At 27.3% G+C, this 72,089-nt stretch overlaps 1 long non-coding RNA gene across 1 annotated transcript; it reads left to right on the top strand.

Annotated features, from left to right (window-relative positions):
- The first annotated feature begins 27,240 nt into the window (after positions 1-27,240).
- LOC145271165 (uncharacterized) lies at positions 27,241-48,796 on the top strand. Its single transcript, XR_013865720.1, has 2 exons — positions 27,241-27,342; positions 44,330-48,796. It is a non-coding gene; the product is annotated as an uncharacterized LOC145271165 (long non-coding RNA).
- The last annotated feature ends 23,293 nt before the right edge of the window (positions 48,797-72,089 follow it).

Below are 72,089 nucleotides of genomic sequence, written 5' to 3'. Positions count from 1 at the left end.
CAGGTTGCTCATTGCACCTGTGTCGATTTTCGCGTCAACCTCTATTTGGGCTTTGCTGTTGCCTATCTTCAGTTTTGTGAAAGCTTCTGTGGTCGCTAACGGTAATTCCTTTACTGTGTGAAAGTACAGCTCCTCTGTGGAACTGTCGTCGTTGCTACCCATATGTGCTGCTGCCATGTGGATTTTATTCTTATTATATTTCCTCTGTGGCTGGAATGACTGTCTGCGTGTGTGCCCCTCGTCTCCCATTTTAGAGTGGCAAACTTTAGCAAAGTGTCCCTTTTTATTGCATTTTAGGCAGTATTTGCCTTTAGCTGGGCATTTATATTGATGGTGTTTTGTGCCACAATTACCACATGTGGTAGGTCCGCTGGGCTGTCTGGCTCTAACTGCGAGTGTAGAGCTGTCTTCTACGGCTGTTGTACGTAATGCTTCCATTTGTTTACACGTGGCTTCTTCTGTCTCGACGATTCCGAGTGCTTTCTCGATCGTGAGATCGCTTCCTTCTCTTATTAGGGACTTTTGTGCAGACTGTAAATAAATACCGAATATGAATAGGTCCAACACAATGGTCTCTTCCACCGTCCGACCGTATTCACACTGTTTGGCTGTCTGACGCAGCCGACTTAGAAATGCGTGTGCCGATTCATCCGCGTTTTGTTTACATTTTAGTAGGTTGTGTCTAGCTACACGAAAGTTCGATCGCGGATTCGCATATTCCTTAAAAAATTGGATATATTTATCCAATGTCCTTTCTTCTCCCTGTCGAAAGGGAAAAGTGTCACTTATTTCCTGGCCCTCGATACCAGACCATATTAGCAAGTAATTTAACTTTGTGTCTGAATCTACGTCTTTCATTGGGCCGTCGAAATATAAATGAACTTGCCTGATAAATCGGTCCATTGATTTGGCCAAATTTGAAGTGTTCCAATCGATTGTTGGAGGTGGTAGTTGCGAATATGTATTCATCGTCGATTGCGAGAAAATACCGACACCACGTGTGTTTTTGTATTAATTTTTTTTTTAGATCCCGAAAATGTTCGTTTTTTTTTTTTTTTTTTTTTTTTTTTTTAGGGTAATATTGTTACTATTCCTTTGATTCTTTAGAGGATCCCACTTCTGACACCATGTCGTGATAATACATACTTTGGAAGCATTGATAAACAGACTCGAAGGTGGTGTAAAATGCGTTCTTTATTGTCTAGTAGTAAACGTTGCACTGAGAAAACAATGGCGGACGAGATTCATACGTCACGGGCCAAGGGGCATAACTCTAGGCGACTAATAGTCTCTTAGCCTATATTATGACAAGAGTCGGCCGCCATTTTGAATTTTCCAATACATCGGTAAACACTGTATGCTTTTTGAGCTGAATAAACATGTTCAATTGAATAAAAACACGAAAATTATATCCAGTTTGGTAGAAAAGTAACTTATCTTGCGTTTGATAACATTTATTTGTTATATATTTGTTTTTTTGACAACTTTTTCGAATCTATGTATCACAGTAATACAAACCCCTTTTTATTCTTCGTTTTTATTACTTTAAGATTCTTCGCAAATCAAGCTTCTAATTAAGATATATTTTACAAATAGATTTTATCAATAAATACTTTTCTCTCAAATTATGTATCATTATTTAATTAAGAACATATGCACCTTTTTTTTCTATTTAATTTACATACCACATATCCTACTTCTCAATATGGAATTGCTTAAAAATATTGACCTAACTTTAACATTGCATGAAGATTTTTTAAACTATATAAAGTTAAGTACATCGTTGCATGGTAACAATCGCTTGCCGAAAAAAGTAATTTGGTATGCTCCGCCGTAAGGACGTTTCTAGAACAGCTATTACGTCTTCGTCACGGCAACTAGCTCTGTGGTTCGTAAACGAAATTCAACGATAAGCCACATTCCCTTTACATCAAGAAGTTGATATGGCGTGGGCGTGGGCTCTGCTGGTTTTGTTATGTTATCATTAAGTAAAGATTTATAATAAAAGTTAGGTAAACGTTCATAAACATATTAATGGGGAAAACCAGTTTATAACTATTAACAAAAAAAACAACAGTCCATTAAGTTCAAATAAAGACTGTTTGAATAAAACTTATAAAGAAAAAAAAAGTTCATTCTATACAGTTTTGGTCATCCGTAGCTAAAATATGTCGGACGTCACTTCTGCCAATTGGCTTTGTAAACAAAGGAAGACGAAAGGTGAATTTTTCCCTGCCCCTGTTAAACTTTATGAACATACGATTCCCGTCCACTTGAACAAAGAAAAATCTTTATATTGACTATTGATATGTTTTTGGTTTAATTAAAACTATGTAAGGTTTGATAGATCTGATTTCAAATACGTAGTTGTAATTATTCATAGTGAACCCACTGAACCATGTACAACTTATTTTTTTTATTTTTTATTTTATTTTTACATAGGTGTCGCCACTTATCAAAGCCGATAGGCCATTCAAGGATAAGGGTTAAAGAGTGTACATTAGTCAAAAGGACAATATAGTAATTGATAGTAATGGAAGTTCGGTAAATTTGTTAATTTAAGTGGAACGGCTCATCAGAAACCTGTCCACGTTGGACTTGAAGACAACCATATTATAGACAGCTGGAAAGCAGGAAAACGGAAGACAATTCCACAGGCGTGCAGTTCTAAGAAAGAAGCTTTGATCATGGAGTCTATGTTTAGGTTTAGGCACAGATAAAGAGTGGGGGGAATTATTGATAGTGTTTTCAGCTAGACGAGTGTTTCTTGTGAAAGTTTGGTGAAGGCGGACCATAGATTGAAGCTCAGTCGAACACTTTCCATGAAAATAACGATAAAGCAGAGACAAACTCGCAACATCTCTTCTGTGAGAAAGAGGTTGCAGCGAAGAGAAAACGCCATCTCCCACCATGCCACGAAGTCTATTTTGAACCCTATCAAGGCAGGACAAGTCTTTTCTAGCAGCTCTTGCCCATATGTGGCAACAGTACTCCATCCACTATCTGGCTCTTATATAGATAGAGAATTGCATCAGCAGTGAGATATCTATTGGATCGGTAGAAAGATCCCACCATTTTTCCAGTGGCACCTTTGATGTACGTATTCCATTTTTTCCCCAAGAGTTGCTGTTAAACTTATTATTTGACATTTACAGATGTCCTAATAGTGATATAGCTTCACACTCCATTGTGTGACATTGTATAGTAGCCGTCCCCGAGCAAAACCTTATAACTGGATGTCAGTTGGATCTCTACCTCTGTGTGACGGAGGCTTTACTTGTTGTCATTCGATGCCTCCGTTCAGTCTCGAAAGACAAAGGATACCCCCTGCAGGGCCAGTTGCGTGTGTAATTGTGAGGCAAGGGTTGTGCAATCCCTAACCACACCTCTCCCGAATCGACACTGTTTGGGTTCAGTGGCAAGGAGAAGACCAGGACGACTGGAAACAATGCCGAGATAAGCAGAGAGAACATACAGCACCTGAAAGTCCCAAATGGTCACCAATTTAGTACTGACTAGGCTCAACGTTGCTTAACTTCGGTGATTCAGTGGAAACCGGTGTGTCAACGTGATTATGCATGTTGTCATTGCTCCTTGTCAAAGTATTGGTCATCGTAGTCATTATCATCCTTTCCTTACGATAGTGTAATCATCGTGTATTTTTGAAAACTGTTTTGATCTATTTTTATGGTAAGTTTTTTTTTTTCGGAATTGTATGGCATTCATGTCCAAAATGTTTGTATTGTTTTGTGATGGAGGATGTTGTACTGTTTTTTTTTTCTTGAATTTAAATATCATCGTAAAATTTTCTTTTGTACTTAGAGCTCAACAGATAATCCACGATGTGGTGCTCCGATTGTACCTCAGTGTTTGTTGTATATTTGTGAGAGGCCCATACCTTCTAGCTCTCTGGGCAGTGATGGACTTGATAGATAATGTGGATTGTGCGTTAGCTGTACAATGTAAACATTTTTCTGGTACTAGTGTCTAGCCTATTAATGTACCTTCGTCGACAGTCAATAATGCCTAAGCTTTATGATTTCACTGGCTAAACATTATCATTCCCAATGCTTCAGAATGACCACTTAAGAGCTTCTGCTGTCCAACTTAAAGGATTGTCGCTGTCGACCACAAATATCCTTGCCCGACAGGATTTATCACGAAATTCTATGCTCGCATTAATAAATCCTCGGATGGGTATGCCATGTTTAGATCTGTATGCAAATATCCGGGTCGTTGTTTTGTTTATACGTGGTTTGTGTTTTAAGCCATCATATATGTGTTCAGCAATTATATTGACACTAGCACCTGTGTTTACCACAAACATTACAGGGGAATTGTTGACAAGGGCGGTAACATTTGGTGTCTTAATTGACGGTTTAAATTTCACAGAGTACACAGACTCATCACTAGACGTAGAGGGGGATACCGGGGGAGGAGTGGTGAAACGAATTACTCTTACCGGCTTTGCTTTGCATACTCTCAAAAAGTGTTTTTTCTTGTGGCAATTCTTGCATTCTTTTCCTCGGGCTGGATAAGTCGGGTGTGTAGAAGAGTATCCACAACTATGACATATTTGTTGTCCGCCATCTTTTTTTATTCACCACGTGGTCGATTCTTTGAGTTGTCATGGCACCTTTTTTGCCGCATGTGTTCGCAACAACTGTCTTTACTGCCATAGGTGTTGAAATTTTCATTATTTCCATGTGTGAGACGCGTGCGGTTCTCGTTGCTGTAAAGAGCGTGTAGTTCATTTTGCTCCATGTCTGCAGCATGGGTATAAGCCAGTTTCATTGCCCTAGCTTCGTTCAGGACTTCCTTTAGTGTAGAGTTGTCCCTTAGCGCCTTCCTTCTGACTTTAGAGGATGTGCACCCCTGAAAGATTTGGGCTAGGATCTCTGTCTTTATCTTCAAAATCGCACGTGGAGGCTAGAATCCGTAGTCGTACATGGTACGAGTCTAAGCTTTCATCCAGATTTTGCATGGCCCGTCCAAACTTGAAAATTTCGTACATGTTCTTTTGCCAGATATATTGTTGGGGGCTCCCATCTGGCGCGAAGCAAACAGCATGAAAGAAAGACAACGCAGACATAGGTGTTGGCAACAGAACTCTTAGAGTTATGTCCCTTTACTTGTGGACATCACCTATCTTTTCATTCAGTGAATCCAGTGTAACACAATAAATTCGGGATTACAATAATATGTTCCCGGAGTATTCCTTGCGGAATCATATTTGACGCCTGTATTTTTCATTCCATGCCATTCAATGTGATCCAGGTTTTCTTTCTCGTCATATTCTTCTGACAGAACGACTTAACATCTTCCTGGAAAGTTTCAGACAGCGAAGTATCGAGGAGTGATGTATACTGTCAAAAGGTTTGTTGTAATCGATCAAGCTCATTGACAGTTTACAGGAATTGGGTCTTATGTGACAGGACGTTCTTTAGAACATCATCTACTCATGTTCGTGGTACTTTCCAGCAGTCATATGTTCATATATTGTTCCGTAATTTGTAAGTTATCGTAAAACATTCATCAAAATGACTCCTTATGTGAGTAATATATGACTCCAGTATGTATCTATAGCAGCTGACACTCGCTACAAACAGGCAGAAGCTAATTCTCTCGACTCGAGATTTGAAATCCATTTTCTCCCTGTCTTGTTCAATCACAAGCCAGCTCTCAATCACATGACCAAGTATATAAAAGGCGAAATCTGAAACTCTCAATCCCCTCACTCACTGGCTTTCTCTGGCAGCAGACATTAGCCTGGGGCTTTTGAACCCAGGCTGAACGTGAGTACTCCAAGCTAACGATGGCTCTTTTCAAACTCACATTTGTTCCCACGTGCGGTACCAAAACGAGCATTCTTTATCATGCTAAAGAACATACACCGACACCGACACACACACCCATGACAACACGTGAACACACTGAAGACTTTGCCCTTCTTTCTCCTTTAATCGGCTTCCTTAGTACGACGGCTACCAGTCCATGTGGACTGAGTTGTTCTTTCCTCAACAAGCCGACATTATATTAATTCTATCCATGAACACTTCAACCTGCTAACCTGCTTCTCTCTTGTACACTCTAATAACAAAGATAACAAATAAAGTTTGTTGATTAATATAGAATGAAACTCCATTGCGCTGTCTCAATGTCTATGGTGATAATGACGAGCTGTCGAGTTTTTATCTTGTGGTTTTGTTAAATTTTTCTTATCCACTTTTTTTTGCAATTTTCAGTGTTGCCTCTAGAAATATTTCACATCTTTGTGTTGCAGAAGAACTCCGCTTTACCTAATCTTTATTGATGCTTTTGTAAACCATTCTAGAATTCTTTGCAAAGAGTTTATTCACTCTTTTCGATTAATGCTGCTTCATTTTGATTTGTATTAGTATCCAAGGTTTAATATGACACATTATTTGGAAATATGAATCATTTTATAAGAATAGAATAACACTTTTTTTTTAAATTAAAGAGAATAAACTATTTTCATTAAAATTAAATAAAAAGCAACATAAATATTGTCGATCCAACATTAGTAATTTACAAATTCTTATCGACTTTTGCTGAAGATTGTTCTAATTATCTCAGTCGTATTAGATGGAACGACATTAAGTTTTTTAAAATTGATTTCATCTCAGAATATTTTCCCCAATAAAAATATTCATTTTATCCAATAATATGTATATTAGTTTGCAAATATTTATTGACTTTTCTGAGTATATTTTACATAAGTTAAACATTCTTACAAAATATCATCAGTAATAACAAAAACGTATAAAATAAAATAGACAAATTTATTTACAAACATTTAAAGAAAAACTGCAATGTTTTGCTATGCATTTTTCCCTATTTGTAATGCAATTGTAATGTTATGCATTTTGGAAGAGACTTTTCTTTTCACTGCGAAAAAAAAATTCATGAGTTCAGAAGTTTTCTTTTCCCCTTTTTTAAATAATGATTTGATGAAATAAAATGTTAAATTGTTATTTTCTTGTTATGAAATCAGATTTTTCTAAAACATTTAACCACATTTTTATTTCATTTATTCTTCTTTGTATCGATTTAATCGTATCATTAGCCTTGTATGCCTGCACAGATTTTTTAAACAAGTGTTTAAGCATATGCGCCAGTAAATTTTTTATTAAAAGTTTCCAAATATTTAACACTGAGAATTCAAAGAAATTAGATTCAAACCTATTTGTCAAAGTACACATTTAAGCTCTTCAGTATTCAAATAATCTTTTAATCTTCTTTTACAAATTGACGCTTCTGATTACTGGAATTTTTCTTCAGTCCTAATGTATAATAAATAATGTGTAAGAGAAAGGGCACAAACCTGACAAATATATGACATTTTTGCGCGTAAGAGTTTTTATTCCAAAACTGAAAGGTTTTCACATTTTAGTTTCTAGCTAGCACGCTTCATTGACCTACAGCATACTAAACCAACGTGCAGATTGTTACATAGGATGCAAATTTATTAGTGTGTAACATATTTGGCAAGAATTTTATATATGCTTGCATTTGTTGCAACATTTACTGCTTAAATGTAAATGTACCAAATAATTTATGTGAATATACTTAGAATTAGCAAATTACATTTAGATAGATACGGTAGATGCGGCATACTATACATAATGTATAAATGTAAAATGTAAGAGATGCATATATTAAAGTAAAAGATACTTTAAAATATTGTTTCTATTCTGCATGTGTTTTCATATGTTGAAATAAATTTGATTTCCGTGTAAAAGAAGAGCCACATACTTCACAAGAATATGGTTTCTCCCCAGTATGTGTTCGGATATGTTGCAACATATTTTGTTTTTGTCTAAAAGAACTACCACATATTTCACAAGAATATGGTTTCTCTCCAGTATGTAGTCGCATATGTCGCAACATATGTTGTTTCATCATAAAAGAAGAGCCACATACTTTGCAAGAATGTGGTTTCTCTCCTGTATGGGTCTGCATATGTATCAACACATGTGCTTTTCTTGCAAAAGAAGAGCCACATACTTCGCAAGAGTGTGGTTTTTCTCCAGTATGCCTTCGCATATGCCGCAGCATAGTATCTTTTGTTGTAAAAGAGGAGCCACATACTTCACAAGAATATGGTTTCTCTCCAGTATGCCTTCGCATATGTCGCAACATGCTTTGTTGACTTGTAAAAGAAGAACCGCATATTTCACAAGGATGTGGTTTCTCTCCAGTATGTGTTAGCATGTGTTGTAACATACTTTGTTTCATTGAAAAAGAAGAACCGCATATTTCACAAGGATATGGTTTCTCTCCAGTATGTGTTCGCATATGCTGCAACATGCCAGATTTCTGTGCAAAAGAAAAACCACACACTTCACAAGAAAATGGTTTCTCTCCAGTATGTGTTCGCATATGTATCAGAATAGAACTTTTCTTTTTAAAATTAGAACCACATACTTCACAGCAATATGATTTCTCTCCTGTATGTGTCTGCAAAGAATATGGTTTCTCCTCTGTATCAGATTCATAGTTCATTTTTATAGTTTAAATATTCAACATTTTTCTTTCGTTTTTTTTTTTTTGGCAGGAAAGACTTTCCGTGAAAAGATTACACGTTTTTCACTTTAATTATTTAATAGATAAAAGAATTTTAATATAAGACGTGTCTCTGTATGTCAAATTTGTACATATCTGGATTTGAAATAAATTCAGAAAGATCTATCTATGCTGATTGGTGGAAACAGAACACAAATGATATATTCAATGAATTTTTATACATTGCATTAACATGATATTTTTATACATTGCATTAACATGATATTGTCAATGACGATGTATGCAGATTCTCAAAATTTGGTTAAATATAATTTTGTATATATTTTTAAATATGATTCTGCAACACTGCTTCTTTATCAAATAAAGTATAATTTCCGTTGCAACAATATAGAGTCTGTTTTTGTCTAGCATTATTGATACCTGAAATTATGCTGTTCTCAAAAGGTCCATAAGTGCATTAGTCATATGCACTCATGCGGGGATTAGTCATATAAATTTGAAAGTACATTCGTGACATGCAGTTGCAAAATATATTTCAGGTAGGTGTCTCTTGAATAAGACCAAGAATAGAAAAATACATTCAGAGTTAGCAGGAAAACATTTGTCGAACATATCATAAAATACGATCCGGTGGAATGAAAAAAAACATATAATTCACAAGGATATGCTTCTCTCTTTTCCGTCTTTCACTTGGTAATCTAAACAGAAAACAATGAAAAGTCCATTTCAAGATTTTAATTTTTTACATGATCTTTAAAAACAAAATTATTTTTTATAACGTTAAACTATGTATAGACACGATTATTATTTAAAAATTAAATTAGAAAGAACTTTTAGACTTGTGGTGCATAAAACGTGAAAATTGAAATTGTTATGTGAAAATTTATTAAGTTTCCAAATTTTCATATGCAAATTTATACAGGTACTTTTCCGACAAAATCAATTTATGGCATTCTGGTGTAGACACGATTATTATTTAAAAATTAGATTATAAATAATGTTCAGCATTGTAGACTAAAACATTAAAACTGAAGTTTTCATCTGCAAATTTATTAAGTTTTCAAATTTTCATGTGCAAATTTATTAAGTTTTCAAATTTTCATGTGCAAATTTATTAAGTTTTCAAATTTTCATGTGCAAATTTATTAAGTTTTCAAATTTTCATGTGCAAATTTATTAATTTTTCGAATTTTCATGTGCAAGTTTATAAAGTTTTCAAATCTAGTATAGATTATATCAAAACACAATAAAAATATTTAGTCATTAATAAAATGAATTCTTTTTATAGATAATATTGAACTAACATTACACAAAACCTGCTATAATAAGATCTCAAATAAAATAACTTCGCTTTTATTATAACTTATACATTTTATATAGTTTACAAAAGAAAGAAATTCTTTCTAATATTTGAAACACAAATACTTTATTGATGATCTTAAAAACGTATGATAATTCCGTTTACTTGGCAACATTTTAACTTTTCTTTGTCAATGTTTTGCATAAACTTTACACTTATACCATTGCTCCTGATTCAGCTAATGAAGATATAAATATTAGGAGAACTAAAATCACACAACTCACGAATGGTTGATATGAAAATTATTAATCCTTTTCTCATATCATAAAATATTTCCTAATTTCATATAGTTAATTATATCGAACAATGTTATATCTTGGAATATGATTTTTACTTAAATTAAAATGCAACAAAACATTATTTAAAAAAAAAGAATAAAAATATCCCAAAATAAAGTAGAAAAGTTTTTTAAAGAAACAAAAATACAGCAAATTTTAAAATCGGAAGAGGTAATTTAATTATTATTCACAACACAACATTCAGTAGAAGGTTTGAAAAATTCAAAAATAAAATTATTGTCAGGGGAAAATGGCAATATCTAAGGATTAAAATTATTGAATGCTGAAAACAAAAACAGCATTTGAACAAAGTTACAAAAATATTTTTATAAATGCACTGTCACTTTGTATAAGAAATTAATATTTTGGCATATTGTTTTTTATAATTAAAAACTATTATAATAAAAGTATTTCTAGCATGTACGATCTGAACAGTGAAGGGGTTAGATTTTGCTGTTTTTCGAATTAGTTGTGAATATGCGTGTCAAGGTATTATTTCATCAGGTAATATTCTATTACTTGTAAAACAGGTAGAAGGTCACAATGGGTGATGGAGCAGAGTTTTAAGCTTGGCCTAAATGAACGTATTAGATTAAAGACACCGTGTAAGAAGAAGTAGTGGTAGATACGTGAATCCAGATCCTGCAACAATACTTCATGCATTGGCGAATAGTGACTTTGTAGAGATTAAGGTTACTCTCAAGTGTGAGTAATTTTCTAGCACCTTCTTGGCTTTCAATGGATTTCTTCTTATTAGCATGTCCTGTGAATATCCGGAGCTGAGAATTTTCAACAATAAATTTTTATTTCGATTAATAAGTTCTCATGTATCGTGTTATTTGTAATTTGTAACTACTAAAGAAAAGAAGCTTAGTGTATATTCGTATGTTGCATAGCGTGTTGTCTGTTATAGAAGGGGATATGGGGAGTTGATGGCCTTCGTCACACAGGGTAGAATTTGCCGCAAAGTTTTTGGCAACTAGTTTGGCCTTGTCGGATGCTGTCGAGATGACCTCTGGTCCATTGATAATGGTTGGGATAGAGCGCACGTTTCTGTCAAAGATCCTATTTGCTATTTGCCATAACTGGTGGGAACCAAGTTGCTGCTCAGCTACTTTGGACTTAACGGATTGCGCATATAGTTCTCTTGCATTTTTTATTACTCTTACATAGTAATATTTATTGCATAGTAATATTTATTATATAGTAATATTTATTACATAGCAAGACAATTGTTGAAAAGTTCTCGGAAAATGGGCTAGTTAAGCAAACATTTCCTCACTAGAGATTTCCTGATTTTTATGATATCACAGACATGAAAATGACTGACGTTAGTGAGGGAGTTTTTGTGAGATCTGAGGTGATGTTTGAAGTTAAATGTCAGGGTGAAGATTGATCATTCGTATTATTTGGGTTATTCGGACTACTGTTCTCATCTCTAATGTTATTTTCAAACCGTTCTTATATGATCTCTAACCTTTTTGAATCCAGGAAAGTTTCTATCCTGCATAAAATTTTGAATGTAATCTACGGAACATGCTCTTCTTCCGAACACAAGAAGACCTAAGTAATTCCCAATTGTATTTTAGTGTTCGCCACACTGAGGATAAAACCTTAAAACTTCAGAAGAATAAATAAATTTGTGCTAATTGCAGAGTCTAACAGAAACATTCCCAAGTTCTACAAGATGTGCCTGAAGAAGGTTAGAAGTTACAACGGCTGAATAAAACAAAATAATAAATAGAACGGTAATCTCAATAGTTTTAATAATACAAGTAATATTACTTTTAATAAATACCATTGAAAGTTTTGACTTCTCAAAGTGAAAATATATCTATGAAATATATTTTTAGTAGTAAAGAAAATTTTATGTCCTTTTACTAGATATATAACTGAAGCTTCATAATGTAATTAAAAAAATAACTGAAGCTTCATAATATAATTAAAAAAATAATATAACTGAAGCTTCATAATATAATTAAAAAATAATATAACTGAAGCTTTATAATATAATTAAAAAATAACTGAAGCTTAATGATTTAAAAAATAAAAAAAACTGAAGCTTCATAATATAATTTAAAAATAATATAACTAAAGCTTTATAATATAATTAAAAATAATATAACTGAAGCTTTATAATATAATTTAAAAAATATATAACTGAAGCTTTATAATATAATTAAAAAATAATATAACTGAAGCTTTATAATATCATTTAAAAATAATATAACTGAAGCTTCATAATATAATAAAAAAATAATATAACTGAAGCTTCATAATATAATTTAAAAATAATATAACTGAAGCTTCATAATATAATTAAAAAATAATATAACTGAAGCTTCATAATATAATTTAAAAATAATATAACTGAAGCTTCATAATATAATTAAAAAAATAATAAAACTGAAGCTTCATAATATAATTCAAAAATATATAACTGAAGCTTTATAATATAATTAAAAAAAATATATAACTGAAGCTTTATAATATAATTAAAAAATAATATAACTGAAGCTTTATAATATAATTAAAAATATATATAACTGAAGATTTATAATATAATTTAAAAATAATATAACTGAAGCTTTATGATATAATTAAAAAAATAATATAACTAAAGCTTCATAATATAATTAAAAAATAATATAACTGAGGCTTCATAATATAATTAAAAAAATAATATAACTGAAGCTTTATAATATAATTAAAAAAATATATAACTGAAGCTTCATAATATAATTAAAAAAAAATTATAACTGAAGCTTCATAATATAATTAAAAAAATAATATAACTGAAGCTTCATAATATAATTAAAAATATATAACTGAAGCTTTATAATATAATTTAAAAATAATATAACTGAAGCTTTATAATATAATTTAAAAATAATATAACTGAAGCTTCATAATATAATTAAAAAAAAATACAACTGAAGCTTTATAATATAATTTAAAAATAATATAACTGAAGCTTCATAATATAATTAAAAAATAATATAACTGAAGCTTCATAATATAATAAAAAAAAAATACAACTGAAGCTTCATAATATAATTTAAAAATAATATAACTGAAGCTTTATAATATAATTAAAAAAATAATATAACTGAAGCTTCATAATATAATTAAAAAATATATAACTGAAGCTTTATAATATAATTAAAAAAATATATATAACTGAAGGTTCATAATATAATTTAAAAAAATATATAACTGAAGCTTTATAATATAATAAAAAAATAATATAACTGAAGCTTCATAATATAATTAAAAAAATAATATAACTGAGGCTTCATAATATAATTAAAAAAATAATATAACTGAAGCTTTATAATATAATTAAAAAAATATATAACTGAAGCATCATAATATAATTAAAAAAATAATATAACTGAAGCTTCATAATATAATTAAAAAATAATATAACTGAATTTTTATTATATAATTAAAAAATATATATATAACTGAAGCTTCATAATATAATTAAAAAATAATATAACTGAAGCTTCATAATATAATTAAAAAATAATATAACTGAAGCTTCATAATATAATTTAAAAAAATATAACTGAAGCTTTATAATATAATCAAAAAAGTAATATAACTGAAGCTTCATAATATAATTAAAAAATAATATAACTGAAGCTTTATAATATACTTAAAAAATATATAACTGAAGCTTTATAATATAATTAAAAAAATAATATAACTGAAGCTTCATAATATAGTTAAAAAATAATATAACTGAAGCTTTATAATATAATTAAAAAAATAATATAACTGAAGCTTTATAATATAATTAAAAAAATAATATAACTGAAGCGTCATAATATAATAAAAAAATTATGTAACTGAAGTTTCATAATATAATTAAAAAAATAATATAACTAAAGCGTCATAATATAATTTAAAAATTATATAAGTAAAGGTTCTTAATATAATTAAAAAAAATAATATAACTGAAGCTTCATAATATAATTAAAAAAATAAAATAAGTAAAGGTTAATAATATAATTTAAAAATAATATAACTGAAGCTTTATAATATAATTGAAAAAATGATATAACTGAAGCTTCATAATATAATTAAAAAATATATAACTGAAGCTTTATAATATAATTAAAAAATAAATTTATACTGAAGCTTTATAATATAATTAAAAAAATAATATAACTGAAACTTTATAATATAATTAAAAAATATATATAACTGAAGATTTATAATATAATTTAAAAATAATATAACTGAAGCTTTATGATATAATTACAAAAATAATATAACTGAAGCTTTATAATATAATTAAAAAATAATATAACTGAGGCTTCATAATATAATTAAAAAAATAATATAACTGAAGCTTTATAATATAATTTAAAAAATATATAACTGAAGCTTCATAATATAATTTTTAAAAAAATATAACTGAAGCTTCATAATATAATTAAAAAGATATAACTGAAGCTTTATAATATAATTTAAAAATAATATAACTGAAGCTTCATAATATAATTTAAAAAATAATATAACTGAAGCTTCATAATATAATTTAAAAATAATATAACTGAAGCTTTATAATATAATTAAAAAAATAATATAACTGAAGCTTCATAATATAATTAAAAAAATATATAACTGAAGCTTTATAATATAATTAAAAAATATATATAACTGAAGGTTCATAATATAATTAAAAAAATATATAACTGAAGCTTTATAATATAATTAAAAAAATAATATAACTGAAGCTTTATAATATAATTAAAAAATATATATAACTGAAGATTTATAATATAATTAAAAAAATAATATAACTGAAGCTTTATAATATAATTAAAAAAATAATATAACTGAAGCTTTATAATATAATTAAAAAAATAATATAACTGAGGCTTTATAATATAATTAAAAAAATAATATAACTGAAGCTTTATAATATAATTAAAAAAATATATAACTGAAGCTTCATAATATAATTAAAAAAATAATATAACTGAAGCTTCATAATATAATTCAAAAATAATATAACTGAAGCTTCATAATATAATTAAAAAAATAATATAACTGAATCTTTATAATATAATTAAAAATATATATATACCTGAAGCTTCATAATATAATTAAAAAAATAATATAACTGAAGTTTCATAATATAATAAAAAAATAATATAACTGAAGCTTCATAATATAATTAAAAAAAATATAACTGAAGCTTTATAATATAATCAAAAAAGTAATATAACTGAAGCTTCATAATATAATTAAAAAAATATATAACTGAAGCTTCATAATATAATTAAAAAATATATATATACCTGAAGCTTCATAATATAATTAAAAAAATAATATAACTGAAGCTTTATAATATAATTTAAAAATAATATAACTAAAGCTTTATAATATAATTAAAAAATAATAAAACTGAAGCTTTATAATATAATTAAAAAAATATATAACTGAAGCTTTATAAGATAATTAAAAAAATAATATAACTGAAGCGTCATATTATAATTAAAAAAAATAATATAACTGAAGCTTCATAATATAATTAAAAAAATAATATAACTGAAGCTTCATAATATAATTAAAAAATAATATAACTGAAGCTTTATAATATAATTAAAAAATAATATAACTGAAGCTTCATAATATAGTTAAAAAAATAATATAACTGAAGCTTTATAACATAATTAAAAAAATAATATAACTGAAGTTTCATAATATATTAAAAAAAAATATTACTGAAGCTTTAAAATATAATTAAAAAAATAATATAACTAAAGCTTCATAATATACTCAAAAAAATAATATAACTGAAGCTTCATAATATAATTAAAAAAAATAATTTAACTGAAGCTTTATAATATAATAAAAAAAATAATATAACTGAAGCTTCATAATATAATTTACAAATAATATAACTGAAGGTTAAATAATATAATTAAAAAAATAATATAACTGAAGCTTTATAATATAATTCAAAAATTATATAACTGAAGTTTATAATATAATTTAAAAATAATATACATGAAGCTTCATAATACAATTCAAAAAATAATATACATGAAGCTTCATAATATAATTCAAAAAATAATATAACTAAAGGTTCATAATATAATTAAAAAATAATATAACTGAAGCTTTATAATATAATTAAAAAAATAATATAACTGAAGTTTCATAATATAATTAAAAAAATAATATAACTGAAGCGTCATAATATAATTTAAAAATTATATAAGTAAAGGTTCTTAATATAATTTAAAAAATAATATAACTGAAGTTTCATAATATAATTAAAAAATAATATAACTGAAGAGTCATAATATAATTGAAAAATAATATAACTGAAGAGTCATAATATAATTGAAAAATATATATATAATTGAAGCTTCATAATATAATTAAAAAAATAATATAACTGAAGCTTCATAATATAATTTAAAAATAATATAACTGAAGAGTCATAATATAATTGAAAAATAATATAAGTAAAGGTTCATAATATAATTAAAACAATAATATAACTGAAGCTTCATAATATAATTGAAAAAATAATATAACTGAAGCTTCATAATATAATTAAAAAAATAATAGAACTGAAGCTTTATAATATAATTAAAAAAATAATATAACTGAAGCTTCATAATTTAATAAAAAAAATAATATAACTGAAGCTTCATAATATAATTAAAAAAATAATATAACTGAAGCTTTATAATGTAATTAAAAAAATAATATAACTGAAGCTTCATAATATTATTAAAAAAATAATATTACTGAAGCTTTATAATATAATTTTTAAAAATAATATAACTGAAGCTTCATAATATAATTTAAAACAATTATCTGACTTAAGCTTCATAATATAATCACAAAAATAATATAACTGAAGTTTCTTAATATAATTAAAACATAATATAACTGAAGGTTCATTATATAATTTAAAAATAATATAAGTGAAGGTTAAATAATATAATTATAAAAATAATATAACTTACGTTTCTTAATATAATTAAAAAAATAATATAACTGAAGCGTCATAATATAATTAAAAAATAATATAAGTAAAGGTTCATAATATAATTAAAAAAATAATATAACTGAAGGTTAAATAATATAATTAAAAAATAATATAATTGAAGGTTCATAATTATAATTAAAAAATAATATAAGTGAAGGTTCACAATATAATTAGAAAAATAATATAACTGAAGCTTCATAATATAATTAAAAAAATAATATAACAAACGCTTCATAATATAATTAAAAAAATAATATAACCGAAGGTTTAATAATTAAAAAATAATATAACTGAAGGTTAAATAATATAATTAGAAATAATATATCTAAAGGTTAAATAATATAATTAAAAATAATATAACTGAAGGTTAAATAATATAATTAAAAATAATATAGCTAAAGGTTAAATAATATAATAAAAAATAATATAACAAGGTTAAATAATAAAATTAAAATATAATATAACTGATTGTTAAATAATAAAATTTAAAAAAATAATATAATTGATGGTTTAATAATATAATAAAAATAATTTAACTGATGGTTAAATAATATAATTAAAAAATAAATAAACTGAAGGTTAAATAATATAATTAAAAAAATAATATAACTGAAGTTTAAATAATATAATAAAAAATAATGTAACTGAAGGTTAAATAATATAATTAAAAAATAGTATAACTAAATGCTAAATAATATAATTAAAAACAAATAATATATGTGGCGCTTAAATTACTCATTCTACACTGAAGCAAAACAACTAAATTACATCAAAACAAAAGTGTTTTTTAAAAATACAAAAAACCGAGCAAGTGATGGACAAAAATAGTTGTGGATTATACTTACGTTTTCATGTATTCGTGTTATTTAGATTAAAAAAGGAAATGATGTTGATATTTGATAAAGAGATTTGTTTTTAGGCTTCATAAACTATATTGTTTTGTAATCAGAAAAGAAATTCCATAAAGATAATCCAACAAACATTAAGTAAATGTTAATGACATGATTATTACAGGCCTTTTTTTTAATTACCTTTTTAATAAGTAATCGCACATGCTTGTTAGTAAATGTATGCATTGTTTACAATTATTTTTTTTATATAATAAGACTGACATTCTCAAAAATAACACTGACATTTGTTGATTAATAATCATATCCCAAATTATCTAATGTTTTTATAATTTAAAATGTTAATCCATGCAAGACAATCGAATTTTATTTTATATGACTTAACAATATTAACATGAGCACGTTATTATTCTATCACACTGACATTTGCAGTCGTAGATGCTAAACATTTATCTATTGTGGAGAAAAAACATTTTTCTGAAAGGCTAGGAATGCAGACCTGGTACGAAATACCACATAGGATTTTATAGCATAATAGCAACGAAACACAATGGATCTAATTATATCAGAAAAGAGGTTTACTGTTAGAGGCGAGAAAAAGGAACTTCAAGCAGACTAGACACTTGGATGTTCCAAGGAAAATATCATCATTGAATTTAGCAAGCTTTTTCTGGATATACAAATTATTATAAAAAAATGATAAAAATTGAACATTGAAAATGTATTGATAGAAAACCACTGAATAAATGTTATTGTGAAATATATTTGTTATATATTTGGTTTGATTGGCCATTTTTTCGTTCTGTTGTCTATTATACAAACATGCCCCAGAATGTATTGATTGAAAATGGATTTTATGACCATAAAGATATAAATTTAAATAGTGGCTACACTTCAGCAATATTTTTTAATATAATAATTGGAAAAAAAATAACGCGAGAAGGTGTTCTTAGGACACTTACAAAAAATAATAAAGTTTTATTTAAATCTATTTTACAGGCAACATGGCTATGAGTATTTTAAACACTATTATTACAATATTTTGGCGCTTCTATTAAGACGAAATTTTAGAAATCGTAAAACTGAATTTCACATAAAAACAATGGTATCTACGTATTCCTCGTATTTTTAAGATGATTATATCCAAAAATTACAAAAATCGATGAGATAGAAAATTATTTATTAAAGAAAATAAAAATAGAATTTGATGAAAACAATCGTAAGACACAGGAGAGTTTAAAAGGGAGGTAATTTTCGATAGCCGTAATTTTTTACATGATTAAAATGATTAAAGTAGTTTTTTTTAATAATTCAATAATATTCAGGTGATTTCGACTGCATAATTTGGAAATTACTATTGTAATTTATTAGAATTGACAAAAAATCAGTAGAAATCATGGTTTTTATCTGAAAAATCCATTTATCGACTATCAAATTTCGTTCTAATAGTGTAGAAGCGCCAATATTTTCAAGACTTTATGAAATTAATTAGAATTTTATTTTAAGATGAGAAATATAATTCCAGATTAAAATCAATTTTAATCAAAACAAATTCAATCGGTGTTGTCCATGTCTTTAAATTCATTTTTGTTTCATTTTTCTTTTTTAAACTACATCTGTTTAAAATTAATTTAATTTTTACGATATGATGTGGCTATAATTATTAATCGATCTAATTATTACATAATAATAAACAGATTTCAATTCTAAAATCTTTTTAATATCATAATGTTATGAAACGGTTTAACAAGTCGAAATCGTCATTTAATTTCTTTTATTAATAACTGGTAATGCAATAACCGTGTTCTAAGAATGGACACTTAGAAAAATCAATTTATTTGGTTTTCAACAACAGTACCAGGGATTCATTATGGTGTTTGGTCAGATTTGCTTCATGATATTCAAGACTTCCTGTTTTCAGTCGCTTATTCTTGTTGTTCATTCGTATTTTTTTTCATTTAGTTTTTATATTGTTGGATGAGAGTACAGAATAATTAACAAAGATCCTCATCTCCACACGTTAACATATTTTCTGCAATTTACTGGCCATGCTGAAATAATAACGTTCTTATTAAGAAAGCTGGTTTTAACATGGATAATGTCGCTTTCACTAAATAATTTTATCAAATCTATGTAGCTATCAAGTTGACATTTTTTCTCGCTCTGACATTGATATTAAAAGTCTACTTTCTTTATTAAAAAATTATTAAAACGAACTTTTAATACACGCAATGATGGATATGCGAGCAACTTTATGACGTTCAACTAATTTGCATATTCGTTTGAAAAATGAACAATAATTAGTTAATTATTCATTTTTTATTGTTTCTTGTTAGACGATTTGTCTATTCAACAATTATGTTTAATTTTTTTATGATTAGTTTAAAGATTGTGAATAATTGTGAAGGTGAAAATGTTATAGCACTCTGATATGTTTTTCTCTCTGCCATATATATATATATATATATATATATATATATATATATATATATATATATATATAAAATTGTAATTCAATGAATTTCCAAAAAACTCTCATTTAAATGAAATGAAGTGGTTGAGTTTCATATCAAAGTATTTTTATTATTCTAAGCAAGACAAAGAATGCTTTAGAAAATTAATCTCCTTAACCTATAGGGTTCTGATGTTTACCATCTCATCAGAGGAGAGAAAATATTAGCAAATACTTATAAAGGTATGGACCCTATTTGCTAAAGTCAGTGAGACATGGAAATTCAAACTGACTTTAGCAAATAGCGTGTATACCTTTATAAGTATTTGCTAATATTTTCTCTCCTCTGATGAGATGGTAGACATCGAAACCCTATAGGTTAAGGAGATTAATTTTCTAAAGCATTCTTTGTCTTGCTTAGAATAATAAGAATTCTTTGATATGAAACTCAACCACTTCATTTCATTTCATTTCAATGAGAGTTTTTTGAAATTCATTGAATTACAATTTAATTTATTTGCTCTATCTTGCATATCGAGCAATTCTTGTTTAGATGGGATAACTTATAGAATATTACTGCCAGTAATATTTTGTAAACCTACAATCTCACGTTTCCATAACAACTGATTGTTAAATAAAAACTATTCTGAAGTATATATATATATATATATATATATATATATATATATATATATATATATATATATCAATGACCTTGTCACAGTGTGAGCTAAAACGTCTGTTTTTTTTTTTTTAATCCATCTGGTGATAGCACAGATGATAACTGTAAATATAGCTAGAGCAGTAGAGCACTAAATGTTTTAGTTTTGATCCTAGCTGATGGCACCAACGTCATTATTTTTTTAACTTTTGAAATCATTACTAAATAACTTAAATAGCATGCTCTGAATATTTAGTCTACAAACCTTACACTTGATATATATCTACAAACCTTACACTTGATATACATATATACAAACCTTACACTTGATATATATCTACAAACCTTACACTTGATATACATATATACAAACCTTACACTTGATATATATCTACAAACCTTACACTTGATATATATATATACAAACCTTACACTTGATATATATATATATATATACAAACCTTTAGCAGTATCAGAATTTTTGTAGGAATTTTTGACACCCCTAACACGAAACTGCGAATACAATATAAAAATCTCGTAATTTCTCTGTTAAAAGTGGGTTATTTATTTTCTTTATGGATTATACTTCCAAAATAAACTATTACAGTTGTTTTAAAAGTAATAAAAATATTTTTATTTTTTTTTTAAAACAGTAATGAATTTTCCGAACTCAATATTTTTCAATTTTTAAACTCAATATTTTTAAATTTTTAAATTTTAAAAATCTATCAAAATTTTTCTATTGATTCTATTTTTACGATATTTTCAGGGTCAATGTGAAATTTTATGTTCTTTCCAATAAACCGAATATAATATTTTAGACAAACGTTTTTTTTAAATTCACGCCCCCCCCATTTTCACGCCCCCCCATTTTCACGCCCCCCCCCCCCCATTTTGAAATGTCTATTAAAAAGTAAATAATTAATTTATGTTTAATAGGTTTATATATCACAAATTGAAGAGAAAAGGTCAATAAATAATATATTCAAATTTAAAACAAAAAAAAAAATCAGTTTTTTAGAAATTTACCTGTAAAGTCCGAAGTTTAAAACCTTATTTTATAAGAACACATTTTTTCTTTTTGTCTTTTTTTTTTTTTTTTAATGAAACCTTGGTCCTTGCTCCTTTAATTGAAAAAAAAATTAGGGCTTGAATTACATTTTTCGAGGAGTTATAAGCTTAGAAAGATAGGGGGTCGAATAATTTACGCCTCTCATTTTGAAATGTCTATTAAAAAGTAAATAATTAATTTATGTTTAATAGGTTTATATATCACAAATTGAAGAGAAAAGGTCAATAAATAATATATTCAAATTTAAAACAAAAAAAAAATCAGTTTTTTAGAAATTTACCTGTAAAGTCCGAAGTTTAAAACCTTTTAAAAAAAAAAAAAACACATTGTTTTGTTTTGTTTTTTTTTTTAAATAAAACCTTGGTCCTTACTCCTTTAATTGAAAAAAAAAATTAGGGCTTGAATTACATTTTTCGAGGAGTTATAAGCTTGGAAAGATGGGGTGGAATTATTCACTATTTTCACGAAATTTCTGACACTGCTAACAAACCTTACACTTGATATATATATACAAACCTTACACTTGATATATATATATATATACAAACCTTACACTTGATATATATATATACAAACCTTACACTTGATATATATATATATACAAACCTTACACTTGATATATATATACAAACCTTACACTTGATATATATATACAAACCTTACACTTGATATATATATATATACAAACCTTACACTTGATATATATATATACAAACCTTACACTTGATATATATATATACAAACCTTACACTTGATATATATATATACAAACCTTACACTTGATATATATATACAAACCTTACACTTGATATATATATATACAAACCTTACACTTGAGATATATATATATATATATATATATATATATATATATATATACAAACTTTACACTTGATATATATATATATACAAACCTTACACTTGATATATATATACAAACCTTACACTTGATATATATATATATATACAAACCTTACACTTGATATACATATACAAACCTTACACTTGATATATATATACACACCTTACACTTGATATATAAGATCTTTGAACCCGTGAAACACTTTCGATTTGGTTTTTAACTGTAAAAATAGCTGCTAACGGGTCAAAATAGAAAGAAAATCAGTTAAGCTTAGCCGAAATAAATTGAGTAAATTCTGAGTATGCGTACATATACATTTTTAACTTTAAGGCACTTAATGTTGAGCCTTTTTTATCCATCTGGTGATAGTTCTGACGGTAACTCTAAATATGGCTTTATCCATCTGGTGATAGTTCTGACGGTAACTCTAAATATGCCTAGAGCGTTAAATGTTTTCATTTCGATTGATAGCACCAAAGTTTATATATTATTTCTTAATTGGAATTTTGTTTTTTGAGATGAGCATTATATATATTAAATTATTTTTATTTCGGACTATTATTCTCATCTTTATTAGTTGTTGTTTTTCATCTTTTATTGGTTTGTTTATTCACAATGTTTCGGCCAACTATTCCTCTGGCCTTCGTCAGGTGGTAACCGCGACGGATAGGAACTTCAAATCTCCTAACTGCATTCTCAGCCATCACTGCCATCTGTAGTTGTTGTCGTCTCACCACATTTTGGCCAAGTAACTCTCTGGCACGCTTTGGGTGGGATTGAAACCACTATCTTCAGACAATGTTCATCTGGAACTGTAGAGATTCAACGTCTCTATCAACTGCGCCATGGGCCCTGAAGGGCGATCAAGGTTAGATTCTTTGATCTTATAAATCCACGTTTATTATCTGATCTTCCATAGTCGGGTCTGTGCCGATTGGTATATATATTATTCCTTAATTGGAATTCGTTTTTTGAGATGAGCATTATATATATTAATTTATTTTTATTTCGGACTATTAGTCTCATCTTTATTAGTTGTTGTTTTTCATCTTTTATTGGTTTGTTTATTCACAGCGAAGGCCAGAGGAATAGTTGGCCGAAACGTTGTGAATAAAACAAACCAATAAAAGATGAAAAACAACAACTAATAAAGATGAGACTAATAGTCCGAAATAAAAATAAATTAATTAGCACCAAAGTCGTTAAAAAAAATTGAAATCATTACAAAAATCTTAAAATATAATGTTTAAGTGTATCTACGACCAGGCAACGCCATGTGGTCTGCCAGTAAATGAATAAATTACAAAAATGGAATCTCTCACCAAAATTAATATTACGGATGGATTTTAATATTAATAACTCAATCTGATCAAACATCATTTACTGTGGACTCTGAGTCAGACTTTCAGCTGGTTTGTCGTAACATGTAATATGCAACTTCAGCGTAAAACTTGCATCTCCCACTTTCGGCAAAACAGAAGTACAGGTGGTTCAGACTCTGCTGGGACCAGTGTCAGATAAAAATACCGTTTACCAAAGTGGACTTCATGCTTTAGTTTAAAATAATAATAAAAAAATAAAAAAAAAACGATTTGATATGCAAGCAAATGTGTGAAATTTTTGTACACATTTTGGTACTTCTACAGTTTATCACCAAAAATGGAGATGCCATTTTTTCAAGCTCCTGCCAGTAGAATCAGAGGGAGAAATCAGTATTTTAACTATGGCCAGAATAGGAAATAATTATCAAAAACTAAACTAGATATTAATTACTTAGGAAAGAACAATGAAAAAAGTAAATAAAGAAAGTGAAAGAGAACATATATCGATAATTTTTTAATTGGAAATGTTAATTAATAAAAACGGGAAAGTTTTTCATGAAACATATATTATTTTTAGTAGTAAAAACAGAAACTGAAAATGATATAGTCATAATTATGGGTTTGTATTACTGTACTCATAGATTCGAAAAAGTTGTCAAAAAACAAATATATAACAATTCAAAATGGCGGCCGACTCTCTCTTACACACGGTAAGTTCGAGAAAAGGTGTTATAAATAATAAACTAGACAAAATACTATTAAAAAAACACCGAATATATGTCAACCTATGTCACGGTAATATATATTGAGCGAATTTCTAACAGTATTTTGTCTAGTTTATTATTTATAACACCTTTTCTCGAACTTACAGTGTTTAAGAGAGAATCAGACGCCATCTTGAATGTTCCAATACATCGGTAAACACTGCATGTTTTTCGAGCTGAATAAATATGTTACATTGAATAAAAACACAAAAAATATATCCAGTTTGGTAGAAAAGTAACTTATCTTGCCTTTGATAACATTTATTTGTTATATATTTGTTTTTTGACAACTTTTTCGAGTCTATGTGTACAGTAATACAAACCCGAAATTTATTTAAAAGTCTGCGTAAGAAAATATAATTTTGATAAAACAATTTTGTATTTTTTTTTTGTTTGTTTGTTATTTATTTCCTACTTCGGTCATAGTTTAAAATACTGATTTCTCCCTCTGATTTTACTGCCATTTTCGGCGATAAACTGTAGAAGTACCCACATTTTTATCTATTAACTATATTTTACAGAAATAAGAAATACTTGATTATATTTTACATAAATTATTTTTTAAGGGGTTGAATATGTTTTCCGTATTTATAAAATATTTCTTGACTTTATATATTTTTAAAAAGAGGATAAAATGTTTTTGGTGTCGCAGAGTGTTAAAAATTACTTTGGCAATATTTTACACGAACTTCTTGTTTATTATGTTTGTTAGTTTTCTTTTTTTAAAAATATATTTAAAAAAAAAAATAAAATAATAATAATAATAATAATAATAATAATAATAATAATAATAATAATAATAATAATAATAATACTCTCTAAAAAATACAAAGAAATCAGTACATATGCAAACCATTAGGGGGGAAAACATTATATTAAAAACAAAAATAAAATAAAGAGTAAAACACAACATTTTATTTATTATTTTATGTTTATTTATTTTAAATTAAAACAGGAAGTCCAGTTTGGTAAGCGGAACATTTTTACATGAGAATTTTACCTGACACTAGTTCGAGTCACGTACTCCTCTGTTTTGTGGATGAAACGCAGAATATTCTGTGTAGCTTAATTGCCATATATATTTTATAAGTTACTACCTAGCTCTACCTACGTATTGAGCACTGTTGAAGTAAATACTTTAACTTTACGCATAAATTTATATTTTCGTATTTATGTGATTAAATAAAGTAGTTATATATATATATATATATATATATATATATATATATATATATATATATTATTATTATTATTATTATTATTATTATTAAGAAGTAAATGGACATGTCCATAATTGTCTAAACTGGGCTAGCACCATTTGAAAACCAAAATATTTCCTGTATAAAAATTTATCAAAATATAATTGTAAAAACATTTATTGAAAAGTTTGCGTAAGAAAATATAATTTTAATAAAACAATTTTGTAATGAAAACAATATTACATTTTTATGAAATAGTTTTTTTTGTTGTTTTTTTTTTTCGAACAAAAATAATTTTAGTGAAACATTTTTTTTTAATTAAATCAACTTTGAGGGCCAACAACAAATTAATTTAAATGAAACCGAAAAATCATTATCTTGTTTAATTTTGCTTCATTGCTTCGGCCATAGTTTAAAATATTGATTTCTCCCTTGGACTTCAACAGATGCGTGAAATAAAATGGCGTTTCCAGTTTCGGCGATAAAGTGTAGAAGTACCTTTTTTTTACATTAAAAATAATACTTTACATTAACTGATGCAATATTTACCTTCCTGAACGGTCGTTCTACTTTTTCAATTTGAGTTTCGGAATAAATCAGATAAATTTTCTTCTCGTCCAAACTCACAGCAAATCTTTGTTTTTTTATCCTCACTCATATTAAAAAGAGATTAGTTTTTTTTTTACATTAAAAAATTAGTTGCTTATAGTTAAAAAATATTAATACATTTTTAACAATATATATATTTTTTTTTTTTTTTGATAAATTAGGTAAAATAAAAAAAAAAAAAAAACTTGAAATTACAATAAACGAAAATAAATATTTTAATTTTCTGCGAAATTGCTTTTCCGGTCGTCCTTTGAAATAGCGAACTCCATCCGTCAAACTCGTCTTGTTTTAATTAACAAATATTATAATTATTTCTTTGTTGAAGGCAGATTGCTAAACAAAAGGTAAGTATTACTTGAAGTTAATGGCTTTTTGGAGTTCTTTTTTACTACTGGGGCGGGGGCACGTCCAAACTATTATGTTCCCCTTTCGTTTTGGTAAATGTTTACTTTAACTACAACAGAACATCGACGGTACTTGTACAGTTAAATCAAGACATTAAAAACTGAAATAATCGAAGAAAGGTTATATTGTACGTATCCGTTTTGAACTGAAGATCTCCGAAAAGAAATTTCACTTAATTTGATCTTAGTTTTGTTTGTTTTTTGTTTTTTATCAGAAAAACAGGTTTTTATGATAGCACGTTGAAGGCAGGCATCTTGGATTTTTTCTTAATTTTTGTTTGGAGTTTAGGAGCGCCACGGGGAGATAACTCCAGTTAAAGCGCCGACACTCCCTCCTCATCTTTAATACTAGCTTTTCTTCCTAAAAATCGAACCTTTTGCTCTGTATCGTAACAAATTGTTTTTTTCGCTGTAAAACAAAAACTACTTGATGAAATTAAGTAATTTTTTTTCAGAGAACTTCATTCCATAACAGATACGTACAATTTAAACTTTTTTTCGATATTTTCATTTTTTTAATGTCTTGATTAAACTGTACAAGTACCATATCGACTAATAAAATTTGGTTTTGAAAGGATTTTCGGTGTCACTGACAACGAACTGAGGCAGTTTTGCATGCACTATGTGTGTCAGAATTTTTTGGGAATTTTTGACACCCCTAACAAAAAACTGCGAATAAAATATAAAAAAACTCGTAATTTCTCTTTTAAAAGCGGGTTATTTATTTTCTCTATGGAATATACTTCTAAAATAAACTATTAAAGTGGTTTAAAAATAATAGAAATATTTTTTTTTATTTTTTAAGAAGTAGTGTTTACAAAGTGCCTGCGCGCCTTCATGCAGCCATTTTGTTTAAGCTATGAAATCAATTGAATTTTACGAGTTAATTTTTTTTCTATTTTTCCACTTTAAAAATCTATTAAAATTTTTCTTTTGGTTCAATTTTTGCGATATTTTCAGGCTTAATGTGAAATTTTATGCTCTTTTCAATAAACTTAATATACTATTCTAGAAAAGGCTTCTTTTTTTTTTAATTCGCCCCATTTGGAAATGTCTATTAAAATGAAAATAATTTTCTCACCTCAAATTGATATATCACGAATCGAAGATAAAAGATCAATAAATAATTTAAAACAAAAAAGTTATTTGAAAAGTCAGCTGTAAAATCCAAAGTTTAAAACCTTTTTTTTTAACATTTTATTGAATTTATTTTTAAGTGAAACCTTATAATCTTCTTATATTGCACAGAAAGTTTCGTTTAATTACATTTATTTTTTTCATTCAGTTTTTTTTTTATATTAAAAAAAAAATTCAATCCATAAAGAAGAAATAAAATATATTAAATCAAAAACTCATGTATTTCTTTGAGTGGGGGGGGGGGATCCTCGACTGTTTTTTTTTTTAAAGGCAAAAACTTATAAGTAAAATGTGACTAGTTTTCAACTATGGTGACACATATTTCTTCACGCAAAAGACTAGATGGCTAACGTGAACGTGTGGTTTTTATCTCATTCTGTCCAACTGTATTTCACAATAAGAACAAACACTGCTTCAGCGTTTCGTTAACACCGTAAAAATGCTTACGTAATGGCGGTATTTTCAAATTCTTGTTTAAAAAATTCTTTTATTTAAAAAGTACATGGAATTTAAAATATAAATATGGATAAATTCTTAACAATAAAGAATGGAAGTACCCATTGAATAGTATTTTTTATAGGTAAGTGATTTTTTGGAATTTATATATACATATATTTGTCAAAGCAAGTTAAAATTCGTTGATTTTCTTTAAATTAAACCTGTTATTTTTTTTTAAAGATTTTGTCTTTGCTCCTTTAATTGAAAAAAAATTAGGGTTTGAATTACATTTTTCAAGTAGTTATAAGCTTGAAAAGATAGGAGGTTGAATTATTCAATTTTTTCACGCATTTTTAATGTAGGTTTCTGACACTGCTAGTTTTGCACTTACGCCCGGCAAAGTCAAAAGTAAGTTCGACAATTCTAGAAGTATTTCACACCGTCAAATCACGATATTATGAATTTTAAGTTTTACACTTTCTTTTATTACACATGGCAAAGTTTTACGGGTTTAATATTTTTAATTATCATTGATTATTGAAAGCATAAGTAACGAATATACTTTGTTTAATTTCTGGCCCTCTTGCAGTTTAAGGAAACAAAAATATGAGAAAAAAATGGGACATAAGTGGTGTTTTTTTTTTACATAGGCGTCACCACTTATCAAGGCTGATAGGCCACTCAAGGATAAGGGTTAAAGAGTGTACAGCAGTCAAAAGGACAATATAGTAATGGAAGTTCGGTAAATTTGTTAACTTAAGTGGAATGGCTCATCAGAAACTTGTTCACGTTGGACTTGAAGACAACCATATTATAGACAGCTGGAAAGCAGGAAAACGGAAGACAATTCCACAGGCATGCAGTTCTAAGAAAGAAGCTTTGATCATGGAATCTATGTTTAGGTTTAGGCACAGAGAAAGAGTGGGGAGAATTATTGATAGTGTTTTCGAGTTTTTCTTGTGAAAGTTTGGCGAGGGGGTACCATAGATTGAAGCTCAGTCGAACATTTTCCATGAAAATAACGATAAGGCAGACAAACTCGCAACATCTCTTCTGTGAGATAGAGGTTGCAGCGACGAAAAAAGGACATCTCCCACCAGGCCACAAAGTCTATTTTGAACCCTATCAAGGCAGGACAAGTGTTTTCTAGCAGCTCCAGTATGAGCTCAAGTCGATTGAAAAGCCAACCAGCAACAGGATGTAGTCCTAAAACAATCAGAAGGCATCTGAAAATGAAGGGTTTCAATCATTTAAAGCGACTGCAGAAACCACGTCTTCTTGAACAGCACAAAACTAACCGACTTAAATATTCAGCCAAATACCAGACTTGGGATGAAGAGAAGTTGGAAAATGTAATTTTCTCCGATGAGAAAAAGTTGCCCATATGTGGCAACAGTATCCCATCCTTGGACGTATCTGGCTTTTATATAGATAGAGAATTGCATCAGCAGTGAGATATCTACTGGATCGATAGAAGGATCCAACCATTTTTCCAGCGGCCTTGGCAACAGATTTGATGTACGTATTCCATTTAAGATCAGGAGTAAATGTCAAGCCCAGAAGCCTGTCAAAACTTGAGGCCTCCCTAAGACAAGAGCCATTCATTTTAATTGATGCCAGATGGGGATCAGAACGTTGATGATATAAAGATAGAAGCTTGGTTTTAGATGTATTAAAAGTAACCAGCCACTCCTTTCCCCATTGTACAATGTGATCAAAATCAGAGGAGAGAGAATCGGAGAGAACTTGGTTGTTTACTGTCTTAGATGTGCTACCATAGATGGTAGTGTCGTCAGCAAAAATGTCTACGAATGATGTAAGGATGTGATTTAGAAGATCATTAATGTAGATCAGGAAAAGAGTTGGGCCCAGGATGGACCCCTGAGGGACTCCAGCATTTATACTGTGAGCTTCTGATTTTTGCCCATCAACTACTACTCTTATGAACCTATCAGAGAGAAATAATTTAATAATTGAGAAGACATTTCCAGCTATACCATAGCTGGAGATCTTGTGAAGTAAACCTTTATGCCATACCCTATCAAAGGCCTTTGATATGTCAAGAGCAATTGCCCTAGAAAGGTTGCCTCTGTCGAGAGATTCGCTAATCCTATGAGATATAACTGTAAGCACATCTGCTGTAGATCTAGCAGAACGGAAACCATATTGTGTGTCACTAAGAAGGTTATTTTTGCTGAGATGGTTGATTACTTCTCTATTTAACACAGATTCCAGCAACTTACTCATGACGCACAGGAGACTTATTGGCCTGTACTGAGAGGGGGATGAACGATCACCTGAATTCTTAAATACAGAGCATACTGATGAGATTTTCCAGAGTGATGGGAAGCAATTCTCCTTAAGACAACGTTGAAACAGTTTTGTAAGTATGGGTGCTAGATCTGGTTGAAGTTTTTTGAGTACTATAATTGGAATACCGCCAGGGCTGGTTGCTTTACTGGAATCAAGGTTTTTGATTAGCTTGGCAACATCACATACAGATATTTGTATATCACATAGTGTGTTTTCTGATACAGGAGGAAATATTGGGGGTTGGCGGCCTTGGTCGCAAAGGGTAGAATTGGCTGCAAAGTTCTTGGCAAAGAGTTTGGCTTTGTCTGATGCTGACAAGATTAACTCAGGTCCATTGATGATAGTTGGGATAGATCACACGCTTCTGTTCAGGATTTTGTTTGCAACTTGCCAAAACTGGTGGGAACCAAGCCGCTGCTTAGCTACTTTGGACTTGATGGACTGAGCATACAACTCTCTTGCGTTCTTTATTACTTTCTTACAATGCTTGCTGGCAGTCCTGAAAGCAGCTTTAGTTTCCATACATCTATTACGTTGGAAGCAGTGGAAAAAGTGATTTCTGTGCGCAGTAGCAGCAGCACATTCTGGAGAAAACCATGGCTGGCTGTTAGGTTTTTGCTGGAACTTTTTCGAGGGTATGAAATTGTCTATACCTACAATTAAGCATTATGTCAGGTCTGATACTATAGACGACACATCCTTTTTAAACATGGAATGTAGAGGAAGATCCGATATAAATGTACGGAAACTATCCCAGTCAGCCATAGTGTATCGATATACTGTACGATGGACAGGTACGTCTGAGGACTTATTACATTTCATTTTTATCTTAATTGATACAACTGAGTGGTCGGAAGATCCAAGAGGAGACAGAATGGAAACTGAACATAGTTCAGGGCAAGTTGTGAGAAAAAGGTCTTGGAGACTTGCATACTGGCCGTCATTGTCGGGCACATGGGTGGGTGTGTGAACAATCTGAGTGAGATCATAAGCAATGGAGAAATCATGACAGAATCTCCCCTCATCATCAGTCTTGTTTGAATGGGTCAACCATTCCACATTGTGAACATTGAAGTCTCCACATATGTGAATCTTAGCTGAAGGATATGCTGATAGAACTTGGTCAATTTTCTCAGATATGCTTGTAAAGATAGTAACTCCGCTGTTATGGGGGCGATAGAGAGTAAATATAAATGCCATGGTGCGAGCTAGTGCTACTCGGAAGCACATATAGGGAAAGTTAGGATCTTCTCTGGAGATGTCCCTACCACATGGAAAGCCATCTTTTATATAGGCACATATTCCATGCCCATAGCGATCTTGGGGGTCAGATTTGGAAGTTAGGTTAGATAGTAAGAATGTCACTTCATTGGATTGTTAAATTGACGTCATTACTATAAAATATTGATATAATTTAAAAATTGAAATTATTGTAAAGAATTTAATTATTGTTAGTTTAAAAAATAATTTACTATTGTAATAGAATTTTTAAAAAGTTAAAATCATATTTAAGTAACACAATCCGATGGCCTATTTATAGTGAACTATTTTACTTTATTTTAATTTTTAAAAAAAATAATTAGATCTTCAGTCATTATTATAAAATATTGATAGAAATTAAAAATTGAAATTATTGTAAAAGAATTTAATTACTAAATATTTATTAATTAAAATGTTAGTATAGAAAAAATAAAATAATTATTGTAAAATAATTTTGAAAAACTGAAAGTCATTGAAGTAACACAATTCGATTGCCTATACATAGAAAACATATCGAAAATATATAGAAAATATATAGAAAACATATCGAAAATATATAGAAAATATATAGAAAACATATCGAAAATATATAGAAAATATATAGAAAATATATAGAGAACATAGAGAATATATAGAAAATATATAGAAAACAGAGAATATATAGAAAATATATAGAGAATATATAGAAAATATATAGAAAATATATAGAAAATATATAGAGAACATAGAGAATATATAGAAAATATATAGAAAATATACAGAAAATATATAGAGAACATAGAGAATATATAGAAAATATATAGAAAATATATAGAAAATATATAGAAAATATATAGAAAATATGCCATTTTACTTTATTTTAAAATTAAAAAAAAATAGATCTCCTAAAAATCGAAAATGCAAGGAAGTCGACAACAAATTGCCGATCAGGTACTAATGCCGCAGGCAATGCATGGCGTAAAATGGAATTTGTTTGTCAAAAAAAATCTGTTTTCTTCTATTGTCAATTTTAATATTGTTTCATTAATATAATTTCTAATTATATTTAGTTTTTTGTCAAAAAATATTTTCTACTATTGTCAATTTTAATATTGTTTCATTAATATCATTTCTAATTATATTTAGTTTTTTTGTCAAAAAAAATCTGTTTTCTTCTATTGTCAATTTCTATATCGTTTCATTAATATCATTTCTAATTATTTTTAGTTTTTTGTCAAAAAATATTTTCTACTATTGTCAATTTTAATATTGTTTCATTAATATCATTTCTAATTATATTTAGTTTTTTTGTCAAAAAAATCTGTTTTCTTCTATTGTCAATTTCTATATCGTTTCATTAATATCATTTCTAATTATTTTTAGTTTTTTGCCAAAAATATTTTCTACTATTGTCAATTTTAATATTGTTTCATTAATATCATTTCTAATTATATTTAGTTTTTTTGTCAAAAAAAATCTGTTTTCTTCTATTGTCAATTTCTATATCGTTTCATTACTATCATTTCTAATTATTTTTAGTTTTTTGTCAAAAAATCTTTTCTACTATTGTCAATTTTAATATTGTTTCATTAATATCATTTCTAATTATATTTAGTTTTTTTGTCAAAAAAAATCTGTTTTCTTCTATTGTCAATTTCTATATCGTTTCATTAATATCATTTCTAATTATTTTTAGTTTTTTGTCAAAAAATCTTTTCTACTATTGTCAATTTTAATATTGTTTCATTAATATCATTTCTAATTATATTTAGTTTTTTTGTCAAAAAAAATTTGTTTTCTTCTATTGTCAATTTCTATATCGTTTCATTAATATCATTTCTAATTATTTTTAGTTTTTTGTCAAAAAATATTTTCTACTATTGTCAATTTTAATATTGTTTCATTAATATCATTTCTAATTATATTTAGTTTTTTTGTCAAAAAAATCTGTTTTCTTCTATTGTCAATTTTTATATCGTTTTATTAATATCATTTCTAATTATTTTCAGTTTTTTGTCAAAAAATCTTTTCTACTATTGTCAATTTTAATATTGTTTCATTAATATCATTTCTAATTATATTTAGTTTTTTTGTAAAAAAAAATCTGTTCTCTTCTATTGTCAATTTCTATATCGTTTCATTAATATCATTTCTAATTATTTTTAGTTTTTTGTCAAAAATCTTTTCTACTATTGTCAATTTTAATATTGTTTCATTAATATCATTTCTAATTATATTTAGTTTTTTTGTCAAAAAAAATCTGTTTTCTTCTATTGTCAATTTTTATATCGTTTCATTAATATCATTTCTAATTATTTTTAGTTTTTTGTCAAAAAATCTTTTCTACTATTGTCAATTTTAATATTGTTTCATTAATATCATTTCTAATTATATTTAGTTTTTTTGTCAAAAAAAATCTGTTTTCTTCTATTGTCAATTTTTATATCGTTTCATTAATATCATTTCTAATTATTTTTAGTTTTTTTGTCAAAAAAAAATCTGTTTTCTTCTATTGTCAATTTCTATATCGTTTCATTAATATCATTTCTAATTATTTTTAGTTTTTTGTCAAAAATATTTTCTACTATTGTCAATTTTAATATTGTTTCATTAATATCATTTCTAATTATATTTAGTTTTTTGTTAAAAAAAATCTGTTTTCTTCTTTTGTCAATTTCTATATCGTTTCATTAATATCATTTCTAATTATTTTTAGTTTTTTGTTAAAAAATCTTTTCTACTATTGTCAATTTTAATATTGTTTCATTAATATCATTTCTAATTATATTTAGTTTTTTTGTCAAAAAAAATTTGTTTTCTTCTATTGTCAATTTCTATATCGTTTCATTAATATCATTTCTAATTATTTTTAGTTTTTTGTCAAAAAATATTTTCTACTATTGTCAATTTTAATATTGTTTCATTAATATCATTTCTAATTATATTTAGTTTTTTTGTCAAAAAAATCTGTTTTCTTCTATTGTCAATTTTTATATCGTTTTATTAATATCATTTCTAATTATTTTCAGTTTTTTGTCAAAAAATCTTTTCTACTATTGTCAATTTTAATATTGTTTCATTAATATCATTTCTAATTATATTTAGTTTTTTTGTAAAAAAAATCTGTTCTCTTCTATTGTCAATTTCTATATCGTTTCATTAATATCATTTCTAATTATTTTTAGTTTTTTGTCAAAAATCTTTTCTACTATTGTCAATTTTAATATTGTTTCATTAATATCATTTCTAATTATATTTAGTTTTTTTGTCAAAAAAAATCTGTTTTCTTCTATTGTCAATTTTTATATCGTTTCATTAATATCATTTCTAATTATTTTTAGTTTTTTGTCAAAAAATCTTTTCTACTATTGTCAATTTTAATATTGTTTCATTAATATCATTTCTAATTATATTTAGTTTTTTTGTCAAAAAAAATCTGTTTTCTTCTATTGTCAATTTTTATATCGTTTCATTAATATCATTTCTAATTATTTTTAGTTTTTTTGTCAAAAAAAAATCTGTTTTCTTCTATTGTCAATTTCTATATCGTTTCATTAATATCATTTCTAATTATTTTTAGTTTTTTGTCAAAAATATTTTCTACTATTGTCAATTTTAATATTGTTTCATTAATATCATTTCTAATTATATTTAGTTTTTTGTTAAAAAAAATCTGTTTTCTTCTTTTGTCAATTTCTATATCGTTTCATTAATATCATTTCTAATTATTTTTAGTTTTTTGTTAAAAAATATTTTCTACTATTGTCAATTTTAATATTGTTTCATTAATACCATTTCTAATTATATTTAGTTTTTTTGTCAAAAAAAATCTGTTTTCTTCTATTGTCAATTTCTATATCGTTTCATTAATATCATTTCTAATTATTTTTAGTTTTTTGTCAAAAAATATTTTCTACTATTGTCAATTTTAATATTGTTTCATTAATATCATTTCTAATTATATTTAGTTTTTTTGTCAAAAAAAATCTGTTTTCTTCTATTGTCAATTTTTATATCGTTTCATTAATATCATTTCTAATTATTTTTAGTTTTTTGTCAAAAAATATTGTCTACTATTGTCAATTTTAATATTGTTTCATTAATATCATTTCTAATTATATTTAGTTTTTTGTCAAAAAAAATCTGTTTTCTTCTATTGTCAATTTCTATATCGTTTCATTAATATCATTTCTAATTATTTTTAGTTTTTTGTCAAAAAATATTTTCTACTATTGTCAATTTTAATATTGTTTCATTAATATCATTTCTAATTATATTTAGTTTTTTGTCAAAAAAAATCTGTTTTCTTCTATTGTCAATTTTTATATCGTTTCATTAATATCATTTCTAATTATTTTTAGTTTTTTGTCAAAAAATCTTTTCTACTATTGTCAATTTTAATATTGTTTCATTAATATCATTTCTAATCATATTTAGTTTTTTTGTCAAAAAAATCTGTTTTCTTCTATTGTCAATGTCTATATCGTTTCATTAATATAATTTCTAATTATTTTTAGTTTTTTGTCAAAAAATTTTTTCTACTATTGTCAATTTTAATATTGTTTCATTAATATCATTTCTAATTATATTTAGTTTTTTTGTCAAAAAAAATCTGTTTTCTTCTATTGTCAATTTCTATATCGTTTCATTAATATCATTTCTAATTATTTTTAGTTTTTTGTCAAAAAATCTTTTCTACTATTGTCAATTGTAATATTGTTTCATTAATATCATTTCTAATTATATTTAGTTTTTTTGAAAAAAAAATCTGTTTTCTTCTATTGTCAATTTTTTATCGTTTCATTAATATCATTTCTAATTATATTTAGTTTTTTGTAAAAAAATCTTTTCTACTATTGTCAATTTTAATATTGTTTCATTAATATCATTTCTAATTATATTTAGTTTTTTTGTCAAAAAAAATCTGTTTTCTTCTATTGTCAATTTCTATATCGTTTCATTAATATCATTTCTAATTATTTTTAGTTTTTTGTCAAAAAATCTTTTCTACTATTGTCAATTTTAATATTGTTTCATTAATATCATTTCTAATTATATTTAGTTTTTTTGTCAAAAAAATCTGTTTTTTTCTATTGTCAATTTTTATATCGTTTCATTAATATCATTTCTAATTATTTTTAGTTTTTTGTCAAAAAATATTTTCTACTATTGTCAATTTTAATATTGTTTCATTAATATCATTTCTAATTATATTTAGTTTTTTTGTCAAAAAAAATCTGTTTTCTTCTATTGTCAATTTCTATATCGTTTCATTAATATCATTTCTAATTATTTTTAGTTTTTTGTAAAAAAATATTTTCTACTATTGTCAATTTTAATATTGTTTCATTAATATCATTTCTAATTATATTTAGTTTTTTTGTCAAAAAAAATCTGTTTTCTTCTATTGTCAATTTCTATATCGTTTCATTAATATCATTTCTAATTATATTTAGTTTTTTGTCAAAAAATATTGTCTAATATTGTCATTTTAATATTGTTTCATTAATATCATTTCTAATTATATTTAGTTTTTTTGTCAAAAAAAATCTGTTTTCTTCTATTGTCAATTTCTATATCGTTTCATTAATATCATTTCTAATTATATTTAGTTTTTTGTCAAAAAATATTGTCTAATATTGTCATTTTAATATTGTTTCATTAATATCATTTCTAATTATATTTAGTTTTTTTGTCAAAAAAAATCTGTTTTCTTCTATTGTCAATTTTTATATCGTTTCATTAATATCATTTCTAATTATATTTAGTTTTTTGTCAAAAAATATTTTCTAATATTGTCAATTTCTATATCGTTTCTTTTTATCATTTTTAATTATTTTTATTTGTTTGTCATTTTATTTATAAAATTACGAGTGATTCAATAAAAAAGAACTAAACTGCTAAAAATCACTTTTAAAAATTACTGTATTTAATTAAAAATCATTTAATAAGAAAAACATTTGTTTTCTAATATTGTCAATTTCAATATTTCATTTTATTCATAAATTATTATATAATGTGGGTTCAATCGTAAAAATAATTGTCGAAATTAGTAACTTATCCAAGAATTATTAAAAATGATAAAATGTGAAATGTACGAAAGTTATTATTTTAGTAAGCGGGGGAAGATAATGTGGGTTGAATTATGAAAAATAATTGTCGAAATTAGTAACATATCCATGAATTATGGGATTCAACAAGATACGTCTACATATATACTAGCAGATTACCCGGAGTCACCTGGGATTGAATGAGATACATGCAAATGTATGCTAGCAGAATACATGGGCGCCTGGGATCCAATGAGATAGATGCAAATATATACTAGCAGAATACCTGGCGTTGCCTTAGATTGAGTTAGATTGATTGAAATATATACTAACAGAATACCTTGCGTCGCCCAGGATTTAATGAGATTGATGAAGATATATACTAGCAGAACACCCAGCATTGCCCGAGATTGAATGAAATCGGTGAGAATATATATTAGCAAAATACCCAGCGTCGCTTGGGATTGGATGAGATAGGTGAAAATATATATTAGCAAAATACCCTGCATCGCCCCATATTGAATGAGATAGGTGGAAATATATAGGATTCAATAATGCAGGTGCAAATAAATACTAACAGAATACCTGGCATCGCCTGGGATTAATTGATATAGGTACAAATACAGAATAGACGAATTTGTGGCGTCGCCCGGAATTGCATTAGATACACTAGTAGATATTAGATACACTAGTAGAATATCCAGCATTACTCAAGCTTGAATGAGATACACGAGATAATTTATTTGCAATATCCTCAGTGTTGTATATTACCCGTCCTTACAAAGGTGAAATTATTTTAAATATGTGTTATATATTACCCGTCCTTGCAAAGGTAAAATTATTTCATATACATGCTGTAAATTACCTATCCTAGGTAAGATACAATTATTTCATATGTGTAATACCCGTCCTAGATAGGTAAAATATTCTTTTGTTCGAAATAGCAGATGATACATAGACATTAAAAATTCCTGTCTCCTAAGAATAACAAGTATATTCAAAATCAAATTCAATTTTCTAATTGTTTATACGGTTCCGAGTAATGCCGGGTAGCCCCGCTAGTAAATATATAAAAATGTATATTTTGTTTGTTTACTTTTTTTAATCAAGTGCAAATACTGCTATGACGCTTCTAGAGTTGTCGAACTTACTTTTGACTTTGCTGGACATAAGTACAAGACTGTCGTATCTGATGTGCAAACCCGTTGCAAATTTACCATTTGCATAGTAATTACCCCTAGACCCTCGCACTGTTTTGTGCCATCTCACCATGTTCATTTATGCTATTCTTTTTGCGTGTGCATAGTAAAGTGCTTGTCACATCGTGGAGGAATTTTTAGTGGGCATTTGAAATAACAGGAAAGTTTTTAAAAAAAGATGTGATTCATTTTTCTGTGTTTACATAGTTTTTAATGCTTTTTAATTGATCTAAAAAATTAAGTTTTCATGAGTGGTTTACAAAAACATTTTTATTTTTCGTTCCTTTTTTTTAGAGGGAGTATTCAATTATAAATTTGCATAGTTATTAAACACGTGCTTCTGCAGTTTAATTTACCGTTTTCCCGTAAGTAACATGCCGACATGCACCGAGTAGAAGAATCGTTTAATTTTTCACAAAAAATATGGGGAGGTTGGGGGGTCTATTCCAAAAGCCGTTCTTAACATAGGGGCGGTTGAGGGTGTCTATTTGTTGTAAACCTACCCCAAAAACCTATAAAAAAAATCAACATTTCCAATGTGAACAGTGAGTTTGACTTATGTAAAAAACTACCAAAATGGTATACCACATTGACTTTTTGCATTTAAAAATTAAATAATTTCTTTTTTGTTGATAAAATTTTATTTATATAAAAAAATTCTGTTTTCATGTATATAAAGTACAATTGTTGAATGTTATTCTTTTGATTACTTTCGTTTTTTGGTGACACGATAATAAAAAAGATGAAAAAGGAATGAAATTTCAATTTCCATTCCATTTTTACAACAACCGTAAAATAGAGCATTCTCAAGTTTTACCCATGTTGCAAAAAAAAAAAAAAAATTCGAATTTCAATTCCAGATAACTTAACTTTAAAAAATCTTTGGAAAATTTTTTATCAATTTCTAAAATTATTTCAACGATAATTCATAAATTAAACTCATAAGATACTGAATTTAAGAAAATGTACATACCTTTTTGGTATTTATGCACTTAAGTTACTGTGTTAAAATAATAAACCATTTTTAACATGTGGAGAGGAGGGGGTTGTAATTATTCCATCTTTTCATGTAACAATTTAATTTTAAAAAATATGATAAAACATGAATTTAAATTGAAAATACTATATTTTTAGTAGCACGGTAACATAAGGGCATCAGCATCACAAAATTTATAAAGTAAAAATTCCATAATAAACAAAAAAATGCTGATAATCATTTGTAAATATACGGCGCTAATTTTCAGCGAAGTACGGATCACAGGAAGTGTAATAATTACATTTAATTTTGTTGTAATAAAACAGGAAATGTTTCTTTAATTAGAATATTTTTGAATGTACACAAGTAAATATTTGTTTCTTTTTCTCTAAAAAACGTTTCATATTTTACTTGGAATAAAAGTTATTGATGTCTGTTTACCAATGTTTTTCCTTAGACTTTGAAATGAAACGTTTGTAAATGTTCAAATAGTCATTCATAGCAATTACATGACTAAGTTTATTTAAAATTTTATTATTCATGCAAAAACAATCCATTATTAATGATTAAATAGAATTCAAATTTGAAATAAAATGATTATTTCATAGCCCAACTCTCCCTAATGGTTTACTTCTACTTGCGCAGCTACCATTGCTCAAAGGCAGCATGCATACCGCAGATTTATTCGACATAATTTCAGTATAAACAGACAAAAGTTTATAGAAGCAAAAAGTAATTGTAAGAGAGAAATAGCTAAGAGAGAATATACTGAAGCATCGAAGCACAGAAATTAGGAAATCTAGAAATCTACAGTAAACAATGGGCAATCTAGAACCAAGGAGGATAACATGCTTGCCAGTCGGTTTGCCTCAAACTCCAGATCAGACCCAGCAAACCACTCCATCCTTGACTTTCCTTTGCAGACAGACGCCACACTAGATGATCTGAAAGTCATCCCTTCTCAGGTGCAAGGTATCATAAAACACCTAGACACCTCGAAAGCATGTGGACCTGATCTCATCCTGGCTGTACTATTAAAAAAATACTCTACCAAGGTTACTTCAGTTCTCTCCAAACTTTACAATAAATGCCTTAACGAATCTTGCTTTCCTGAGTGCTGGAAAACTGCTTCTGTGATACTAGTTTTCAAAAATTCCGACAAAAGAATTGCCCCATTAAATATCGCCCCATTCACTAAAATATTTGAGACCATAGTTAATCAAGCTCTAGCCCATCACGTTACAGCTGCTAAACTTCTGACTGACCGACACTATAGATTAAAGAAAGCCCATTCTACAGCAGATATCCTAACTGTAATATCTGAACATATATACCATTCACTTGACAAAGTAGGGGAGGGAAGAGTGGTAGCCCTAGATATCTCTAAGGCTTTTGAAAGGGTATGACACAGTGGTCTTCTCAGGAGAATCAGATCATATGGTATCACTGGAAGAATAGATAATGTAATTAAATCCTTCTTAAGAGAAGAATACAGGTTGTGTTTGGCGGTCATGCATCTAAACAATATGATATAAATGCGGGAGTACCTTAGGGGTCTATCCTTGGACCTTTATCATTTCTAATATTCATAAATGACCCCTCTGAGATGGGTATATTTGCTGACAACACCACGCTCTGTGACAAGCACGATGGGAAAAACAAATGAACACATATCTAATGAAATGGCAGAAACATTAGAGAAATATGTAGTGGAATGGGAACAAAATGGATGGTCACATTCAATGCTGCCAAGACTAAGCTTGTTTCCTTCAAAAATTACAAGAAACCTTCTCTACCACCAATAGCAATGGCCCAAAACACATTACCTGAAAGTACTTCATTCAAACTCCTCGACTTAACATTCTCAGGGAACATGAGTTGGAACAGATACATTGAGAGCACTGCTAGAAAGCTACTTACGCCTAAAAGTATCCTGTACCTCTACCATTCGCCCATGTATGGAGTATTCTTGTCACATTTGGGCTGGTGCATCTGCTACTAGTCTCTCCCTTCTGGATAGGGTTCAGGTCCTAAAGTGTCATCTAATCTTCAGCCTTTGTCCCCTCTGCGAAATATTGCATCCCTCTGCCTGTTCTGCAAGTATTTTAATGGTGAATGCTCTGAAGAACTACAAGCACTGCTACCCCCTCGACATAAATACCCCCGACAAACCTGACAAGCAGCAAAGTCCAACCTCTACACAATAGAGATCTCTAGATTTAATAATAGTTTCTTCCTCATAACTGCTAGATTTTGGAACTCCTTTTCAGGTTCCTGCTTTCAGAACTGTACTGACATGCAGAAGTTCAAACGCAATATGACCAGATATCTTGCTGTTCATCTCCTTTCATAATGTCCCTGCAACTTATGTCCCCGATAGTAGCCCCCTACTTCAAAGTGGCATTGTGCCTTGTTTGGGGTAAAAGTTGAATAAAAATATATAAAATAAAAGATATACAATTAGGTTTTACTTTTTCGTCATTCTGTCCCTACCTCTTCAAAGTAATTGTCAGTAGAATTCATAGCGTTTTTAAAAAGTTTTTGAGAAGAAAACGATTAATGATTGTCCACAAGATCTATGTGCACTTATCTTGTTTACTAACAAAACAGGTCCTGGATATGACCTTAAACTATATCCGATTGTGAGGCTTTGAGGCTTGCGGGCTTTGAGGAGTGTGGGGCCACACTTTAATTGCCATTGCTCCCAGGTCAACCCTGACCCAGAGTGCTAGTACTCATAAGGGTCCCAACTATGGATTAAATAGAAACCGACGTTTAAAAAAAAACAAATAAATTTTATTCTATTAAAATATTTTTCTTCAAAATCACTGGATTCGACATTAAATAACCTGAAAAGGGTTGATATGCTGTAAAACAAAAACAACCAACAACAACCAATAACAAAAAAACGGAGTTGTTGCCTCAGCAGCACTACTATTATTTCCAAGTATGGTTACACTAGTATTATTACCCAGTATGATTTTACTAGTGTTATTATGCAGTATGATTTTACTAGTATTATTACGCAGTATGTTTTGACTAGTATGATTTAACTAGTATTATTACACTGTATGATTTCACTAGTATTATTACCTAGTATGATTTCACTAATAATGATAATACCCAGTATTCTTTCACTAGTATTATTACCCAGTAAGATTATGCAGTATGATTTTACTAGTATGATTACCCAGTATGATTTAACTAGAATTATTAACCAGTATGATTTAACTAGAATTATTAACCAGTATGTTTTGACTAGTATTATTACCCAGTGATTTAACTAGTATGGTAAACCAGTATGATTATATTAGTATGATTACCTAGTATGATGTCACTAGTATTATTACCCAGTATTATTTCACTAGTATGATTAACCAGTATGATTTCACTAGTATGATTACCCAGTATGATTTCACTAGTATTATTACTCAGTATTATTTCACCAGTATTATTTGACTAGTATGATTACCCCCCAACTTATGAGATCTGTCTAATATCATTGACAATAATAAACTAATTAATGCATATGCAAATAATGAAAAATTAATTTTTATTTGTCTTTTTATTTACAGATGTTTATTATTGAAAGTCTCCATTCCATTTGGACGAATAATGTTTTACTTTATGTGGACTACGAAAGTACAGTCAGATGTGGAAACATTTTTGTATGGATTTCGCTATTTAACAAAGTTAACAAAATTATACGAAGATAATCATACTTGCTCAACTAAATCAATATATGCCGATTACATACTGGAATGTGTTTTTTTTTCTATGAATCAAATTACGTTATAAATATGCAGTCACAATATAAGGATATGTTTGCACAATAAACGATGATTTACAGATTGCATAAAAACTGAATTCACCACCCTATGAAGTATGTGGAAGTTGTTTTACTACGAAACCGAATTCAGGAATTTATATGTAGCCGAACCCTGGGTAAAGACAATACATGTGTAAAGTGAGACAATATTATTGCATGACGAAATAACACTTAGAGATAATCTGTGAATTTATTTTGAGGAAAACGTGTATTCATATGAATACTTGACTTTTCTTACCAGCATGGAATCAAATTTAATAAACAAAATGCAGACTCATACTATGGAAAAGCCTGGTGAAAAGCCATATTCTTGTGAAGTATGTGGATATTCGTGTTCATTTAAATCAGCTTTACTTACACATGTGAGAACTCACACAGGGGAAAAACCATATTCCTGTGAATGTTGTGAACATTCGTTTTCTCAGAAATCAAGTTTAGTTAGTCATATGAAGGTACACAGTGGGGAAAAGCCATATTCTTGCAGCACATGTGGATATTCATGTTCTCGTAAAACAAATTTAAATATCCATATGAGGTCTCACACGAGGGAAAAGCCGTATTCTTGTAAAGTATGTGACTATTCTTGTTCTTATAAACCAAGTTTATTGAGACATATGCAGACACACAGTGGGGAAAAGCCACATTCCTGTAAAGTGTGTGGTCATTGTGTTTCCCAGAAATTTGATTTAGTTAAACATATGAGAACTCACACGGGGGAAAAACCACATTCCTGTAAAGTGTGTGAACATTCTTTTTCTCAGAAATCAGATTTAGTTCGACATATCAGAACTCACACAGGAGAAAAGCCATATTCATGTAAAAAATGTGAATATTCTTGTTCTCAGAAATCAAATTTAGAGATACACATGCTTACACATAGTGGAGAAAAACCACATTCTTGTAAAATATGTGAACATGCTTTTTCTCTAAAATCCAATTTAGTTAAACATATGAAAACTCACACTGAGGAAAAGCTATATTCTTGTGAAATGTGTGAATATTCTTGTCTAAAAAAAGCAAATTTAGTAAGGCATGCGAGAATTCACTTATGAATCTTGGGAATGGTCTTGTTCTACACACAAAGCAGTGTAACAAATAAGAGTTTGAATTATGTACTAGTCACCGTCAACGAGTGCCTAAGCTATTGCTTATAAGGACTTAAAACAATCTGACATGACAATACTTTCCCCTACAAGTAAACCTTAACTAATTATTCAATACTATTTGCAAGAATTTACTTAATAGTTTTGGGAATAGTCATCTATACTATAAAAGCGAAAATGTGTGTTAGTGTGTCTTTTGTGTATATCTGGCAAAGGTTTTTGGACAGGAGGGGGGGTCACTAATTCTTAGAACTTTTTATATACTTCCTAGATTATAATAACTCCGATTTACAAAAGGAGATCACATCTGTCTTTTATTTGAGCGACTTTTACATGCTATTTTCGCAATATTTCTTACTCTCCGCGTGTTTGTTTGGCTTTTCAGTACAAAAACGAAACTGAATCCGTAACAAAGGCGTTTACCTGGCAGTCATGCGAGTAGGTCCAGAAAAGCAATCAGTTTTGATCAATGCGGGGGAAACTCCTCATATCAGACAATTGCTATTCATTTGGATGCTCCCCTTTTATGGGGAGATGGTTTTCCCCAACATCTTGAGGAAACTGGCTTGCAGCCAAAGTTAAGTGCGGGATTTCATTTCCCTATGGTGTGATGCTTGACCTCATTAAATTCACGCACCTGTCGCTTAACTTTTTAATCATTTAATTTCATCCATTCTCACTTCCGCTTCCCTCATAGTGTCGAGATAAGTTATCATGCTTTTTTTCTGCCTTCGCCTCAAGGCTTCGGGTTCCAGCCTACCTTCCTACCAAAACTTTTTTCTTTTACACCTCCAAATACCTGGACAATGCCGAACACCCCTGGCAGTGTTAAATACACAAAAAGATACACGTTTTAACTGACTAATATGAAGAATGGTTAACATTTTCAGAGTGATGGTACTTCAGTTGGATACTCCACCAGACCAGATAAATTCTTATCATGGACCCCTTATGACAAAGCGACTAAATGAAAGATATAAAGAAAAATGAAAACGTGTCAAAAAACCGTATTTTTGTAAATATATGAATGTTCATGTTTTCATAAATTAATTTAGTGAGACAATTCATAAGAATATTTTCTTAAGATAACCTAACAATCGAGTTACAATTCATGAGAAAGTATACATATCAGCTTTAATAAACACAAATATATCCTCATACATTTAACTTATAGCAAGATGAAATGTCCCCAAACTGAATTAGCAAATAATCAATTGAAGAGAAACTATTAAAAGCTCACTAACATTCAAGTTATCAAGCAATATTAATCTTAGTGATTTTTTTTTATTTTGTGTAAACAAAAACACGTATACTTACATTTTATTTTAAATATTAAAAACACATTAGTTTTATTAGAAAATAACACATCGTAGATATTAACAAGTAAAATTATTTATAAATATTTTTATATATCACAAAAATTTCACAACTCCTTGTTAATGAAAACAATATAACCCTAAGAAAAATTGATATATGAACTAACGATATTATAATTGAATTAAGCTTATTTATCCAATAGTGTCACCAAGAAATAAGATAATTGTAAAAATGATTTTGTGATTTAAATTATAAAAGCAAAATGTAGAAAACAATGCTGCGAAATTTTAAAAGAATACACGAGTAAATCTCAGTTCGAAAATCTTTACATAATCCTGAAAATAAAAGAAATGGGAAAAAACGGAAATCCTACCTTACAGCTAAAACTAGTGTTAATAAATGGGTAATTTCTACTAATGATGTTTTTGGAAAAGTGTAGATGGAGAGACCGGCTATAAATAGATAAGACTTGCTAACTATCCATGATTTGCAAATTTTATTTTCAAACTTAATTAAAGTTCTGGAAAAGGCAGTTTGTACTGAAATTTTTTAACAAACCTTTTTTTTAAAGTTGTAATATGTCTTCTTACAAAAATATCCATAGAGAGCTTGATACTTAATAAACACTATCCTCGAGTTTATAAGTTTGTCAGGAAAGCTTGGCTTGAGGATACTTCTGCTGAAAGTAAACCAGACAAAATATTCAAAATTATAAAGTAGCTGCAGCACAAATAAGGCCTCGAACTTAGTGTTTACAAGAAATGATGTTACCTCAAGTATCAGCATGAAGCTGGCTTCTCCATCAGATGAATTCGTGTCCTGGAACCGAGTAAGACGAATCGACCACAATTAAGGTATAGTATAACATTAAAATAGTCAATTGGTCGGAGTGAAATAATCTTCACACTTTCTTTACTTTGTGTTTGAGAGATAAAGGTGAACTTTAATGAGATATTCAGATGTGAGAATTCTACTATTGACTTGTTTTTTAGAACTGTAAATAGAGATTATGGCAATAAATAGAGCAGCTTTGCATCCTCCATTATCTTCCAAATTGTATTTATGAGCTGTAATAAAAGTGTCGCAGTAGGCAGTTTGTACTGATTGAACAAGTTTTATGTTTTGTATTCAAAATAGTTTTATTATTGCTTCTCACACGTCAATGTTTTTTATATAACAATTTAATTACAAAATCACAGAATAAGAAACCATGATATATGCCCATCCAAAGGAGGTAACTTCACAATAACAAAAAAAACAATACAATAACAAAACCCCTTTTTTCTTAGAGTCGTCCCCTCCTTACATCGTGTTTTTTTAAACAAAAATACGCATGGCATAGCTATCGAACCTCTGTTTCATAAAACACTTTTTTCACTAGTATTAATAATTAGCATAAAAATATGAACAATTGAGTCATAGAAAACTTTTTACAAATACCTAATTGACTCCTGATGATTGAACCTTTATGATTTACAGACCCGCCCTAAAACAAACGGTTATTTTTCCTTGGTAGGAAAAGAATTATGTTCTCAACACCCAAAGAAGGTCACAGGTTGCAGCGACTGAAACGTTGTGCCAAGATGAGAATAATAGTCCGATTAATCAACATAACACAAGCAATCATTCTCCTTGTTTTCTTTGTGAGTAAAAAACTCGATTTTATTATAATTTTAAAGATCCATTTAGAACTTATTCTTTTATGAAATGTTCTTTTACTGCTGACAAATAGTCAAATATTTCAGAACGTAAACATGCCAGCACGTTTTGAAAATAAAGTAGATTACATGCAATGTTTTTTTTTGTTTTGTTTTTTTACTAAAGCCATGTTTGATAACCACTTATTAACACACAGTACATAAAGTGTCTTTTGAAATCTATGGTATTTTTGGTCTGTTGTTTGGCGTGTACAATGTTTTTAAAGGTTGAAAATTTTCATACAATTATTAATTGATCATTTCCTAAACACATTATCAAGAGAGACAAAGAGAATCTTAAAATTATGACATTAAATGATCAATATTGGCAGCAGCTACTTAATAATGATAACGCAGGAAGAGTAGAAGTTGCATTAATTTGAGAGTATATTTTTGCAAAACATATTTAACAGTTTTTGCAAAACACTTCATTTCTGTAACTATAAAAAATAGTGTTTGCCTCACACACGTTTGAAATAAAATATTCTTATTACTATGTGCCACAATGTAAAATGCTGTTTTTTCTTCGTCAAATGTCAGACATGACTTTCTGGTGGATATCACATCGACTGACAATACTTCTTTCTATAATACTTATAATATTTCCATGTAAGACTTATTTGATGCTTCATGCGTTTTGTAATTTTATTTTTAATTATGTTTTCCAACAATTTTATTTCAATAAGATAGTCATGAAATTATTCTATCTGCGAATAATTTTGTTTAGATTCATTTATCTTTTTAATGCTTATTCTTTTTCATTATGAATTGTTTTATTGACTTGAACAAAACATTTTATTGTAAACATTAAAATATCACATAATTATTTATTCATATTTTTTCATTATGAATTGTTTTATTGACTTGAACAAACATTTAATCTTAAACATTAAAATATCACATAAATATTTATTCATATTTTTTCATTATGAATTGTTTTATTGACTTGAACAAACATTTAATTTTAAACATTAAAATATCACATCTAAATATTTATTCATATTTTTTCATTATGAATTGTTTTATTGACTTGAACAAACATTTAATTTTAAACATTAAAATATCACATAATTATTTATTCATTCTTTTTCATTATGAATTGTTTTATTGACTTGAACAAACATTTAATCTTAAACATTAAAATATCACATCTAAATATTTATTCATATTTTTTCATTATGAATTGTTTTATTGACTTGAACAAACATTTAATTTTAAATATTAAAATATCACATAATTATTTATTCATTCTTTTTCATTATGAATTGTTTTATTGACTTGAACAAACATTTAATCTTAAACATTAAAATATCACATAAATATTTATTCATATTTTTTCATTATGAATTGTTTTATTGACCTGAACAAACATTTAATCTTAAACATTAAAATATCACATAATTATTTATTCATTCTTTTTCATTATGAATTGTTTTATTGACTTGAACAAACATTTAATCTTAAACATTAAAATATCACATAAATATTTATTCATATTTTTTCATTATGAATTGTTTTATTGACTTGAACAAACATTTAATCTTAAACATTAAAATATCACATAATTATTTATTCATTTTTTTTCATTATGAATTGTTTTATTGACTTGAACAAACATTTAATTTTAAATATTAAAATATCACATAAATATTTATTCATTCTTTTTTATTATGAATTGTTTTATTGACTTGAACAAACATTTAATTTTAAACATTAAAATATCACATAATTATTTATTCATTCTTTTTCATTATGAATTGTTTTATTGACTTGAACAAACATTTAATTTTAAACATTAAAATATCACATAATTATTTATTCATTCTTTTTCATTATGAATTGTTTTATTGACTTGAACAGACATTTAATTTTAAACATTAAAATATCACATAAATATTTATTCATTTTTTTCATTATGAATTGTTTTATTGACTTGAACAAACATTTAATTTTAAACATTAAAATATCACATAATTATTTATTCATTCTTTTTCATTATGAATTGTTTTATTGACTTGAACAAACATTTAATTTTAAACATTAAAATATCACATAAATATTTATTCATATTTTTTGATTATGAATTGTTTTATTGACTTGAACAAACATTTAATTGTAAACATTAAAATATCACATCTAAATATTTATTCATTTAAATAGTTTTTTTCTCAGGTTTCATATGCAACATATTTTAACCGGTATCACTTTTTATAAACTTCACTATTTATCTCTAACAAAGTCTACGATTTTTGTATCGGGTGATTTTACACGATTTAATAAAATAAAATGGATATTGAAGTGTATCTTACTATAATTTCACTTTTTGTTGGCGGATATATTTCAATAACACAACATATTTAGATTTATTATTTACTAGCCTGGTTGACGGGGAGTTTGTTGTGTGTTGAATAAAAAAAAGTAGTAGTAGGCAGAACTAACCTATGCCGCAAAGGATGAAAAGAACATGACAAAAAAGAAGACAGTGATTTCAATGAGTTGGTAATTAACTTTTGCCCAGGGAGAAGATATTGGCATAATGACAAAATAAAAAAAGAAAGAGAGGTGAGATCGAACTCAAAAACGTAGGCTAATTAGTCTTCCTTGCTAACCATTAGGCCAAAGAGGACTGTGAATTCAATGAGTTGGTAATAAACTTAAGAATCATAGGAGTCATCACGCATGCACAGAAATGAAAGTTGCTTTTAAACCTGACTGAGAGCCAGTTAAGCTTCCTGCTTTCTGGCGTGGTATTTATTTGCTTCCCCATCAATGCAAATTAGACACAAGGTTTTTTATGTGGGGGGGGGGAGAAACCAGCTCGCCCCTCCCTCCCCCCCCCAAAAAAAAGGGGGAACTCTGGCAGTATCCTAATAAATAGTAATTCAAGGACTAATTAACTTTAATGAAGCATCAATCTCAGACCAAAGGGCAAGAATGTTTTGCCACTTTTTCAAACAAAAAAGCCAGATAAACAGCTGAGACAACGCCAAGGTGGATATTTTGTTTAACTCGATCAAGAAAAAAAAAGGAAAGAAAGGATATCCGTTTACAAATACGAGATATTACGATCTGGAAAATATGCAATGCAAAAAACCTTTGGCGGACACACAAACGCTTGCACCTATTTTGCCTTTTATATATATATATATATATATATATATATATATATATATATATATATATATATATATACTAGCAGGGGTGCCCAGAGTGTTTGGAGGTATAGAGGAATGAAACAATTCTTAGTAAGCAGGAAGATTCGAACCCGTGACGTGAAGGCAGAACACCTGAGATCTTATCACTGCGCTATGATGACAAAGGAAGTCGAAAAGTGTTCAAATTTAGCGACGTCAATCAAAAGCTGATAATTAGGTCAGGAGTCGGCGAAGAAATGGAATGAATCCTGTGATATTTATTTTCTTCACCACGAGGTCGTTCCCAACTCCGAAGTGTCCAAATGAATAGCAATTGTCTGATATGAGGGGTTTTCCACAGAATGATCCAAACTAATTGCTTTGTGGACGTCCCTACCACAAAGCGAGAAAACTGCCTTCGCTTTTGTTAGTTTTGCTTTGTTTATATGGAAAACCTGAACAAACACGCACAACCACGGGATAGCATGAATTTTATAAAATAAAGACACGACCTCCTTTCGTAAATCAGAGATAATATAACTTAGGGAGTATATAAAAAGTTATAAGAATTAGTGACCTTGAGCCCCCCTAAAAAAAAAAGCCTTTGCTGGACAAACAAACAAAAAATGCACATACACACATATTTCCCCTTTTATATTATAGACTAGCGGGGTTGCCCAGTGTGTTTGGAAGTGTGTGAGAAAAAAAAAGGTGTTAGTAGGCAGGCAGGCAGACTCGAACCTGTGATGCAAAGGCAGAAAAGAAAGTGAAAGAAAACCTGATATCTTACCGCTATGCTATGACGCCACAGGAAGATAAAAGCGTTCAAATTTATCGATGTCAATTAAAAAGTTGTCAACACAATGATAATTATGTTAAGAATCATAGGAGTCGGCAAAGAAATGAAAGTGGCTTGTAAACCTGGCCTGGGGCCAGTCAAATTTTCGATTTCTCTTGTAGTATTTATTTTCTTCGCCATGCGGCCGTTCCCCTGAAAAAGCAGCGTCCAAATGAATAGCAATTGTCTGATATGAAGGGTTTCCCCGACATTGATCAAAGCTAATTGACTTCAAGATGCCCCAGCACGAAAGACCAGGCACTGCACCTTCACTCTGATTAGGTTTGTTTTATTTATACAAAAAAGACCAACAAAACCACAAAAGGACGGAATAGAGGGAATTTTTTAAAAGTCGATGTAAGTAAATGTAGATATGACGTCCGTTTGCAAATCGTAGATATTATAATCTATGGAGCATATAAAATGTTCTAAAAAATTATAACACTCTCAAGACCGCCCCCCAGAAAAAAAGAACATACAAAAACGTGCGTGCCACTTTTGCCTTTTATGTATTTTTATAGACTAGCCTGGGTGCCTGGCGTTGCCCAGGTGTTTGGAAGTGTAAATTGAGCTAAAAAAGAAAGTGGTAGTAGGCAGACAGGCTTGAACCTGTACCACAAAGTAGAAAAAGCATGTGAAAAAAAAGTGACGTCTTTGCCATTGCATCCATCGCCAAACTGGAAGTGGCGTAGGTTTAAATTAAGGCTAGTCAATCAAAAAGAGGGGATGACTTTTGAAAATATCGGCAAAAAAAAGCGATCCTTCCTTGTAAAAACGTGCCCAGTTGAAGGTGAAAGAATGAATGTTTTTAATCAATTTTTCGATATTTGTTGAAGACGATACTGATCTCGTGAAAATCCGTCGCCTCTGTCCAAAGTTTTAGGCAGACATACATACATACATACATACATACATACATACATACATACATACATTTAAACAGACAGGTGAGATTTATACTATAGAAGATAAATGTAATCAAAAAATATATCAAAAGAATAAATTAACCTGATACTCTAACATTTATTTTTGAAACTATAATCATTATTTTCTATTGTTTTTTATTCTTACAGTAATTTATTTAAATTTAATTTAATTTAGCTCAACATCTAGATGAATAGATTTTCTTTACTTACGTAGAACATAAATTTTAGTGTTTTTATAATTATATTTTTTATAATTATATTTTTTATAATTATATTTTTTAATTACCTAAATTACTTACGATGAAATGGGTTCTTTTCTATTTTTTTTTTTTTTTAGGATTAGTGCACTTGTAGGTGTATCAGAATTTTGAGGGAATAACACAAAACTGCGAATAAAATATAAAAAAACTCGTAATTTCTCTTTTAAAAGTGGGTTGTTTATTTTCTTTATGGATTATACTTCCAAAATAAACTATTAAAGTTGTTTAAAAAATAATAGAAAAAAAAAACAGCGTTTACAAAGTGCCTCCGTGCGTTCAGGCAACCATTTTTTTTTTACGTAATGAAATCAATTGAATTTTACGAGTTACATATTTTTCAATTTTTAAACTTTAAAAATCTATCAAAATTTTTCTATTGATTTAATTTTTACAATATTTTCAGGGTCAATATGAAATTTTATGCTCTTTCTAATAAACCTCATATTATATATTAGACAAACGTTTTTTTTTAATTCACCCCCCCATTTTGAAATGTCTATTTAAATTTAAACAATTAATTTATGTACCAAAGTTTTATATATCACAAATTGAAGATAAAAGATCAATAAATAAAATATTCAAATTTAAAACAAAAAAAGAAGTGGTTTTTGGAAATTTACCTGTAAAGTCTGAAGTAAAACCTTTTTTTTTAAAAAAACACGTTGATTTCTTTTTTTTTTTAATTGGAAGCCTATGTCTTGCTTATATTGTCCAGTAAGTAATGGACGCTAACGACAATTTTTTTCTATTTCATTCAATGCTTTTTTTTTTTTAGATATTTTAAAACAAATTTCACTTGATAAAGAAAAATGAAAATATAATAAATCAAAAATTGATGTATTTCTTTGAGAAAAAAAATTCATCAAGTTTTTTTTTTTTTTTTAAAGGCAAAATCGTATAAGTAAAATTTGACTATTTTTAAACTATGGGAACACATATTTCTTCTGGCAAAAGGCTACACGACTAGCGCGATCGTGTGGTTTTACTGCCTATATATATATATATATATATATATATATATATATGTATATATATGACAAATAAATGTCATTACAGGCAAGGTAAGTTACTCTTCTACCTAACTGGATAAGTTGTTAGTGTTTTTATTTAATGCAAAATGTTTATTCAGTTCGAAAAATGAGTAATGTTGAAAGCTGCCGGCAAACAAGAAAAATGGCGGTGATGTCTTTGAAGACTTGATAATCACTTCAAAATAAGAAATAAGACAAAATGGTAGTAGAAACCCACTCAATAAATGGCACTGTAACATTTACTGGGTGGGTTTCTATCATCATTTATTTTATTTCTTATTTTGAAGTGATTATCAAGTCTTCAAAGACATTGCCGCCATTTTTCTTGTTCACCAGCAGTCTTCAACATTATTCGTTTTTCAGATCGAATAAACATTTTGCATTAAATAAAAACACTGAAAGTGTTTATGAATTTTTGGTACCGCGCTATTTTTAAATAGTTTTTTCAGGTTTAATTCGTTTCCCGATATCTTTTTTTAATTAAATTGTATGATGGAAGCACAAAACAAAACATCCTCCCCATGTTAAGAATGGCTTTCGAAATAATAATGTTATTATTTCAGTGCGTTACAAAAACTACAGAAGTACCACATGAAAAACGTATCCAGTTAGATAGAAAAGTAACTTATCTTGCTTTTGATAACATTTATTTGTTATATATTTGTTTTTTACTTTTCAAATCTTTGATAATATGTGTTTTCTGGGGGGGGGGTCGTAATAACACAAAAAGTGTTAAAACTAAAGTATTTTTTAAAATATATGGTTTCGTTTTTCGTGTCTTGACTTTGTGATCAAGTTTATTTTTTTAAACAAGAGTAAACAAGTCCAAATAATTTTTTTTTTAAATATGGCGGTGTGTAGTCACTTTTAAAAACAATATCTCCTGGTCATAAAATGTATTTTCAATCGATATTTATGCAATAATGGACCAGTTTTCCTACTTAGCAAAAATGGATGTGCTTTCTGGGAACGAGGTTTCTGAGGACGAGATTTCTGGGCACCCATCTTACTCATAGAAGTCAGTTAATAAAAAGTTCTTGTTCTCTACACACGTGCCTAGTTATTTCTTCTCCTGCCATTTTCAAAATGTGTAACCTTCACAAGAGAATTAAGAATTGTGTCCAAAGGAACTCCGATAACTTATTGCAAAAAGATCATGAAATTTGCCAACCGTTCGTTGTATTGATTTTCGTCAGAAATCTGTTGTTCTTACGATATTCAAATAATTGTTTAGTAATCTTTTGATACATATGGCTTTATTTTTACAATTTTAGACGTAAGGGAAAACAAGACATATTCAGTTAATTATGAAGACAACGAAAGGCAGTCTCATTTCAACATTTAATAAACAACTTTATTTGTTATCTTCGTTAGTTGCAGTAGTAGAAGAGACAAACGGGTTAGTAGATGGAAGTGTTTTTGTGTAAAGATAGATTTAATATATTGCCGGTGTGTTGAGAAGAAAATAGTTCTGTGAACATGTATTTATAGCTAGTAGTCGTCGGGACGAAGGAAGCCAGTTTAAGGAGAAAGAAAGGAAAGTGTATTTAAGTGTTGTAGTGTGTGTAGGGTGTGTATCGACAAGAGCAATTCTTTAGATAAAGAATGTTCGTTTTGGTATGAAAATAAATACAAGTTTGAAAAGAGCCATTTTAGTTTGTTGTTGTTGTTGTTGTACTCACGTTCAGCCTGGGGACAAAACCCCAGGTTAATGCCTGCTGCCAGCTGAAGCCAGGAGGAAAGAGAGTAAGAGAGAGAGCGTGTTCCTGGTTTTTACATTTTATATAGTGTCACGTGATTGAGAGCTGGCTTGTGATTGGACAAGCCAGGGAGAAAATGAATTTCAATCTCGAGCCACGAGAATTAGTTCCTGCCTGTGATTGTAACGAGGTTCGGTGCTACACATAGCATTGAAGACAAAATTTATTGGCAGTTATTTTAAATCTTGCCATATAATCGGCACAATCGTTGTTACTTTGTCATAACCTTTATATCATCAAAGTAGTAAGCCTACACTGTACTTTTTAAGAAGTTTCTTAAATTCAATTTGCTGTTCTGTCATTATTTTTGTTTTGCAATGTTTACTGGTTGTGCATGGGACTTTTTAGGAAATCCCTTTGTGATTAAATGCTTTTAAAATTGGCACAGCCACGCTAAATGTTATCTATCTTTAGCGCAAACTGTCGAAAGATAAACATCTTATTTTCTCAAAAATAATTGATTAAAAATAATTGAGTTTTCAATGATAAGAAATCAACTTCTTTAAGTTTATGTTGAATATTACCGGATAGATAGACTTATAAATGTAGCAATAAAAATGGGAATTTATTGCAAAACTAAGTATAATCTGTCGTCTCGACCTGATCGTACATCAGAAATATAATTAACAGCTTTTATTATTGTCAAAAGTATAATGAGGAAATTCTTAAAATCTCATGTTTTCATTATAGGCACCGCCAAAAATGGCCGAAAAATCAAGTTGTTGTTGTTTTTTAAAACGAAATTACATTTATTTCTGAGTAACTTTTTTTTCCAGAAAGATAAAACACTGAATTTTATCATATAGTAAGCAGAATAACTTTTTCTACTATTTTTAATTAAATTTTAAATGTTACATTTTCCCCAAAAGTTAACAATTGGCGGTTTTTGAAAGAATTAATTTGTTTATTTCTTATCTAAGACTTAGGGTGATTTTCTATGAGAATATGCAAAAATATTATAATATAAGTACCTGAATTTTAAGTAGTTCCACTTATTCATATAGGCAACCAGTTACTTCGAGTCGATTTGATTACTGTTTACATTTGTACTTGATAAAAAGCAAACTACAGAAGACGAAACAGCAAAAAAAAAACTTATTTTTCAGTGACGAAAATTTCAATGTATTATTAACGTTGAGGCTGACCAGTACCAAATGAGTGACCATTTGTATGAGTTTGGTTTTTAATGTGTATCTGTGTGGGGGCCAGGCTCTCCAAAATGGGGAGGGGGGGCAATTTAAAGCAGAATAAAAAAATTATTTCAGCACGTTTGGTCCACCGTAGTCGAAAGGCGGCAAACGTTCCCAAACTTGATCGACAATATAATGATATTTTTAACACAAAGGGCACAATATTTATCGAATTTTTTTTGTATCGATTCTTCAAAGCATGCCCTGTTTAATAATGATCATGCATTATTCGGCTCGCTAAAAAGAAATTGTTAATTTATTTATCAAATATTTTAAAATGGCTTTTTTCGTATAAATATTAAAAACATTTTTTTTGTTTTACTTAACTTAAATTAATTATTTTACTTAACATATTCACCGAATTTCACACTTCAAAACTCAAAAGCGGGATAATTAAACACAATCGAAGTTCTGATATTCAGACATCAAAATAAGGTATGCAAACAAGTTTTTTTTTAAAATCTATAATCCCGTCACTTACAACAACAATGTTTTGTTCAGTTTCAGATGATTATTTTAAGCATATTTGGAATCTCCTCTAAACAATGGGGGGTTTTGTAAGCAATATATATATATATATATATATATATATATATATATATATATATATATATATATATATATATATTGTTTATGAAAAATTAGTACACTGTTGTAAAGTTCATTCTTTTCTTAATAATCGCTGAAAATTTCGTATTGATTGGATAATTACCTGATTTTTGGTAGATTTTTAATAGAGGGTCCGTCAAAAAGTACTTACCTGCCCCCCCCTGGTTTTGGCGGTGCTTATTTCATTAAGTTCTGTAAAAATATAATTCGATATAATATTTAAAATTTATTTATTACTGAGCAAATGTTGAAAACATTATTTAAATTGGATAAGGCTTTGATTTTCAAATGTTATTTTAATAGAGAATATTGTATTTCATTCAATTTGATTCAACTTGAAATAAAGCACTGCGATCATAAAAAGCTATCTAATAGAAAATCAGTTTTTAAATATAAAAGTAAAAACAATTTGAAATGGAAAATGTATGCACAAACAAACGCTTGAATGAACTCCTAATTCATTTACCTGGCACGATGATATAGTTAGATTCATAATCGAACTTTAATATTAATACAAATTAATCTATTCCATAATTTTTTTAAAAAGATTATTGTCTTTGATTATTTGAAGAATCCAGCAGAATCAGTTCTTACGTTTTACTAAGTAACTTTGTTTTTCTAATAATTATTATCTCTAATTGTTTTTCTAATTATTATCTCTAATAGTTCTTTCTAATTATTATCTCTTATTAATTGTTTTTCTAATTGTCATCTCTAATTGTTTTTTCTAATAATTATCTCTAATTGTTTTTCTAATTATTATCTCTTATTAATTGTTTTTTTCTAATTATTATCTCTAATTGTTTTTCTACTTATTATTTCTAATTGTTTTTCTAATTATTATTTCTAATGTTTTTTTCTAATTATTATCTCTAATTTTTCTAATTATTATTTCTAATTATTTTTTCTAATTATTATTTCTAATTGTTTTTTCTAATTATTATCTCTAATTGTTTTTCTAATTATTATTTCTAATTGTTTTTTCTAATTATTATTTCTTATATTTTTTCTAATTATTATTTCTAATTGTTTTTTCTAATTATTATTTCTAATTGTTTTTCTAATTGTTTTTTCTAATTATTATCTCTAATTAATTGTTTTTTTCTAATTATTATTTCTAATTGTTTTTTTTCTAATTATTACCTCTAATTGTTTTTTCTAATTATTATTTCTAATTGTTTTTCTAATTATTACCTCTAATAGTTGTTCTAATTATTATCTCTAATTGTTTTTTCTAATTATTATTTCTAATTGTTTTTCTAATTATTATCTCTAATTGTTTTTCTAATTATTACCTCTAATAGTTGTTCTAATTATTATCTCTAATTAATTGTTTTTTTCTAATTATTATTTCTAATTGTTTTTTTTTCTAATTATTACCTCTAATTGTTTTTTCTTATTATTATTTCTAATTGTTTTTCTAATTATTATTTCTAATAGTTTTTCTAATTATTATCTCTAATTGTTTTTTCTAATTATTATTTCTAATTATTATTTCTAATTGTTTTTTCTAATTATTATTTCTAATTGTTTTTTCTAATTATTATTTCTAATTTTCTTTCTAATTATTATTTCTAATTTTTTTTTCTAATTATTATTTCTAATTGTTTTTTCTAATTATTATCTCTAATTGTTTTTCTAATTATTACCTCTAATAGTTGTTCTAATTATTATCTCTAATTAATTGTTTTTTTCTAATTATTATTTCTAATTGTTTTTTTTCTAATTATTACCTCTAATTGTTTTTTCTAATTATTATTTCTAATTGTTTTTCTAATTATTATCTCTAATTGTTTTTTCTAATTATTATTTCTAATTGTTTTTTCTTATTATTATTTCTAATTGTTTTTTCTAATTATTATTTCTAATTGTTTTTTCTAATTATTATTTCTAATTTTTTTTCTAATTATTACCTCTAATTGTTTTTTCTAATTATTATTTCTAATTGTTTTTTCTAATTATTATTTCTAATTGTTTTTTCTAATTATTATTTCTAATTGTTTTTTCTAATTATTATTTCTAATTGTTTTTCTAATTATTATCTCTAATTGTTTTTCTAATTATTATCTCTAATTGTTTTTCTAATTATTATCTCTAATTGTTTTTTTCTAATTATTATCTCTAATTGTTTTTCTAATTATTATTTGTAATTGTTTTTTCTAATTATTATCTCTAATTGTTTTTCTAATTATTATCTCTAATTGTTTTTCTAATTATTACCTCTAATTGTTTTTTCTAATTATCATCTCTAATTGTTTTTTCTAATTATTATCTTTAATTGTTTTTTAATTATTATCTCCAATTGTTTTTTCTAATTATTATCTCTAATTGTTTTTCTAATTATTATCTCTAATTGTTATTTCTAATTATTATCTCTAATAGTTGTTCTAATTATTATCTCTTATTAATTGTTTTTTTCTAATTATTATCTCTAATTGTTTTTTCTAATTATTATCTCTAATTGTTTTTTCTAATTATCATTTCTAATTGTTTTTTCTAATTATCATTTCTAATTGTTTTTTCTAATTATCATTTCTAATTGTTTTTTCTAATTATCATTTCTAATTGTTTTTTCTAATTATCATTTCTAATAGTTTTTTCTAATTATTATCTCTAATTGTTTTTCTAATTATTATCGCCAATTGTTTTTTCTAATTAGTATCTCTAATTGTTTTTCTAATTATTATCTCTAATTGTTTTTCTAATTATTATCTCTAATTGTTTTTTTCTAATTATTATTTCTAATTGTTTTTCTAATTGTTTTTTCTAATTGTTTTTTCTAATTATTATCTCTAATTGTTTTTCTAATTATTATCTCTAATTGTTTTTCTAATTATTACCTCTAATTGTTTTTTCTAATTATCATCTCTAATTGTTTTTTCTAATTATTATCTTTAATTGTTTTTTAATTATTATCTCCAATTGTTTTTTCTAATTATTATCTCTAATTGTTTTTCTAATTATTATCTCTAATTGTTATTTCTAATTATTATCTCTAATAGTTGTTCTAATTATTATCTCTTATTAATTGTTTTTTTCTAATTATTATCTCTAATTGTTTTTACTAATTATTATCTCTAATTGTTTTTCTAATTATCATTTCTAATTGTTTTTTCTAATTATCATTTCTAATTGTTTTTTCTAATTATCATTTCTAATTGTTTTTTCTAATTATCATTTCTAATTGTTTTTTCTAATTATCATTTCTAATAGTTTTTTCTAATTATTATCTCTAATTGTTTTTCTAATTATTATCGCCAATTGTTTTTTCTAATTAGTATCTCTAATTGTTTTTCTAATTATTATCTCTAATTGTATCTTCTAATTATCATTTCTAATTGTTTTTTCTAATTACTATCTCTAGTTGTTTTTCTAATTATTATCTCTAATTATTTGTTCTAATTATTATCTCTAATTGTTTTTTCTTATTATTATCTCTAGTTGTTTTTCTAATTATTATCTCTAATTGTTTTTTCTAATTATTATTTCTAATTGTTTTTTCTAATTATCATCTCTAATAGTTTTTTCTAATTATTATCTCTAGTTGTTTTTCTAATTATTATCTCTTATTAATTTTTTTTCTAAATTCGTTCAGTTTACATAATTTAAATATCAATATTGCGATCATTTCATCATCAAGTGAGACATTATTGAATCATTGCCATATCTTACGTTGAATGTAGACAATACGTTTCTGTGGCATTGCTAGCAGTATCAGAATTTTTGTAGGAATTTTTGACACCCCTAACACGAAACTGCGAATACAATATAAAAATCTCGTAATTTCTCTGTTAAAAGTGGGTTATTTATTTTCTTTATGGATTATACTTCCAAAATAAACTATTACAGTTGTTTTAAAAGTAATAAAAATATTTTTATTTTTTTTTTAAAACAGTAATGAATTTTCCGAACTCAATATTTTTCAATTTTTAAACTCAATATTTTTAAATTTTTAAATTTTAAAAATCTATCAAAATTTTTCTATTGATTCTATTTTTACGATATTTTCAGGGTCAATGTGAAATTTTATATTCTTTCCAATAAACCGAATATAATATTTTAGACAAACGTTTTTTTTAAATTCACGCCCCCCCATTTTCACGCCCCCCCATTTTCACGCCCCCCCCATTTTGAAATGTCTATTAAAAAGTAAATAATTAATTTATGTTTAATAGGTTTATATATCACAAATTGAAGAGAAAAGGTCAATAAATAATATATTCAAATTTAAAACAAAAAAAAAAATCAGTTTTTTAGAAATTTACCTGTAAAGTCCGAAGTTTAAAACCTTATTTTATAAGAACACATTTTTTCTTTTTGTCTTTTTTTTTTTTTTTTAATGAAACCTTGGTCCTTGCTCCTTTAATTGAAAAAAAAATTAGGGCTTGAATTACATTTTTCGAGGAGTTATAAGCTTAGAAAGATAGGGGGTCGAATAATTTACGCCTCTCATTTTGAAATGTCTATTAAAAAGTAAATAATTAATTTATGTTTAATAGGTTTATATATCACAAATTGAAGAGAAAAGGTCAATAAATAATATATTCAAATTTAAAACAAAAAAAAAATCAGTTTTTTAGAAATTTACCTGTAAAGTCCGAAGTTTAAAACCTTTTTAAAAAAAAAAAAACACATTGTTTTGTTTTGTTTTTTTTTTTAAATAAAACCTTGGTCCTTACTCCTTTAATTGAAAAAAAAAATTAGGGCTTGAATTACATTTTTCGAGGAGTTATAAGCTTGGAAAGATGGGGTGGAATTATTCACTATTTTCACGAAATTTCTGACACTGCTATGGCATTGCTGGAAAGATTTTTCTCTAAAATGAAACTTATAAAAAAAATACCTCCGGTCAACCAGGAACCAGACGAAATTCTCGTATCTGATACATGGTTGACAACCAGCTGATAAGCAAACAGATTTTACCGATGTGATTGACCAGTTTGTCACATTGAAAACAAGACAACAATCATTCTAAGAACGTAGTGGATAGACGCGTTGAATAGACAGTTTCAGGTAAGCGTTATCAGAGGACAGCAGTTTCAAAGCAGGTCAAATGGTAATGTTTGTGAGGATAGCTTCCGATTACCTTTGAAAGTTGTGTTTTGTATCTTAACAATTACCATAACTCCAATTGACACTACAAGTAAAAAATACAGAAATGTAGACAAAGGCTAAAAAGTTAATTATAATAATGAAATAACTGATACATTTAGGATAGCTTCGTTGAGTTTATAAAGATTTCTCCCATAATCAAATATATGCACAAAGTCTCCTATAACGATTGTCATTATTTTATGTACAAAATACTATTTAAAGAAACAATTTTATGTCAACCGCACTCAATAATGTTTATGGTTGACTATGAACTGAAATGCAACATCGTTAAAAAACTGTATAAGTTGGTTGGGGGATGAGACAACATGCTGTTCAAGAATTTAAAGATGTTTTGCTTGATTGAATGTAATATTATTTGTATGTTGAAGAAACGCTGTGGGTGAATTGCTGACATGCATAGCATATTAAAATTTTGCTATAAAGTTTGTAATTGCCAAGGTTAAAAGAGGGAAGCGACTTTATAATAAGTATTGGAAAAATGAATGACCGATGCTCAAAATGTACAAAAAATTTGACCTCTCCCATTTACTTAAAAATTCACCAAAAATCAGGAAATTAACTAATTTTAATAACATTTTCAGTATTTATCAAATTATGATCACGGAATATCACGAACCTATTAGTTTTATTTAAATCTTAGTCGAAATCTAGTATTTTGTTTAAAGAAAAGACACCTTTACTAAAGTTATGGTTTTCAGTAGTAAAAAATGAATGAATTTATTTTTGCTTTTTATGAAAATAAAGCATCGTAAATTAAAACTATAAAAAATTAACGTTTTCAGGAACATTACGAAAAAAGCCCTTAAACTCCGTATTAATGAAATCAATATAACTCGAGGAAAATCAATTTTTCGAACTTCCGATATTATCATTGAATTAAATATTGTTTATTGAATGTTGTTTATTTAATATTGTCACAGAAAAAATTATAATTGCAAAATATTTTCAGTTTTCTAGATTACATTTTTAGCAAATTTTTTATATGTAAGATTTTTATATTTTCCTTGCTTGAATAAACGTGCAATCTTCAGTGTATAATTCTTATATAATCTTGAAAAAGAAAAAAATTGAAAAAATTAAATCGCAGTAGCACACAAAAATGATTAAATAAAAAATAGAAATTATACAAACGTTCCCAATAGGAATGTACGGATTCACGACTGGGGAAAAAAGAAAATCAGTCACTCCAACTACCCTACTCCAACTACCTGACGTCTTTTTCAGACAGTCCTTTGACTTTGACATTTTAGGCTTCCATAGAACCCATGCTAGACAACTTCGTTTGTTTTGTTTGTACAAAGTTAGAATCTCTCTCTTTTGTTGGCTAACTAAACTAGTCTATGTACAAACAAGTTTTTTTTTTTTAATTCAATATCTTAGGACTTTATTAATTATCTTTGAATAATTCCAGGAAATTAATATTTATCTCTTAAGGGATTTTTTACAATGAATTGATTTAACTTCAAAATTTAGCTGAACCTGTCAATTTCTGAATGTCGTAGAATTTTACCTGTAAAGTCCGAAGTTTAAAACCTTTTTAAAAAAAAAACACGTTTTTTTTTTTTTTTTTTTTTTAATGAAATCTTGGTCCTTGCTCCTTTAATTGAAAAAAAAAAATTAGGCTTGAATTGCATTTTTCGAGGAGTTATAAGCTTGGAAAGATGGGGTGGAATTATTCGCTATTTTCACAAAATTTCTGATACTGCTAGGGAGTCCCCCTCTCAGTTTTCCGACATTTATGCCCGTAACTATTTTATAATATTAATGCGACGTTATTTAACCCTATGCAAAGCAAAATAATTGTTAAATACGAACAGTATTATTTGGGAAGCAAAAGATCATGAATAGTGCACTGTGTTTTCCTCGATCTCTTAATATCATATTTTGCCATAAAAACCGATAGTGGTAGAACAGGAAAATAAGCTGCATTATCTACTCGCCATTATTCGAGAATCATTTCCTGCCAGAAATCAAACGATTTGAAAAATATTCAAGTAAATATAATTTTTGACTTGCCTTTATCTTTTTGTCAATGAGAAAAAAAAAATAAATTTAACTTTTTTAATCAAATATAATTGCTTTTTTCCCCAAAAATAAAATTATATAAATACACTGAAAAAAAAAAAGAAAAAAGCTTAATACGAACAAACCTAGTGTAAAAAAAAATAAAAATAAAAAATAATGAAATTTTTTTATTGAAAAAAAGAAAAAACATTCATAAAAAGTATTATTTGACGAATAAAATGAATGGCGCAATTTTCATGAGTTTTTACGGCAGAATTTGCAAAAGTTTATTTTATTTTTAGCATTCGTATCGTACATTGTCAAAAATCTAGATGAGTATTTGAAGATATAACGGCATATTGCATAATTCATTTATTTATTTGGTTAAAAGTTTTCTTTCCTAGAAAGAAAATTAGATTGTTCCTTACGAGAATTAATCACCCCTTTTAATGCGATGATAATCCTTGCAATTATATGTGATAGTTAATTTCGAAAAGATAGAAATACAGGACCCGACAATACAAAATGAATTGGTGCTTGTCTATAATTGGGCCTAAAAAAGATATTTTACAAGTAAAATCTGAAAAAAAATAAAGCTTTATAATGTACGTACTTGTCACTGCATATTCCAAAATCCACGTAAATCGATCAAGTATTTTTTTTTTATTTAAGAAAATCAAATATTATGAAACATTCTAGCGAATAATACGCTACTAACGACACCTGTTTGCAATTGTCGGAAATATAGGATCAACAAGGGCAGACAATCGACAAAAATGGCAAACCTTTTATTTTTTTCTAAAATAAGAACTTATTTTATAATACAATATAATAAATGAACTTATTTAATAAATAAATAAATTGACTTCTTTTAAGAAAAGAGAATATCAAAAACACGGGGTATTTTTTTTTTTTCGTTTCGTTTTCGTAAGCGAACATGGAAAATGTAGATAAAAATATACAAGATAAATCAATCAAGTATTTTTTTTTTTTTAAGAAAATCAAATTTTACGATTTTTAGGGATTTTGTCAGGCATTCTTCGTTTTCGACATTTAAGAAAAAAAAAAAGAAAGGGTTTTGCCATTTTTTCCAAGTCGATTGTTGATCTTATATTTCCGACAATCGCAAATAGGTGTCGTTATATGCCCTATCAGTCGCAAACAAGATGGCGTGAAGCAATTCTTCGCTAAAATGTGTCATAATATTTGATTTTCTTAAATAAAAAATTTAAAAAAAATACTTGATCGATTTACGTGATTTTTAGAATATGACATCTTCATGCAGTGACAAGTACGTACATTATAAAGTTGGTTTTTTTCAGATTTTTCTTGTAAAATATTTTTAGGCCCAATTATAGACAAGCACCAATGAATTTACATTCATGCAGTGACAAGTACGTACATTATAAAGTTGGTTTTTTTTTTCAGATTTTTCTTGTAAAATATGTTTAGGCCAAATCACAGCACCATGAATTTACATTTAACAATTATGTGACGTGAATTTAACATACTAAACGGAATATAATTTGGTAAAAAGACGTATTCTTCCTGTGTTGGTAGACATAGTCGCTGTTAGAGCTAAGGAATTGGGCTTGTTGCAATTGATGAAGAATTTATTTCTCCGATAGAAACACAGATTTTATTGTGAGAAACTTTGTCTTAAAGCAATCTTTGATGTTTTTTCTATGCCAGCACAGGCCACTGCTCACATTTTCAATAAATTTCTCATGAAATGATTTTGACTTTACTTCTCATACATTTTAACGGTTTATTCTATCGCTGCATGCAATCTTTTTTGTTTTTAAAATCTTTTATACATGAATTAAAGGTTCTATTTTAGTAAGGAAAAATCTACCTAGGAGTGACCTGGTTGTAAGTTGGTAAAAAAACACGAACAAAAAAACTGAAACGAAACAAAAATTTGATTTTCCAAAAACGAAATCCGTTGCCAATCACAGTTGACATATTTTGTATTGGTTTCTGTGGCTATATATATATATATATATATATATACTCGGGGTTTTTTTTATATTCAAAAGTAATGGACTAATGAATTCAACGAGGTTGTTAGATAGTGCTCAATAAAAAGAGCTGATAATACTTGTTTATTGTTATATAAACATGCTCACATCCCGCTGCTACAAACAGCCACTTGTTTCAATCAAACAACAGATATCATCAGGCAGCGACTTGACTATTCAAAAGTTCAATGAATAATGGATTTTTATTTTAGGTAGGAACTCTTTAGAAGTTGGAGTTAAAAAACTTAAAACACAGGACTTTAATTAAATAAAAAAGTAAAAAGGGAGAGGCAATTTAAATAAAGTAAAAAGATTACAATGGGGAGAGAGTGATTGAGAAGAAAAAAGGAATAGAGACAGAAATAGAGAAAGAAAATATAGAGAAAACAAAATAGAGAGAAAAAGAAGAGAGAAAATATATATACATATATATACATATATACACACACACACACATACACACACATATACACATATATATATATATACATATACATATATATACATACATACATATATACATACATATATATACATACATACACACATACACATATATGATATGGAGAAGAAAGGAAAAAAGAAATAAAGGGTTATAATAAAGATAATAAGAACTAGAAGGAAAAGGAAAGAATAATGACATCTAGTTAAATAGAGAAAGAGAGAAAGTAAGAATTTGACAGTATATAGAAAAAGAAAAAGAAAAAGAAAAAATCTGCGTGTCAACCAATTTAAGAACAATTATACAATTCAGTAATGAAACAAATTATTACAAATACAAACAGAAGATACAATCCAAGCGTCAGAAATTAACGTGTCAAAAAAGGCAGTGAATGTATTCGGCTATCATATTTATCCTCTTACATACGTCCACGAGTAAAATCAACGCAATTCAAACATACGTCTACCATTAATTAGGCCCTTTATGCTAAATGATATAAGTTTAAAGTTTTCGCGTTTTTATTAGATAAATATATGAATAAAAGAAAAAAAATAATGATAAAACAATATTAAAATTATTATTAATAACAATAAACATAATAGTAATGATAATAATAATAATAATAATAATAATAATAATAATAAAAACAGAATAAAATTAATATTTATTATCTTTTTAATATAACATATTTAGACATAAGAGGGGATTAAATAAATTAAATAGGTCCAATAATTATAAATAAAAAACTACTAATATTTATGTATATAAAAAGAATATAATACAAATATATATATATATATATATAGATATATAACCACACACACACATATATATACCCAAATATACACACACATACACACACATATATATATATACATATATATATATATATACATATACATGCACATAAGTAAAGGTGTAACTATACTATTAAGTTGGAAGTTTAAGCTATTTAAGTATAGATATAAAGTCATATTAAATCACAAAATAATACATTCAATACCAGATTACTAATAACACAGATACAAGTACACTTACCTATAAATATATTCAGGCAAAAGAAGTAATTAAATCAACGAAATACTCAAAAAATAGCGACGCACATGTAGATAGTACCCTAATTAAAAATAATAAGATACATATGTATATACTCACAGAGAACCAACCGACATACTAATAAGCATATATATATATATATATATATATATATATATATATATATACACATATATATATATATATATACATATATATATATATACACATACATACATATATATATATATATAATCTTATGTATACACATACATACAAAAAATACACAAATATATGCACACAATCATATACTAATACACAACAACGCACACACACATATATATACTCACACATAAATATGTATAATTTACATAAATTATATATATAGAAATACATAAGAATACAAATAATTTGGCAAGGGTACAGATAGATGTATACACACATAGAGACATACAAATGGATTGAATAAACATGGGAGGGTATACCAAATAATATAGAAATATATAGATCTAAGTACACACGGTCATAAAATAAATACATAGACACATACATATACACATAGACACACATGTATATAAGATAGGAGAAGTAAAGAATGAAATCAGGAGAGGAGAAAGTATATTAATAGAATATTAATAAATTATAGAAATCAGTGACAATTTTTAATTTATTTAAATTTTATATCTAAACTAAATTACTTAAAAGATGGGTTTTATAATGTTTGCAATTAATTGAATTTTCGTGCTTCTTATTTAATAATTTATCTCTTTCTCTAAAAGTAAGTATAAATAATTTCTCATAAAGACATAGGTAGCAAGGCGAGTTTAAAGATGAACAGGTTTTCGCTTTCTTTAAAATTTTCCAATTTACTATTGGGGAGTAACCTTGCTCTACTAGTTCATTGTAATATTTAGACAAGGAAGTTCTATTTTTGTACTCATTATTTTCAAAAAAATAAACATAAATATTTCTATAACAGGGCCCTTAAGGATAGTGGATACAAAAACACCCAAATTGAGTTCATAGAACCAACACACCCAAACACAAATACAAATAGAAACCGTATGAGAAAAATCCTGTGGTACAATCCCCCTTTTAATCTGAAACTTAAAACAAATCTAGGAATGAAATTCTTAAACTTAATTAAAAAGCACTTCCCTATTAATAACATACTACATAAAATTTTCAATAAAAATACAATAAAACTTAGTTATAGTTGTAATGAAAACCTTGAAAAAATAATTAAAAAACATAATAACAAAATATTAAACAAAAATAGCACACCCATTGCTACCGAAAGTTGTAACTGTAGAATTAAATCAAAATGCCCTCTTAAAGGAAATTGTCAAATTACTTCTGTAGTGTACCAAGCAACTATTTTTACTAAGGAAAATCCGAATGAAAAAAAATATTACATAGGAATGACAAATAACAATTTTAAAGAAAGATTTACCGGTCACAAGTGCTCTTTTGAAAATAATGAGTACAAAAATAGAACTTCCTTGTCTAAATATTACAATGAACTAGTAGAGCAAGGTTACTCCCCAATAGTAAATTGGAAAATTTTAAAGAAAGCGAAAACCTGTTCATCTTTAAACTCGCCTTGCTACCTATGTCTTTATGAAAAATTATTTATACTTACTTTTAGAGAAAGAGATAAATTATTAAATAAGAAGCACGAAAATTCAATTAATTGCAAACATTATAAAACCCATCTTTTAAGTAATTTAGTTTAGATATAAAATTTAAATAAATTAAAAATTGTCACTGATTTCTATAATTTATTAATATTCTATTAATATACTTTCTCCTCTCCTGATTTCATTCTTTACTTCTCCTATCTTATATACATGTGTGTCTATGTGTATATGTATGTGTCTATGTATTTATTTTATGACCGTGTGTACTTAGATCTATATATTTCTATATTATTTGGTATACCCTCCCATGTTTATTCAATCCATTTGTATGTCTCTATGTGTGTATACATCTATCTGTACCCTTGCCAAATTATTTGTATTCTTATGTATTTCTATATATATAATTTATGTAAATTATACATATTTATGTGTGAGTATATATATGTGTGTGTGCGTTGTTGTGTATTAGTATATGATTGTGTGCATATATTTGTGTATTTTTTGTATGTATGTGTATACATAAGATTATATATATATATATATGTATGTATGTGTATATATATATATATGTATATATATATATATATGTGTATATATATATATATATATATATATATATATATGCTTATTAGTATGTCGGTTGGTTCTCTGTGAGTATATACATATGTATCTTATTATTTTTAATTAGGGTACTATCTACATGTGCGTCGCTATTTTTTGAGTATTTCGTTGATTTAATTACTTCTTTTGCCTGAATATATTTATAGGTAAGTGTACTTGTATCTGTGTTATTAGTAATCTGGTATTGAATGTATTATTTTGTGATTTAATATGACTTTATATCTATACTTAAATAGCTTAAACTTCCAACTTAATAGTATAGTTACACCTTTACTTATGTGCATGTATATGTATATATATATATATGTATATATATATATGTGTGTGTATGTGTGTGTATATTTGGGTATATATATGTGTGTGTGTGGTTATATATCTATATATATATATATATATTTGTATTATATTCTTTTTATATACATAAATATTAGTAGTTTTTTATTTATAATTATTGGACCTATTTAATTTATTTAATCCCCTCTTATGTCTAAATATGTTATATTAAAAAGATAATAAATATTAATTTTATTCTGTTTTTATTATTATTATTATTATTATTATTATTATTATTATCATTACTATTATGTTTATTGTTATTAATAATAATTTTAATATTGTTTTATCATTATTTTTTTTCTTTTATTCATATATTTATCTAATAAAAACGCGAAAACTTTAAACTTATATCATTTAGCATAAAGGGCCTAATTAATGGTAGACGTATGTTTGAATTGCGTTGATTTTACTCGTGGACGTATGTAAG

The sequence above is a fragment of the Euprymna scolopes genome, chromosome 46 (genome assembly GCF_053919585.1).
Source record: "Euprymna scolopes isolate OS-2025 chromosome 46, ASM5391958v1, whole genome shotgun sequence".
Classification (NCBI taxonomy): domain Eukaryota; kingdom Metazoa; phylum Mollusca; class Cephalopoda; order Sepiida; family Sepiolidae; genus Euprymna; species Euprymna scolopes.
The sequence above is the reverse complement of the archived record's forward strand: the minus strand, read 5'-3'. Positions and strand labels throughout refer to the sequence as shown.